The sequence below is a fragment of the Salvelinus alpinus genome, chromosome 3 (assembly GCF_045679555.1).
Source record: "Salvelinus alpinus chromosome 3, SLU_Salpinus.1, whole genome shotgun sequence".
Classification (NCBI taxonomy): Eukaryota; Metazoa; Chordata; class Actinopteri; order Salmoniformes; family Salmonidae; genus Salvelinus; species Salvelinus alpinus.
This window is the reverse complement of record NC_092088.1, coordinates 42,488,534-42,560,622: the sequence shown is the minus strand read 5'-3', so window position 1 is coordinate 42,560,622 and position 72,089 is coordinate 42,488,534. Positions and strand designations below refer to the sequence as shown.

The 72,089-nt window shown below is 43.4% G+C and overlaps 2 protein-coding genes and 1 non-coding gene across 3 annotated transcripts; 1 reads left to right on the top strand and 2 right to left on the bottom strand.

Moving 5' to 3' along the window:
* Positions 1 to 13,360: 13,360 nt before the first annotated feature.
* Positions 13,361 to 26,137, bottom strand: hcar1-3 (hydroxycarboxylic acid receptor 1-3). Its single transcript, XM_071392870.1, has 2 exons — positions 26,007 to 26,137; positions 13,361 to 14,908 (listed from the first exon to the last, which is right to left on the bottom strand). The coding sequence occupies exon 2, from the start codon at positions 14,803 to 14,805 to the stop codon at positions 13,798 to 13,800; it is 1,008 nt and encodes a 335-aa protein (XP_071248971.1). The 5' UTR covers positions 14,806 to 14,908; positions 26,007 to 26,137; the 3' UTR covers positions 13,361 to 13,797.
* Positions 26,138 to 46,238: 20,101 nt separating this feature from the next.
* On the bottom strand, positions 46,239 to 58,125 carry haao (3-hydroxyanthranilate 3,4-dioxygenase). Its single transcript, XM_071392871.1, has 10 exons — positions 57,828 to 58,125; positions 57,402 to 57,480; positions 56,225 to 56,308; positions 55,978 to 56,084; positions 54,126 to 54,215; positions 53,981 to 54,024; positions 48,004 to 48,149; positions 47,044 to 47,112; positions 46,794 to 46,876; positions 46,239 to 46,560 (listed from the first exon to the last, which is right to left on the bottom strand). The coding sequence occupies exons 1-10, from the start codon at positions 57,914 to 57,916 to the stop codon at positions 46,488 to 46,490; spliced, it is 864 nt and encodes a 287-aa protein (XP_071248972.1). The 5' UTR covers positions 57,917 to 58,125; the 3' UTR covers positions 46,239 to 46,487.
* Positions 58,126 to 66,885: 8,760 nt separating this feature from the next.
* On the top strand, positions 66,886 to 66,979 carry trnai-uau (transfer RNA isoleucine (anticodon UAU)). The gene is made up of 2 exons: positions 66,886 to 66,923; positions 66,944 to 66,979. It is a non-coding gene; the product is annotated as a tRNA-Ile (tRNA).
* The last annotated feature ends 5,110 nt before the right edge of the window (positions 66,980 to 72,089 follow it).

Below are 72,089 nucleotides of genomic sequence, written 5' to 3'. Positions count from 1 at the left end.
TCTTGCCGGCTTTGTATTCATGTCACCTGATGAAATTGCTGTACAATATGATTTTGTTGCCATCTGATGCACATTCAAATGCCATAAGAAATCAACACTGCAGAGCTTTCCCTGTCCTCTGCCGTGGCCTGATTGTATTACTGTTGATGTTATCTGGAAATGTGCATGTACACCCTGGCCCATCTACTGTTGCTAGCCTCAATACTGACTTGTGCTCTGATATCTGCTTCACTAATTTCTGCTCTCGTAAAAGCCTGGGGTTCTGCACTAGAAGCTTATTACCTACAATCGATCAATTGAAAGTGTGGGTTCACAGCTCTAATCCAAATGTGTTGGTCATTACCGAGATGTGGTTAAGAAAGAGTGTTTTGAACACCGATGTTAACCTTTCTGGTTATGACCTTTTTTGGCAAGACAGATCTTCCAAAGTTGGTGGAGTGGCAATCTTTACCAAGGAACACCTTCAGTGCTCGGTTGTCTCCACCAAGTCTGTCCCCCCAAAAATGTATTTGTTGGTTTTAAGCATTAAACTTTCAAATAACTCTTTGTTGACTGTTGCTGGGTGTTATCATCCACCATCAGCACCGACCTGTACCCTAAATGCCCTAAGCTCTCTCCTGGGCCATTACCCTAGGTCTGAATTTGTCCTACTAGATGACCTAAACTGGGACATGCTTAAACCACCTGACCAAGTCCTAAAGCAATGGGACTCACTAAATATTTCTTAGATTATTACCAATCCCACAAGGTATGACTCCAAACACCCAGAAAAAGCTACTCCTTGATGTTATCCTAACAAATAATCCTGATAGGTATCAGTCTGGTGTTTCCTGTAATGACCTTAGTGATCACTGTTTTACAGCCTGTATTAGTAATGACTGCTCCGTGAAATGACCTGTCCTGATTCATCATAGACACTTGCTAAAAACCTTTAATGAGCAAGCCTTCCTTCATGACCTGGCCTCTGTAAATTGGTATAGAATCAGCTTGATCCCCTCTGTTGAAGACGCTTTGACCTTCTTTTTGATATTTTCAGTGGTATTGCTAACAAACACGCCCCCATAAGGAAAATGAGAATGACTGGCTTTCTTAATGTCTATAGTATTTTCTCTGATATGCAATCTGGTTTACGCTCAGGTTATGGATCTGTCACTGCAACCTTAAAGGTCCTAAATGATGTCACCATTGCCCTTGATTCTAAGAAATGTTGTGCTGCTATTTTTATTGACTTGGCCAAAGCTTTTAATACAGTAGACCATTCCATTCATGTGGACTGGCTAAGGAGTATTGGTGTGTCTTAGGGGTCTTTGGCCTGGTTTGCTAACTACCTCTCTCAAAGAGTGCAGTGTATAAATTCAGAAGATCTGCTGTCTCAGCCACTGCCTGTCAACAAGGGAGTACCCCAAGGCTTGATATTAGGCCCCACACTCTTCCCAATTTACATCAACAACATTGCTCAGGTAGTAGGAAGCTCTGTCATCCATTTATAAGCAAATGATACAGTCTTATACTTAGCTGGCCCCTCCCTTGATGTTGTGTTAAATGCTCTACAACAAAGCTTTCTTAGTGTCCAACAAGCTTTCTCTACCCTTAACCTTGTTTTGAACACCTCCAAAACAAAAGTAATGTGGTTTGGTAAGAAGAATGCCCCTCTCGCACACCGGTGTGATTATTACCCCTGAGGGTTTAGATCTTAAGGTAGTCACCTAATACAATTACTTGTGAGTATGGCTAGATGGTACACTGTCTTTCTCTCAGCACATATCAAAGCTGCAGGCTAAGTTTTAATCTAGACTTGGTTCCCTCTATTGTTTCACCCCAGCTGCCAAACTAATCCTGATTCAGATGACAATCCTACCCATGCTAGATTATGGAGACATAATTTATAGGTAAGGCAGGTAAGGGTGCTCTCGAGTGGCTAGATGATCTTTACCATTTGGCCATCAGATTTGCCACCAATGCTCCTTATAGGACACATCACTGCATACTCCTCTGTAAACTGGTCATCTCTGTAAATCGATTGCAAGAACCACTGGTTGATGCTTATTTATAAAACCCTCTTAGGCCTCACTCCCCCATATCTGAGATACCTACTGCAGCCCTCATCCTTCACATACAGTATAACACCCGTTCTGCCAGTCACATTCTGTTAAAGGTCCCCCAAAGCACACACATCCCTGGGTCGCTCCACTTTTCAGTTTGCTGCAGCTAGCGACTGGAACGAGCTGCAAAAAACACTCAAACTGGACAGCTTTATCTCCATCTCTTCATTCAAAGACTCAATCATGGACACGCTTACTGACAGTTGTGGCTGCTTCGCGTGTTTTATTGTTATCGCTACGTTCTTGCCCGTTGTGGTGTTGTCTGTGCCCAATCATGTTTGTACCATGTTTTGTGCTGCTACCATGTTGTGTTGCTACCATGTTGTTGTCATGTTGGGTTGCTACCATGCTGTGTTGTCATGTTGGGTTGCTACCATGCCGTGTTGTCATGTGTTGCTGCCGTTGTCTTAGGTCTCTCTTTATGTAGTGTTGTGGTGTTTCTCTTGTCGTGATGTGTTTTTTGTCCTATATTGATTTATTTTTTAATCCGAGTCCCTGTCCCCGCAAGAGGTCTTTTGCATTTTGGTAGGCTGTCATTGTAAATAAGAATTTGTTCTCAACTGACTTGCCTAGTTAAAATAAAATAAAAACTAAGTTTTTAGACATTAATTTACTAGCACCCTCTTGAATTTATCCATATTTCACTACATTGTAGAGCAGTGAGTGAACGTCCTATAACATAACGTTACCAGTACCAACATAATTAGGTAACAGCCAAGTTAATGTTGTTAGCTGGCGTCTAATGGTATCCCCGTATGAAAAAAGATTGCAGTTAGAGTGCAGTATAACTGCAGTATGTGGCAAATACTGCATCCAAAATAACAGTTTTTTACTGCAGTAATTATGCAGTGTAACTGCATTTAGAGTGCAGTTATTCTGCAATTTCTGTGTCCAAAATACCACAGTTGACTACAGTTACTGCACTTTTACGGAAATCTTAATAATAAGCTAGCCAACTTAACAACACAAGCTGCTAGCTAGCAAGCTAACATACCGCCGCACTAATGTTAGCAAACCATCTAATGTTAGCAAACTAGCTAGCTAACTAATTCTGCTCGCAAGGACAAAAGAGCACCGACATAATTTAGCAAACTTAGTAAATTTAGTAGACATGCCAATGTTACCTAAGTTAGTAGTTCGAGTTTACCCTCCATTATCTGTGGTCACAGTTCAAAAGGCTGAAATCAGTCCAATTAAATGGCTATGGGTTCCTAAAGTTCAGCAGTGCAGGCTATTCATTGAAATTCACATTGCAAGTTGCAACGTTGGCTGTGGCTTCGATTTGAACATAGTATGAAGCAATAAACAGACCATGGAATTAAATGTACATTGGAATGTAGGCTGTGTATTAATGGCCTTACTACAATAGACTAGAGCTGGCTTCATTACCACAGATAATTTCACCCTTAATGACAGTGATCGACACTTTGTTTGAAGTGGTTCAGGGAGTGGCGTCTCTTTAACAAAGCAACTGGAACAGTTTCTACGAACAGTTATGTAGCCTAGTATCTAACACGAATGACAAAAATATTGGCTATTAATGCCCATAAACTGTAATTATTAGGTCTATCACTTTTGTTTCATCCTTGATAATTTTTTATGCATTGTGTCCTTGTGTGTGGTTATTTTGCTTTTAAAAAATAAATCACATTTTAATCATAAAAGTGTGTAGGCTAAGATTTATAGATCGCAACAAAAACAGCTTGCAGCCTCTGGCTGGCTGTGGTTAGCTGGAAGTTGGCCGGCCGAATTTGAGATTAGAGAAATTCCTGGCTATTGTCTTTCAAATGAACTCAAATCAAATAAAATTTAATTTGGCACATGCGCCGAATACAACAGGTGTAGACCTTACCGTGAAATGCTTACTTACAAGCCCTTAACCAACAATGCAATTTTAAGAAAAAAGAGTTAAGAACATGTTTACTAAATAAACTAAAGTAAAACAAATAAAAAAGGTACACAATAAAATAACAAAAATGAGGCTATATACAAGGGGGTATCGGTACTGAGTCAATGTGTTGGGGTACAGGTTTGTCGAGGTAATTTGTACATGTAGGAAGGGGTAAAGTGACTATACATAGATAACAACAGTGAGTAGCAGCAGTGTAAAAACAAAGGGTCAGGATGGCTTGCTTACGGCGTATAGCTGTCATCTGAGTGGAGGCTAAATGCCAGAGATACAAAAAAGGCCTGCAGAGGGTTTGCAGCGGTCCTCTGAATGGGGGCTACCCGCCAGAGATGCAAATCACATCTTGAGCGGCAAACTCCACTCTCCCGCTGGCAGTAGGAATTTATTGCCTTTGGTGTAGCGAGTGGTGGGACATTTTTTGCTGTCTGGGTTGTAGCTAATTATTTAGCAAACTCGGATAGACAGTGCACGGTAACATAGCTCCCGTGAACCTGTAAACCATTTTGAAAAGCCTGCCTTCGAGGGCGAGAATGTCTTGGCAGATAGGAACGTAGGTGAGACATATCTACTCACTCCTAGCGTGATCGTGCAATTGGAAAAACACAAAGGCCACAGTAACTGCTACAAAACATGACATTTTTAGACAGTAAGCTCAAACAACCAATGACGTCATTGGTTGAACTCTCCCGGGTTAAAATTCTAAAATACCGCTATAGTGTATAATTATGTCTGAAACACGCTCTCATCACTCATAATGATGTAGGAAGACTGGAAAAACACCACAAGTGGTGTCTAGTGGTTCCCTTCAAGTTCTTGAGTTCTCTATCAAAACATCAACCATGTGAGAGGTGATTTTATCATCTCAATACATGGATAGCTTTAAATCACAGGCACTAAGGGGGAATATTGTGTGACTGAAGAACTGCTGTTCAGGGGACTTGAAATATGCCTCAGTGCAGATAATAAAACCTAAATTTGGCTTTGAATCATTAAAACCAGGGCCTATGAGGTTTCCCTAGCCTCGGGCTCCAGCATTCAAAGAGAGGTTCTTCATAACCTGTGAAGTATAGATTCAGAAAATTCCAAGGATATGGATCCCAAGAATACCGTGTCTGGCTCGCGAGACTAAGTCTTCATAAACTGTGCTGCTCTACCACCAGTGGTTAATGGTCATGGATCATTCTGGGGAGAGAGCTGTTACCCTGCCCTAGGTAGACGGCTATTACTGGTCAGTCCTGTTTTCATATCTGTAGCAGTGGTGGCTTGGTGAACTGTGCTCAGGTGATGATGAGTAACCTTGGTAATCTGTAAGCTGCTGTTAACTCCCAGAGCAAAAATGTAGACTTTAGCTCAGTAGGCTAATATAGTCTTCTGGCTCATATTTGACTTGGGTTCAATACCAGGTTGGTTAAAAATCCACACTCAAACCAGCCAAAGAGTGAGACAGCCTCTGGTTGAAGTGTACAGGCACTGTTTACGAGAGCTTGGCTTATATCAGTGTTTCTTAATCCTGGTCCTGGGGATGCAAAGGGGCGCACATTTTGAGGTGTGTAGTGCTGGGGCAAAAACAAAAATGTGCAACCCTTTGTGTCTTCAGGACCAGGATTAAGAAACCCAGGCTTATACAATAAAACAACATGTGTAGTAAACATAAGTTATCACCTGCTGTCTGTCATTTCTCCACAGTAAGATAATCAGTTCACCAACCTATATCACAGCAAGTTGGTGGCTCCTTAATTGGTGAGAACGGGCTTGTGGTAATAGCTGAAGCGGAATAGGTGGAAATATGGTTTCCATGTGATTGATGCCATTCCATTTACTCCATTCCGGGCATTATTATGAGCCCTCCTCCCCTCATCAGCCTCCTGTGTTCTATACAGTTGAAGTCGGAGGTTTACATACACTTTAGCAATATACATTTAAACTCAGTTTGTCACAATTCCTGACATTAAATCCTGGTAAAAATTCCCTGTCTTAGGTCAGTTAGGATCACCACTTTTTTAAAGAATGTGAAATGTCAGAATAATAGTAGAGAGAATGATTTATTTCAGCTTTTATTTATTTAATCACATTCCCAGTGGGTCAGAAGTTTACGTACACTCAATTAGTATTTGGTAGCATTGTCTTTAAATTGTTTAACTTGGGGCAAACGTTTCGGTTAGCCTTCCACAAGCTTCCCACAATAAGTTGGGTGAATTTTGGCCCATTCCTCCTTACAGAGCTGGTGTAACTGAGTCAGGTTTGTAGGCCTCCTTGCTCGCACACTCTTTTTCAGTTCTGCCCACAAATATTCAACAGGATTGAGGTCAGGGCTTTGTGATAGACACTCCAATACCGACTTGTTGTCCTTAAGCCAATTTGCCACATCTTTGGAAGCATGCTTGGGGTCATTGTCCATTTGGAAGACCAGATTACGACCAAGCTTTAACTTCCAGACTGATGTCTTGAGATGTTCAATAAATCCACAATTTTCCTTCCTCATGAAGCCATCTATTTTGTGAAGTGCACCAGTCCCTCCTGCAGCAAAGCACCCCCTCAACATGATATTGCCACCTCCGTGCTTCACAGTTCCTCCAAAGATAACAATGGTCATTATGGCCAAACAGTTCTATATTTGTTTCATCAGACCAGAAGACATTTCTCCAAAAAGTACGATCTTTGTCCCCATGTGCAGTTGCAAACCGTAGTCTGGCTGTTTTATGGAGCAGTGGAGCAGTGGCTTCTTCCTTGCTTAACGGCCTTTCAGGTTAGGTCGATATAGGACTAATTTTACTGTGGATATAGATACTTTTGTACCTGCTTCCTCCAGCATCTTCACAAGGTCCTTTGCTGTTGTTCTGGGATTGATTTGCACTTCTCGCACCAAAGTACGTTCATCTCTAGGAGACAGAACGCGTCTCCTTCCTGAGCGGTATGATGGCTGCGCGGTCCCATGGTGTTTATACTTGCATACTATTGTTTGTACAGATGAACGTGGTACCTTCAGGCGTTTGGAAATTGCTCCCAAGGACGAACCAAATTTGTTGAGGTCTACAATTTTTTCTAAGGTCTTGGCTGATTGCTTTTGATTTTCCCATGATGTCACGTAAAGAGGCACTGAGTTTGAAGGTAGGCCTTGAAATACATCCACAGGTACACCTCCAATTGACTCAAAGGATGTCAATAAGCCTATCAGAAACTTCTAAAGCCATGACATCATTTTCTGGAATTTTCCAAGCTGTTTAAAGGCACAGTCAACTTAGTGTATGTGAACTTCTGACCCACTGGAATTGTGATACAGTGAGTTATAAGTGAAATAATCTGTCTGTAAACAATTGTTGGAAAAATTACTTGTGTCATGCACAAAGTAAATGTCCTAACCGACTTGCCAAAACTATAGTTTGTTAACAAGAAATTTGTGGAGTGGTTGAAAAACGAGTTTTAATGACTCCAACTGTATATATTTTGCACATATCTGGGGTTCAACACTGGTACTCCAATTTACAACAGTTTATTTCAGGCATACGTCTACTTTCAAATATATACTACTATGTCATACTACTGTACCACCAGAAAAAAAGTTTGGTGGGCAAAACCCTCTTTGAATGTCGTACAAATCACAGTGATCACATACATTTTCAAGTCCATGCGGGTACTTTGACATCCCCAGGCAGACAGGCAGTGAGTCAGGTTAAATTTACCGCTGTGCCCGGATGAACAAGAAGGGGAAGGCAAACAAGTACCTGGTCAATCATTACTTACTGATTAGACACAGTGTTAAACTGATCTCGACCTGGCTGCTGTAGCTCTGCCTGACAGAGCGAGAGAGGCCAAGGCAAATATTTGTGTGTGGGGGTGGGTGTACGTGTGTGTGGATCTGTCTGCCCAGCATGGGAGGCATCAGAAATTCCCTTACCTGCTGTGCGACAAGATGATAATTCTGTATGTCTCTGGTTCCAAGATCATCTTCAGTTATATCATTTATCCAAGTCTTTGAACTTGTTTTTATCTTGTGTAATGCCAGGCATACACTACACGATTTTGCCATGAGTTCACCACGATTAGTACGTCAGGACTTGCTTAGCTTGAGCTGGTCAAGGATTCACCGATGATGGCTGTTCCATTTCCAGACCCCTGTCGGATGGGAATGGAGAATGTTGGGGGGTCAGTGGGGGGTGGTTTTCGGGGGACATTCGGGGGACATTCGGGGGGTCTTGGATGGTTGGGGGCGGCGGATGGCCTGGTGGTTGGGAGCATTGAACCGGTAGCCGAGAGGTCCCTGGTTTGGGTCCCTGTGTCGACTGGGTGGGGGATCTGTTGATGTGCCCTGCTTGCGCCTGTGGGTCGATCTGGATGGGAGCGTTTGTTAAATGACTGGAATGTAGTGTAAATGTTGATGGCTTCACTACAGGTGGAATCTATGTTTTAAAAGAAAAGAAAAATATAATAATAAAAATCACAGTAAAAAAGTGAGCACCCACGTCCTGGGGTTGAGGATGGATGGAATGAAAGATTTGGGACAAGGAAATTCGAGAAATATCAGCACATCCAAGTAGTGTATGCCCAGTTGTTAATGTTGACCAGGAGCACATTGCACCCTGTCCCTGACCTCTGAAGTTTAAATAGGAAATACATGACAGAATAACCCTCTTTGTGAACTCACATGCAGAAAAAACACAGACACAACACGCTCAAACGCGCACATATGAATGTAGTAAACACATGCAGACATGCACCCGGTCTGGTAATCTTTCTGAATGTACAGTAAGCTGACCTCTGTGCACGGTATTCTTATTCTCATTTAGGCTAACAAGAACCGCGTCTGTGCTCAGCTCATGTATCTTACATGAACATTACGACAGCAGTTTTCAACCATTTTAATGAATGTACTTGTGTCAGTCAGAACAATACTGTTATTCCACAGAATCTTTTTCTCTTCTTTCCAACAATGGCTTTGTAACTTACTTTGATCGGTTTACGCTAGAACGGCTGACGCAAGAACATACATCGTCTTTAGGAAATGTACCTTTTTCTAGTTCGTTTTGGAGATGACAGTATCTCTAGTAGATGCTGTGGAAGACCGCACGTCTGCACGGTTTTACATTGTACATCACTCAGACGTTTAATGACGTGCCACTCATTCTGACAACCCATTCATACGTAAAGCAGCACACTGGCGTAAACCATATCAACATACAGTATGACGTACAGCACATCGTACCATACGAAACAGATACAGGCTACAGTCTAGCTATGTGAATCCAGGGAAGAGAGTCAAAATCCAAGTCAAATTGTATTGGTTACATACACATGGTTAGCAGATGTTATTGTGAATGTAGCAAAATGCTTGTGCTTATAGTTCCGACAGTGCAGCAATATTTAACAAGTAATATCTAACACACACAAATCTAAGTAAAGGAATGGAATAAGAATATATAAATATATGGATGAGCACTGCCAGAGTCCATAGGCTAAGATGCAATAGATAGTATAGATAGTATAGTGGTTGTTGTCCTTGATGATCTTTTTGGCCTTCCTGTGACATCGGGTGCTGTAGGTGTCCTGGAGAGCAGGTAGTTTGCTCCCAGTGATGCATTGTGCAGACCGCACCACCCTCTGGAGAGCCCTGCGGTTGTGGGCGGTGCAGTTGCCGTACCAGGCGGTGATACAGCCCAACAGGATGTTCTCAATTGTGCATCTGTAAAAGTTTGTGAGGGTTAAAGTTGACAAGCCAAATTTCTTCAGCTCTTTAATGTACAGTATGTGTTTTATTTATTACATTTACTTGTGGAATGTTACCGAATAGATAACGACAATAGCAATAAGCATCTGGTGGTAGAGTCAGGCTGAGAATGGAGTGAATGTGTACTGTACTGTGCAACAACGCTGTTGGCCAGGTGTAAATTGTTTGGAAATCAAAAGAATCCATCCACCCTTGATGAGCTATCAGCAGGACAATAGTTTATTGGCGAGTTTATGGACTTTACATGTATTAATGGATGTTTGCGAGGTTTGTCGCTTTGCATATCCCACCAAATGCACTGTTTTCTGGATCTGGATGGATCCATAATAAATTACTACTGAAATAAAGTAGGCTAATGCAATTGAAGGCATCAAATGGTTCCTTACTGAAACACCCAAAGTCATTCAATTGTTATAATAGGATTTGAAGCAATAGCCCACGTGTGGACAACTATTTCACCACCGTTTCGCGCTGAAAGAGAGACCACCTGTAAAACATTTTGTGTTGTTTGGCAAAACTAAGCTCGTTAACAACCTTGGAATATGCAATCAAAACGTCTGGCCTGCATGGACCTATGTAGGATTATTTGGAAAAGTAAGCAAGGACCAACAAGCTCCATAAAGACGCCCTCTGGTGGTCATACTGGCACCATTGCCATGGATTTCATTTGAGAGAAACAGTGGTTTAATTGACCCTGGTCAGTCAATAGGCCACTCTTCCCTTTGCCAGCCTCTAGCTGACTCGACGGTTAACCAGTCAACTTCTAGTGAATCTGTTTTCATTTGAACAATTTACTATCTGTCATGTGCTAGATGCCTTGCTTAAAATTGATGTAAAAAAAAATCCACTGGGGTTGATCTGCTTCATCCATTTTTTATGCAGCTCTCTGCCCCCCCTGATTGGCCCATGTACTCCCCCTTCACAAAGGTGTTGACCCTTGTGATCGAAATAATTATCGCCCTATTTTTAAACTTCTTGCCTTGCTTAAAAATGAGAATCCTAAGTAATTCACAGCTAAGATCTTTCTTATCTTTATAATGTATTCTTAATGTACGTTATTCAGGTTTTAGACCAGGTCATACACCGTACTACCTCTGCTGCATCCCTAGTTATAAATGATGTGGTTACATTGTGCTGTCCTCTTTATTGATCTGTCAAAGGCTTTCGATACTGTTGATCACTCATTGCAAATTCAGAGGCTTTCCTCAATTGGCCTCGACCAGCATGCTGGTTTAAAAATGACTTGACAGATAGAACTCAATGTGTGTCTACTGATGACGTTAAATCAAGTTTCCTGGATATTACAAAAGGTGTCCTGTAGGGGTTGATTTTGGGTCCTGTACTTTTTACTGTTTCCATTAACAATCTCGACTTGTCTGTAAAGAAATTGTAACCTGCACTTGTATGCTGATGATACTGTCGTGTATGCTATTTCCCCCACAGTCGACCAGGCTCTATCTGAACTACAGTCTGCATTCATTGTATAATATAACACTTTATTGACCTGAAATGAGTATTGAACGCAGGTAAAACTAAGTATATGTTGTTCTCTAAAGCGCATAAAAGTAACTGATGACTTAAGCATATGTACTTTGGATGTTTTCCTTATTGATCATGTCCCTGCTTACAACTATCTGGGCATCTGGATAGATGAAAAGCTGTTGATGAGTCAGTTAAGAAGCCGAGAATAAAAATGGGCTTCTTCTATAAAATAAAGGTCCTGCCTCTCGCTAAATAGTAGAAAGCAGATTATTCAGTCGACATTCCAATCGGTCCTAGACTATGGCGACATCCCCTGTTATGAACGCAGCTGCCACTTCAATAAAGCCGTTAGATGCAGTTTATTATGGCGCACTGCTTTTTATTGCGGGTGACAATTTTAGTGCTCATCACTACATTCTCTACCAGAAAGTTGGTTGGCCCTCTTTGATGTCACGTAGGCTGATACCTTGATTCGAAAATCGTATTACAGTGAAATGTAATAACTGTAAATGTTCTACAGTAGTTTTACAGGGCAGTAACATATTTTCTAATCATATAAAGTACTGTAATATTTTTTTTTTAACAAACATCCTTGTGTAATAATAAGCCATTAACTAATATGTTACATTCACTGATAAATTTAACTCCCACTAAGATATTTTACGTTTAAAACAATTCTGCGGTTCTGTGCATGGTGGTCCTCAAGAGCTTTTGATGGTGATCTGGTGGTCCCCGGAAAGGAAAAGGTTTATAACCACTGCGTTAAAATCCAAGCCTTTGGTTTTTGTGTCTATTAGACAGTGTGCATGATCACAGTGGATTGTATTTGTTCTCTTATTAAACAGTTAGATGACAGCCTCCCAAATCCCCTGTATATTAGCTTTGGAGATATTTGAGCAAAACAATTAATTTGTGAGTAATAACGGAAACTTGAGATAAAGACATGTAATACCTCTGTTTGCACTGCCGTGTATCGTCCCAGTAAGCCACATGTCAGAGTCACATGTTGGCACAGCAGTGGTAGCTCAGCGGTAATTACACCTACAGCCATTGATTGAGTTCCCTTGCTGCTACCAGGTGCTGTGCAACAAAGGATGACATGTAGCACTTCTGTGTGGATAATGTGAGTCTTTGTAGGGAAGAGTCTCCCCCTAGCAGCAATCAAGAGCTGCCCTTCATCTGTGGCTTCAGCCCTGTGGAAGTAGAGGATGAGAGAGACTGGTCCAGGACTGTCTGAGTATCTGGAGGACACTAGTAGAGACATCTTGCTTGTTGTGAAGACAAGTACTTTAGAGCTGTCTTCAATCTCTCTACGACAAAGGTTATTTGTCATGTGCACAGGCTACAACAGGTGTAAAAAAGGACAGTGACATTCATACCTTGAGAGCTCTTTCCAACAATGCTGTAATAATAAAAGTAATATAGATAATAGAAAATAGAATACAAAAATATTTATTTTACATAACATTTAGGATTATCTTTATTGCCATTTCATTCATCACAAATGAACAAAATATCCAGATAGAAAAATATACACTCAGTGTACAAAACATTAGGAACACCTTCCTAATATTGCGTTGCATCCCTTTTGCCCTCAGAACAGCCTCAATTTCGAGCATGGACTCTACGAGGTGTTGAAAGCGTTCCACAGGGATGCTGGCCCATGTTGACTCCAATATTTCCCTCAGCTGTGTCAAGTTGACTGGATGTCCTTTGAGTGGTGGACAATTCTTGATACACAGGGGAAACTGTTGAGCGTGAAAAACCCAGCAGCGTTGCAGTTCTTGACACACTCAAACCAGTGTGCCTGGCACCTAACACTATACCCCATTCAAAGGCACTTAAATCTTTTGTCTTGCCCATTTACCCTCTGAATGGCACACATACACAATCCATGTGTCAATTGTCTCAAGGCTTAAAAATCCTGTCTCATTTGTCTCAAGACGTAAAAATCCTGTCTCATTTGTCTCAAGACGTAAAAATCCTGTCTCCTCCCCTTCATTTACACTGATTGAAGTTCATTTAACAGGTGACATCAATAAGGGATCAAATATTTCACCTTGATTCACCTGGTCAGTCTGTATGTAATGGAAAGAACATGTTTTGTACACAGTGTACAGTATACCATCACTCTAAGCACACACATCACATAAAAATACCACTTTTATAAAGAACTGAGCAACACATACATTTGATTAAACATCTTGCTGTATGAACACTGTATTTGGTAAAAATTGTGTATTTGACAGACATATTAGTAAATCAAGACAACAACATAATGTCGTTCTACAACATCACATGGTTGTGAAAATAATGTCAAATTCAGATGGAATGATTGCATTCTTTTTCCTATCTTTTTTTCACACTAACTGGTATTCAGCCATTTCAAGTACGTATCCCACATAGCTACGAAATGTTTCTGAATATAACATATGGCTTGTTAATTATAGCTGTAAAATTCCTCTGTCTAGTCTCCATTCAATTCACTGGCATGAGTCTGTTCTCCTTATTAGGGCCTTCTAGAAGGTGGGGCCTGTCTCTGGAGGAAAGGGCCAGAGTTGCCTCCCTCACCCCATCTCCCCTCACCCATCGCTGGCCATGCTTCCCCGTCGGCTCAGCCTCAACTCCGCCAGGCCCATCTTATTGATGGAGCTCTTGAGGGAATTCTGGAACATGGAGCTGGATAAGCAGTAGATGACCGGGTCCAGGGCGCTGTTAAGGTAGGTGAAGCCAATGGACAGGCTGAAAAGCTGGCCTGCCATTTTGTAGGAGTCACAGTCCCAAGGTCTGAACGCCTTGATATAGAGCGAAACTAGGCCTGTGGCGATGCCAGGAAAGAAACACAACACAAACACAGCCACAATTAGCCCCACCACCCGGATGGCCCGCCGCACCTTCTTCTCTTTGTCCAGCTGCCTTTGGCGCAGGATGCAGGCGATCCTGGCTGAGCAGAACAGCAGGAGCAGCAGGGGCAGGAAGAACTCCCCGACGAACACCATGTAGTGCAGCAGGATCGCCGGGGGAATCACGGTGTAGGAGCTGAAGCTGCGGCACAGGGAGATGTTGCCATGCTCCACTAGGAGGTTGGTGGCCAGCAGGGGGAGCCGCAGGGAGATCACTACCGCCCAGATGCCCCCCGCCACCATTCCCGCCTGAGTAGACGTCATGTGGTTGATGCGGTGGTGTGGATGGACCACCTTGAAGTAGCGGTCGAAGGCCACGCTAGTCATGAAGGCAATGCTTGCTGAACGGTTGACAGCCAGCATGAAGAGGTTGATCCGGCACCAGGCGTCGCCAAACACCCATTGTTCCCCACGGAGCAGGTTGTCAATGCGGAAGGGCAGGCAGATGAGCAGCATGAAGTCAGCCAGGACCAGGTTGAAGAGGAACAGAGTGTTGACCCTCCAGATCTTCAGATGGCAAGTGAAGATCCACAGGGCCACTACGTTGCCTGGCAGGCCCAGTATGAGCTCTATAATCAGGACAGGAGGCAGTATGTCGGCCACCAGATTCTGAGCGGATGGGCAGTGCAAGGACTGGTTCTCTCTGCCAGTAGAGTTATCGTGTGCTACTGTAGCCATTTCAGCCATCGTTAGATTAAGTATGATTTCGCTTCCAGGAAACGTTGGATGTTGCCGTTGGATGTTGCCGAAGTCCACCTCTTCCTCTTTTCAGAGTATCTCAGGGGAATATCTGTACGAACAAGGAAAACGTGAGAAAATAAAGTACATTTTTAACTGGGTCATGCTTTCAAGACAGAAACAGACAAATGTATTTTCTAAGAAATGTCTGTTCATTTTAATTTCTTAATTTAACCTTTATTTAAAACTTCTTAGGGCTGAGATCCCGGTAACAGGATCGATATGACAACAGCCAGTGAAAGTGCAGGGCGCCAAATTCAAAAAACAGAAATCTCATAATTACAATTCCTCAGACATACATGTGTCTTATACCATTTTAAAGGTAATCTTGTTGTTAATCCCACCAAAGTGTCTGATTTCAATTATGCTTTTCAGTGAAAGCACCACAAACGATTATGTTAGGTCACACCAAACCACAATAAGCACAGCCATTTTTCCAGCCAACGATAGGAGTCACAAAAAGCACAAATAGAGATAAAATTAATCACTAACCTTTGATGATCTTCAGCAGATGACACTCATAGGACTTCATGTTACACAATACATGTATGTTTTGTTTCATAAAGTTCAAATTTATATTAAAAAATCTTAGTTTACATTGGCGCGTTACATTCACTAGTTCCAAAAACATCCAGTGATTTTGTATAGCCACATTGTTTCAACAGAAATACTCATCATAAATGTAGATGAAAATACAAGTTATACACATGGAATTATAGATATACCTCTCCGTAATGCCACCGCTGTGTCAGATTTCAAAAAAACTTTACGGAAAAAGCAAACCATGCAATAATCTGAGACGGCGCTCAGAACAATAGTCAAATTAGCCGCCATGTTGGAGTCAACAGAAATCAGAAATTACATGATAAATGTTTCCTTACCTTTGATGATCTTCATCAGAATGCACTCCCAGGTATGCCAGGTCCACAATAAATGCTTGATTTGTTCGATAATGTCCGTTATTTATGTCCAATTAGCTACTTTTGTTAGCGCATTTGGTAAACAATTCCAAAGTCACGATGCGCGTTCCCTAAAAGCTGACGAAATGTCCAAAAGTTCAGTAACAGTCAGTAGAAACATGTCAAACGATGTATTGAATCAATCTTTAGAATGTTGTTAACATAAATCTTGAATAACGTTCCAACCGGAGAATTACATTGACTTAAGAGCTCCCTCTTATGTGAACGCGCATGGTCAAGTCATGGCAGACTTGACTAATTCCTCTCTCATTCGGCCCCCCTTCACAGTAGAGGCATCAGACAAAGTTCTACAGACTGTTGACATCTAGTGGAAGCCATGGGAAGTGAAAAGTCATTCATATCTCGCTGTGATTTCAATGGGATCTTGGTTGAAAATCGACCAACCTAATAATTGCCACTTCCTGTTTGGATTTTTTCTCAGGTTTTTGCCTGCCATTTGAGTTCTGTTATATTCACAGACTCACAGAATTCAAACAGTTTTAGAAACTTCAGAGTGTTTTCTATCCAATACTAATAATAAATATGCATATATTAGCAACTATGACTGAGGAGCAGGCCGTTTACTCTGGGCACCTCTGTGCACCTTTCATCCAAGCTACTCAATACTGCCCTGCAGCCACAAGAAGTTAACTAGGCAAGTCAGTTAAGAACAAATTCTTATTTACAATGACAGCCAAACCCAATCCAATTGCGAGCAGCCCTATGGGACTCCCAATCACGGCCGATGTGATTCAGCCTGGATTCAAACCAGGGACTGTAGTATCACCTCTTGCACTGAGATGCAGTTCCTTCGACCGCCGCGCCATTCGGGAGCCCCTTATTTGGTAAATAAATAAATAATGCTTTCCATGGGAAAGAGCTCAGCAAAACTAGCCTGGTTGAGGCTACGACTCACGTGACTACACGAGCTGAAGTCGAGAAGCTGGTGTTAGCAAGACTACAACAAAACACTACTGCAGCGATATTCTAAATTACTTTTTTCCCTCATCAATCTACACACAATGCCCCATAATGACAAAGCAAAAATATGTTTTTGTACATTTTCTGCAAATCTATTTAAAATAAAAAACTGAAATATCACATTTACATAATTGTTCAGACCCTGAGTTGCTGCACAGATATTTTCAGGTCTCTGCAGAGATGTTCTTTCTGGTTCAAGTCCGGGCTCTGGCTGGGCCACTCAAGGAAATTCAGAGACTTGTCCCGAAGCCACTCTTACGTTGTCTTGGCTGTGTGCTTAGGGTCATTGTCCTGTTGGAAGGTGAATCTTCGTCCCAGTCAGAGGTCCTGAGTGCCCTGGATCATCTTTCCCTCGATCCTGTCTAGTTTCCCAGTCCCTGCTGCTTAAAAACATCCTCACAGCATGATGCTGCCACCCCCATGCTTCACCGTAGGGATGGTGCCAGGTTTCCTCCAGACGTGACTCTTGGCATTCAGGCCAAAGAGTTCAATCTTGGTTTCATCAGACTTGAGAATCTTGGTTCTCATGGTCTGAGAGTCCTTTAGGTGCCTTTTGGCAAACACCAAGCGGGCTGTCATGTGCCTTTTACTGAGGAGAAGCTGCCGTCTGGCCACTCCATTACCATAAAAGCCAGATTGGTGGAGTGCTGCAGAGATGGTTGTCTTTCTGGAATGTTCCATCACCAAAGAGAAACTCTGGAGCTCTGTCAGAGTGAACATAGGGTTCTTGGTGACCTCCCTGGCCCTGGTCTTGGTGTTTCCAAACTTATTCCACTTAAGAATGATGGAGGCAACTGTGTTCTTGGGGACCTTCAATGCTGCAGAAATGTTTTGGTACCCTTCAGCAGATCTGTGCGTCGACATAATCCTGTCTCGGAGCTCTACAGACAGTTCCTTCGACCTCATGACTTGGTTTTTGCTCTGACATGCACTGTCAATTGTAGGACTTTATATAGACAGGTTAGTTTATTTTAACCAGAAAGCTTGAGCGTGCATAACTATTAACCCCCCCTCCCCAAAGTCAATACTTTGTAGAGCCACATTTTGCAGTGATTACAGCTGCAAGTCTCTTGGGTTATGTCTCTATAAACTTGGCATATCTAGCCACTGGGATTTTTGCCCATTCTTCAAGGCAAAACTGCTCCAGCACCTTCAAGTTGGATGGGTTCCGCTGGTGTATAGCGATCTTTAAGTCATACCACAGATTCTCAAATGGATTGAGGTCTGGGATTTGACTAGGCCATTCCAAGACATTTAAATGTTTCCCCTTAAACCATTCAAGTGTTGCTTTAGCAGTATGCTTAGGGTCATTGTCCTGCTGGAAGGTGAATCTCTGTCCCAGTCTCAAATCTCTGGAAGACTGAAACAGGTTTCCCCTCAAGAATTTCCCTGTATTTAGCGCTATCCATCATTCCTTCAATTCTGACCAGTTTCCCAGTCCCTGCCGATGAAAAACATCCCCACAGCATGATGCTGCCACCACAATGCTTCACTGTGGGGATGGTATTCTCGGGGTGATGCGAGGTGTTGGGTTTGTGCCAGAAATTGTGTTTTTCTTGATGGCCAAAAACTAAATTTTTGTCTCATCTGACCAGAGTACCTTCTTCCATATGTTTGGGGAGTCTCCCACATGCGTCTTGGCAAACACCAAACGTGTTTGCTTATTTTCTTTCTTTAAGCAATGGCTTTTTTTCTTGCCACTCTTCCGTAAAACCCAGCTCTGTGGAATGTACGGCTTAAAGTGGTCCTATGGACAGATACTCCAATCTCCGTTGTGGAGCTTTGCAGCTCCTTCAGGGTTATCTTTGGTCTCTTTGTTGCCTCTCGGATTAATGCCCTCCGTGCCTGGTCCGTGCGTTTTGGTGGGCGGCACTCTCTTGGCAGGTTTGTTTGGTGCTATATTCTTCCCATTTTTTAAATAATGGATTTAATGGTGATCTGTGGGATGTTCAAAGTTTCTGATATTTTTTATAACCCAACCCTGATCTTTACTTCTCCACAACTTTGTCCCTGAACTGTTTGGAGAGCTCCTTGGTCTTCATGGTACAGCTTACTTGGTGGTGCCCCTTGCTTAGTGATTTTGAAGCCTCTGGAGCCTTTCAGAACAGGTGTATATATACTGAGATCATGTGACAGATCATGTGACACTTACATTGCACACAGGTGGACTTTATTTAACTAATTATGTGACTTCTGAAGGTAATTGGTTGCACCAGATCTGATTTAGAGGCTTCATAGCAAAGGGGGTGAACACATACGCACGCACCACTTTTTCGTCTTTTATTTTTTTGAATTTTTTTAAACAATTTAATTTCACCAATTTAAACTATTTTGTGTATGTCCATTACATGAAATCCAGATAAAAATCAATTTAAATTATAGGTTGTAATGCAGCAAAATAGGAAAAACGTCAAGGGGGATGAATACTTTTGCAAGGCACTGTGACTATTAAAACCTACCGCATTGAACCAGGGCAAGGTGACTGGGAATATGGTTGAATACAAACAGTGTAGTTATTCCCTCCGTAATGCAATCAAACATTCAAAACGTCAGTACAGAGACAAACTGGAGTCGCAATTCAACGGCTCAGACACGAGACGTATGTGGCAAGGTCTACAGACATAGGGGAAAACAGCCACGTCACGGACATCAACGTCTTGCTCCCGGACAAGTAAACAACTTCTTCGCCCGCTTTGACGATAACACAGTGCCACCAACGCAACCCACTACCAAGGACTTTGGATTTTCGTTCTTCGTTGCCAACGTGAGTAAGTCATTTAAGTGTTTTAACCCTCGCAAGGCTGGCATCCCTAGCCGCGTCCTCAGAGCATGCGCAGACCAGCTGGCTTGAGTGTTTACGGACATATTCAATCTCTCCCTATCCCAGTCTGCTGTCCCCACTTGATTCAAGACGTCCACCACTGTTCCTGTACCCAAGAAAGCAACGGCAACTGAACTAAATGACTATCGCCCTGTAGCAATCACTTCTGGCTAGTTAAGGATCTTACCTGACACTCTAGACCCACTTCAATTTGATTACCGCCCCAATATATCCACAGACGATGGAATCTAACTACGTAAGAATACTGTTCCTTGACTATAGCTCAGATTTCAACACCATAGTACCCTCCAAGTTCATCATTAAGCTCAGGGCCCTGGATCTGAACCCCGCTCTGTGAAGTTTCTAAAACTGTTTGAATGATGTCTGTGAGTATAACAGAACTCATATGGCAGTCAAAAACCTGAGAAAAAATCCTGGAAGGAGAGTTTACAGTCTAGCCAGACACCTAGGTATTTGTAGTTGTCCACATATTCTAAGTCAGAACCGTCAAGAGTAGTGACGCTTGTCGGGCGGGCTGGTGGGGGCAGCGATCGGTTGAAGAGCATGAATTTGGTTTTACTAGCGTTTAAGAGCAGTTGGAGGCCACGGAAGGAGTGTTGTATGGCATTGAAGCTCATTTGGAGGTTTGTTAACAAAGTGTCGAAAGAAGGGCCAGATGTATACAGAATGGTGTCATTTGCGTAGAGGTGGATCAGAGAATCACCCGCAGCAATAGCAACATCATTGATATACAGAGAAAAGAGAAGGACCAAGAATTTAACCCTGTGGTACCCCCATAGAGACTGTCAGATGTCCGAACAACAGGCCCTCCGATTTGACACACTGAACTCTATCTAAGAAGTAGTTGGTGAACCAGGCGAGACAGTCATTTGAGAAACCAAGGCTGTTGAGTCTGCCGATAAAAATACAGTGATTGACAGATTCGAAAGCCTTGGCCAGGTTGATGGAGACGGCTGCACAGTACTGTCTATTATCGATGGCGGTTATGATATTGTTTAGTACCTTGAGCGTGGCTGAGGTGCACCCGTGACCAGCTCGGAAACCGGATTGCACAGCGGAGATGGTACGGTGGGATTCGAAATGGTCAGTGATCTGTTTGTTAACTTGGCTTTCGAAGACTTTGGAAAGGCATGGCAGGATGGATATAGGTCTGTAACAGTTTTGGTCTAGAGTGTCACCCCCTTTGAAGAGGGGGATGACCGTGGCTGCTTTCCAATCTTTAGGAATCTCGGGCGATACGAAAGAGACGTTGAACAGACTAGTAATAGAGGTTGCAGATTGTCTAGCCCAGCTGATTTGTACGGGTCCAGGTTTTGCAGCTCTTTCATAACATCTGCTATCTGGATTTGGGTGAAGGAAAAGCTGAGGAGGCTTGGGCAAGTAGCTGCGGGGGGTGCAGAGCTGTTGGCCGGGGTTGGGGTAGCCAGGAGGAAGGCATGGCCAGCCGTAGAGAAATGCTTATTGAAATTCTCGATTATCGTGGATTTATCGGTGGTGACAGTGTTTCCTAGCCTCAGTGCAGTGGGCAGCTGGGAAGAGGTGCTCTTATTCTTTGTGGACTTTACAGTGTCCCACAACTTTTTGGAGTTAGAACTGCAGGATGCAAATTTCTGTTTGAAAAAGCTAGCCTTTGCTTTCCTAACTGACTGTGTGTATTGGTTCCTGTCTTGTCTGAAAAGTTGCATATCACGGGGACTATTCGATGCTAGTGCAGTACGCCACAGGCTGTTTTTGTGCTGGTCGAGGGCAGTCATTTTTTTGAAAGGGGCATGCTTATTTAAGATGGTGAGGAAATTACTTTTAAAGAACAACCAGGCATCCTCTACTGACGGGATGAGGTCAATATCCTTCCAGGATACCCGGGCCAGGTCGATTAGAAAGGCCTGTTCGCAGAAATGTTTTAGGGAGTGTTTGACAGTGATGAGAGGTGGTCGTTTGACCGCGGACCCATAACAGATGCAGGCAATGAGGTAGTGATCGCTGAGATCCTGATTGAAAACAGCAGAGGTGTATTTGGAGGGCAAGTTGGTCAGGATAATATCTATCAGGGTGCCCATGTTTACAGATTTAGGATTGTACCTGGTGGGTTCCTTGATAATTTGTGTGAGATTGAGGGGATCTAGCTTAGATTGTAGGACGGCCGGGGTGTTAAGCATATCCCAGTTTAGGTCACTTAGGAGAACGAACTCTGAAGATAGATGTGGGGCAATCAATTCACATATGGTGTCCAGGGCACAGCTGGGAGCTGAGGGGGGTCTATAACAGGTGGCAACAGTGAGAGACTTATTTCTGGAGAGATTCATTTTTAAAATTAGAATCTCGAACTCTTTGGGCATAGACCTGGAAAGTATGACAGAACTTTGCAAGCTATCTCTGCAGTAGATTACAACTTCTCCCCCTTTGGCAGTTCTATCTTGCCGGAAAATGTTGTAGTTGGTGATGGAAATCTCAGAATTTTTGGTGGCCTTCCTCAGCCAGGATTCAGACACGGCAAGGACATCAGGGTTGGCGTAGTGTGCTAAAGCAGTGAGTAAAACAAACTTAGGGAGGAGGCTTCTGATGTTAACATACATGAAACCAAGGCTTTTACGGTTACAGAAGTCAACAAATGAGAGCGCCTGGGGACACACAGGGCCTGGGTTAACCTCTACATCACCTGAGGAGGAGTAGGATGAGGGTACGGCTAAAGGCTATCATAACTGGTCGTCTAGTGCGTTGGGGACAGAGAATAAAAGGAACAGGTTTATGGGCGTGGTAGAATAGATTCAGGGCATAATGTACAGACAGGGGTATGGTAGGGTGTGGGTACAGTGCAGGTAAACCTAGGCATTGAGTGACGATGAGAGAGGTTGCATCTCTGGTGGCACTAGTTATGCTAGGTGAGGTCACCGAATGTGTGGGAGGTGGGACAAAAGAGGTATCTGAGGCATGTTTAGTGGGGCTAAGGGCTCCGCAGTAAAATAAAACAATAATAACTACCCTAAACAACAGTATACAAGGCATATTGACATTAGAGAGAGACATAAAGCGAGGCATAAATGAATCACAGGTGTTGATTGGGAGAGCTAGCTAAGACAACAACCGTAAGACAACAACAACTAATCAGCTAAGACAACAACAACAGGTAAAATGGCAATGAATGGGCAGAGAGGGTCAGTTAACTACACACAGGGACTGAGTTCGTGGCTGGGGACAACAGATAAACAAAATGGAGTAGCGTGATTAATGAACAGTCCAGCAGGCTACTACGCTAACAAGCGGGAGACACGGAGTTCTTTAAAATAGCAGGCCGGGGCTAGCAGACGTGTCCTCACCGACGTCCGGCAAAGGCCGGTTGAGGGCACAATGGACGGAATTACGTTGGCAGACCAGTCGTGATGGATCGGTGTGGCTCCGTGTCGACAAAGAGTCCAGGTCAATTGGCAAAAGAGGTATTGTAGCTGGAGTAATTTCATCTGCTAGCCGGGAGATGCGCATGGCTCGAAGCTAACTGGTGCTAGCTTCGGGACAAGGGCATTAGCCACTAGGTAGCAGCTAGCCAGCTGCGATGATCCGATGCAAAGGTCCAGAGCTTACGACAGGAATCCGGTGATGTAGTGGCTTCTAGTCGTGTTAGGGAAGAGTACGGCAGGCATCAGCTGTGTAGCTGCTGATAATAATGTTTACATACTGCTTTACTCATCTCATATGTATATACTGTATTCTATTTTACTGTATTTTAGTCAATGCACTCCAACATTGCTTGTCCTAATATTTAAATATTTCTTAATTCCATTCTTTTACTTTTAGATGTGTTTGTATTGTTGTGAATTGTTAGATACTGCACTGTTGGAGCTAGGAACACAAGCATTTCGCTACACCCGCAATAACATCTGCTAAATATGTGTATGTGACCAATAACATTTTATTTGATTTAAATAGTGACTTTCCATTTTTCCAATTAAACAATGTTCTGTTTTAAATTGAAATATTACACACCCTTTCACTTCTTTGTATATTCCAGCCTCACTTGCCATGCATTCAGAAAAAACACAGCATAGAATTAAATGATGTATGTTCTAAGCTCAAAATGGACTCCTCCCTTCAGTGCATGTTCACTGGAAATGCTTGCTTGTAAACACTGTATTTTTCATGAACAGCTGATGAAATTACCTTTTGATGTAGAATAAGCCTTTGATGAGAAACATGAAACAGACATGAGAAACCACATTTCGAAAAAACATACAGTTATATACAGTGGGGAGAACAAGTATTTGATACACTGCCGATTTTGCAGATTTTCCTACTTAAAAAGCATGTAGAGGTCTGTAATTTTTATCATAGGTACACTTCAACTGTGAGAGACGGAATCTAAAACAAAAATCCAGAAAATCACATTGTATGATTTTTAAGTAATTAATTAGCATTTTATTGCATGACATAAGTATTTGATACATCAGAAAAGCAGAACTTAATATTTGGTACAGAATCCTTTGTTTGCAATTACAGAGATCATACGTTTCCTGTAGTTCTTGACCAGGTTTGCACACACTGCAGCAGGGATTTTGGCCCACTCCTCCATACAGACCTTCTCCAGATCCTTCAGGTTTCGGGGCTGTCGCTGGGCAATACGGACTTTCAGCTCCCTCCAAAGATTTTCTATTGGGTTTAGGTCTGGAGACTGGCTAGGCCACTCCAGGACCTTGAGATACTTCTTACGGAGCCACTCCTTAGTTGCCCTGGCTGTGTGTTTCGGGTCGTTGTCATGCTGGAAGACCCAGCCACGACCCATCATCAATGCTCTTACTGAGGGAAGGAGGTTGTTGGCTAAGATCTCGCAATACATGGCCCCATCCATCCTCCCCTCAATACGGTGCAGTCGTCCTGTCCCCTTTGCAGAAAAGCATCCGTAAAGAATGATGTTTCCACCTCCATGCTTCACGGTTGGGATGGTGTTCTTGGGGTTGTACTCATCCTTCTTCTTCCTCCAAACACGGCGAGTGGAGTTTAGACCAAAAAGCTCTATTTTTGAATCATCAGAGCACATGACCTTCTCCCATTCCTCCTCTGGATCATCCAGATGGTCATTGGCAAACTTCAGACGGGCCTGGACATGCGCCTGCTTGAGCAGGGGGACCTTGTGTGCGCTGCAGGATTTTAATCCATGACGGCGTAGTGTGTTACTAATGGTTTTCTTTGAGACTGTGGTCCCAGCTCTCTTCAGGTCATTGACCAGGTCCTGCCGTGTAGTTCTGGGCTGATCCCTCACCTTCCTCATGATCATTGATGCCCCACGAGGTGAGATCTTGCATGGAGCCCCAGACCGAGGGTGATTGACCATCATCTTGAACTTCTTCTATTTTCTTCTATCTTCTAATAATTGCGCCAACAGTTGTTGCCTTCTCACCAAGCTGCTTGCCTATTGTCCTGTAGCCCATCCCAGCCTTGTGCAGGTCTACAATTTTATCCCTGATGTCCTTACACAGCTCTCTGGTCTTGGCCATTGTGGAGAGGTTGGAGTCTGTTTGATTGAGTGTGTGGACAGGTGTCTTTTATACAGGTAACGAGTTCAAACAGGTGCAGTTAATACAGGTAATGAGTGGAGAACAGGAGGGCTTCTTAAAGAAAAACTAACAGGTCTGTGAGAGCTGGAATTCTTACTGGTTGGTAGGTGATCAAATACTTATGTCATGCAATAAAATGCAAATTAATTACTTAAAAATCATACAATGTGATTTTCTGGATTTTTGTTTTAGATTCCGTCTCTCACAGTTGAAGTGTACCTATGATAAAAATTACAGACCTCTACATGCTTTGTAAGTAGGAAAACCTGCAAAATCGGCAGTGTATCAAATACTTGTTCTCCCCACTGTATATATTGTTACGTTCCACACCGAGAAAACCTAAAATGACGCTCAAACAGAAGGGGAAACTAACAGAGTCACTGACCAACAACCAAAATGAAACAGGCGGGGTTTTAGGCAGGGTTCTGAAAGACCCTGGATCCTAAAAGACACACACCATGAGCGGCCACTAAATTTGCCCAAGAAGAGGCAAACAAAAGAAAAACCCACAACAAACTTAAAGACAGGAATCAAACCAAAAAGGTGGAGATAAACAAAATCTGGGAAATCAGAAAAAGGATTGTTTGTCTAGAAATCAAAATAGGGAGAGAGCCAACTAAAGGTCAACTAAAGACAACTGCTAGCTAATATTGCAAGTTATAGCATTGTAATAGTGTATGTGTCAGTTGTCTAAGGAGGACATTAAACTTAACCATCTAGTTATCGGTCGTGTCGTGGCATCCCTTTCAACCACACACCTCACAAGTGTAATCATGACAATGTTATAACGTTTTAACATATTTAGAATATGTATCCACTACTCACCAGTTGAGTCATGCGTTTGGGGTCAGTGTGACATCAATTGGGTTTGAAAGGCAGTCTATGCTCCCCTCAACATATCTCCTCTCCTGTGTGTCTCCACTGTTCAGGCTTTTCTGTTGGTTTAAAGAGGAACGTCTTGAGATTAACTTTAAGAATGACTTCCTCTGAGGACTGGCCAGAGCCAGTGTGACATCACAAACAGCAATATCTATTTAGCTAATTCAGGAAGTTTGCAGTCACAACCCAACCTTCATTTCTATGTCATCTGTCTCACCCACACCGCTTTATCTTTGTCATCGTTTTGACATGCAACTGCTTGTTCACAGCAATAGGGGATTCTGTTCCAAATACCAGTGAATCATGATCTAGAGATACGAGAAGGTGAAATGTGCTGGCCTTATAGGAAGAAAACTAGGCATACATCTGGGGGACGACTTTTTGCTGAGGCACAAAGTTCCACTATTACCCAAGAGTTGTCAAATCAAATCAAATCAAACTTAATTTGTCACATGCGCCGAATACAACAAGTGTAGACCTTACCGTGAAATGCTTACTTACAAGCCCTTAACCAACAGTGCAGTTCAAGAAGAGTTAAGAAAATATTTACCAAATGAAGTAAAAATTATTAAAAAAGTAACGTAATAACATAACAATAACGAGGCTATATACAAGGGGGCACCGGTACCAAGTCAGTGTGCGGGGCTACAGGTTAGTTGAGGTAATTTGTACATGTAGGTAAGGATGAAGTGACTATAAATAGATAATAAACAGGGAGTAGCAGCAGTGTACAGAACAATGTAAATAGTCCGGTGGTGATTTGATTAATTGTTCAGCAGTCTTATGGCCCAGGGGTAGAAGCTGTTGAGGAGCCTTTTGGTCATTGACTTGGCTCTCCGGTACCGCTTGCAGTGCGGTAGCAGGGAAAACAGTCTATGACTTGGGTGACTGGAGTCTCTGACAATTTTATAGGCTTTCCTCTGACACCGCCTATTATATAGTTTGTGGATGGCAAGAAGCTTGGCCCCAGTGATGTATTGGGCCGTATGCACTACCCTCTGTAGCGACATACGGTCAGATGCCGAGCAGTTGCCATACCAGGTGGTCACGCAACTGGTCAGGATGCTCTCGATGGTGCAGCTGTATAACTTTTTGAGGAACTGGGGATCCATGCCAAATCTTTTCAGTCTCCCGAGGGGAAAAAGGTTTTGTCGTGCCCTCTTCACGACTGTCTTGGTATGTTTGGACCATGATATTTCGTTGGTGATGTGGACACCAAGGAACTTGAAACTCTCAACCCGCTCCACTACAGTCCCGTCGATGTTAATGGGGGCCTGTTCGGCCTGAATTTTCCTGTAGTCCACGATCAGCTCCTTTGTCTTGCTCACATTGAGGGAGAGGTTGTTGTCCTGAGACCACACTGCCAGTTCTCTGATCTCCTCCCTATAGGCTGTCTCATCATTGTCTGTGATCAGGCTTACCACTGTTTTGTTCTCAGCAAACTTAATGATGGTGTTGGAGTCGTGTTTGGCAACGCAGTTGTGTGTGAACAGGGAGTTATTGAGGTGGCTAAGTACACACCCCTGAGGAGCCTCAGTGTTGAGGGTCAGCGTGGCAGACGTGTTGTTGCCTACCCTTATCACCTGGGGGGCGGCCCATTAGGAAGTCCAGGATCCAGTTGCAGAGGGAGGTGTTTAATCCCAGGATCCTTAGTTTAATGATGAGCTTCGTGGGCTCTATGGTGTTGAATGCTGAGCTGTAGTCAATGAACAGCATTCTCACATAGGTGTTCCTTTTGTACAAGTGGGAAAGGGCAGTGTAGACTACGATTGAGATTGCGTCATCTGTGGATCTGTTGAGGTGGTATGCGAATTGGAGTGGGTCTAAGGTATCCGGGAGTATGCTGTTGATGTGAGCCATGACCAGCCTTTCAAAGCTCTTCATGGCTACCGACCGGTAATCATTTAGTCAGGTTACCTTTGCTTCTTTGGGCACAGGGACTATGGTGGTCTGCTTGAAACATGTAGGTATTACAGACTCGGTCAGGGAGAGGTTGAAAATGTCAGTGAAGACACTTGCCAGTTGGTCCGCGCATGCTTGGAGTACACGTCCTGGTAATCCGTCTGGCCCCGCAGCTTTGGGAATGTTGACCTGTTTAAAGGTCTTGCTCACATTGGCTACCGAGAGCGTTATCATACAGTCATCCAGAACAGCTGGTGCTCTCGTGCATGCTTCAGTGTTGCTTGCCTCGACGCAAGCATAAAAGGCATTTAGCTCATCTGGTATGCTCGCGTCACTGGGCAGCTTGCGTCTGGGTTTCCCTTTGTAGTCCGTAATAGTTTTCAAGCCCTAACCACATCCGACGAGCGTCATAGTCGGTGTAGTAGGATTCAATCTTAATCCTGTATTGACACTTTGCTTGTTTGATGGTTCGTCTGAGGGCATAGCCAGATTTCTTATAAGCCTCCGGATTAGTGTCCTCTTCCTTGAAAGCGGCAGCTCTAGCCTTTAGTTCGATGCGGATGTTGCCTGTAATCCATGGCTTCTGGTTGGGATATGTATGTACGGTCTGAGTAAAGGTGGTCTACAGTTTGTTTTCCTCTGGTTGCACATGTGACATGCTTGTAAAAAAAATTGGTTAAACTGATTTAAGTTTGCCTACATTAAAGTCCACGGCCACTAGGAGCGCCGCTTCTGGATGAGCATTTTTTGTTGGCTTATGGCCTTATAGAGTTGGTTGAGTGCGGTGTTAGTACCAGCATTGGTCTGTGGTGGTAAATAGACGGCTATGAATAATATAGATGAGAACTCTCTTGGTAGATAGTGTGGTCTACAACTTATCACAAGGTACTCTACCTCAGGCAAGCAATACCTCGAGACTTCTTTAATATTAAACATTGCGCAGCTGTTATTGACAAAAAGGACAACACAGTCAAGGTATTGGAGTGGCCATCACGACGCCCTGACCTCTATCCTATAGAAAATTTGTGTGAAGAACTGAAAAAGTATGTGCGAGCAAGGAGGCCGACAAACCTGACTCAGTTACACCAGTTATGTCAGGAAGAATGGGCCAAAATTCACCTAACTTATTGTGGGAAGCTTGTGGAAGGCTACCCGAAATGTTTGACCCAATTTAAACAATTTAAAGGCAATGCTACCAAATACGAATTGAGTGTATGTAAACTTCTGACCCTCTGGGAATGTGATGAAATAAAGAAATCATTCTCTCTACTATTTTTCTGACATTTCACATTCTTAAAATAAAGTGGTGATCTTAACTGACCTAAAACAGATTCTTTTTACTAGGTTTGAATGTCAGGAATTGTGAAAAACTGAGTTTAAATTTATTTGGCTAAGGTGTATGTAAACTTCCGACTTCAACTGTATATATACAGTTGAAATCGGAAGTTTACATACACTTAGGTTGGAGTCATTAAAACTCGTTTTTCAACCACTCCACAAATTTCTTGTTAACAAAATATAGTTTTGGCAAGTCGGTTAGGACATCTTCTTTGTGCATGACACAATTTATTTTTCCATCAATTGTTTATAGACAGATTATTTCACTTATAATTCACTGTATAGCAATTCCAGTGGGTCAGAGGTTTACATACACTAAGTTGACTGTGCCTTTAATTAGCTTGGAAAATTCCAGAAAATGATGTAATGGCTTTAGAAGCTTCTGATAGGCTTATTGACATAATTTGAGTCAATTGGAGTTGTACCTGTGGATGAATTTCAAGGCCTACCTTCAAACTCAGTGCCTCTTTGCTTGACATCACGGGGAAGTCAAAAGCAATCAGCCAAGACCTCAGAAAAAAAATTGTTTGTAGACCTCCACAAGTCTGGTTTATCCTTGGGAGCATTTTACCGAACACTTGAAGGTATCACGTTCATCTGTACAAACAATAGTATGCAAGTATAAACACCATGGGACCACGCAGCAGTCATACCACTCAGGAAGGAGACGCGTTCTGTCTCCTAGAGATGAACTTACTTTGGTGCGAAAAGTGCAAATCAATCCCAGAACATGTATTTTGCTAAGGTGTATGTAAACTTCCGACTTCAACTGTATATATATACTGTATATACACTGCTCAAAAAAATAAAGGGAACACTAAATAACACATCCTAGATCTGAATGAATGAAATATTCTTATTAAATACTTTTTTCTTTACATAGTTGAATGTGCTGACAACAAAATCACACAAAAATTATCAATGGAAATCAAATATATCAACCCATGGAGGTCTGGATTTGGAGTCACACTCAAAATTAAAGTGGAAAACCACACTACAGGCTGATCCAACTTTGATGTAATGTCCTTAAAACAAGTCAAAATGAGGCTCAGTAGTGTGTGTGGCCTCCACGTGCCTGTATGACCTCCCTACAACGCCTGGGCATGCTCCTGATGAGGTGGCGGATGGTCTCCTGAGGCATCTCCTCCCAGACCTGGACTAAAGCATCCGCCAACTCCTCGACAGTCTGTGGTGCAACGTGGCGTTGGTGGATGGAGCGAAACATGATGTCCCAGATGTGCTCAATTGGATTCAGGTCTGGGGAACGGGCGGGCCAGTCCATAGCATCAATGCCTTCCTCTTGCAGGAACTGCTGACACCCTCCAGCCACATGAGGTCTAGCATTGTCTTGCATTAGGAGGAACCCAGGGCCAACCGCACCAGCATATGGTCTCACAAGGGGTCTGAGGATCTCATCTCGGTACCTAATGGCAGTCAGGCTTCCTCTGGCGAGCACATGGAGGGCTGTGCGGCCCCCCAAAGAAATGCCACCCCACACCATGACTGACCCACCGCCAAACCGGTCATGCTGGAGGATGTTGCAGGCAGCAGAAGGTTCTCCACGGCGTCTCCAGACTCTGTCACGTCTGTCACGTGCTCAGTGTGAACCTGCTTTCATCTGTGAAGAGCACAGGGCGCCAGTGGCGAATTTGCCAATCTTGGTGTTCTCTGGCAAATGCCAAACGTCCTGCACGGTGTTGGGCTGTAAGCACAACCCCCACCTGTGGACGTCGGGCCCTCATACCACCCTCATGGAGTCTGTTTCTGACCGTTTGAGCAGACACATGCACATTTGTGGCCTGCTGGAGGTCATTTTGCAGGGCTCTGGCAGTGCTCCTCCTGCTCAAAGGCGGAGGTAGCGGTCCTGCTGCTGGGTTGTTGCCCTCCTACGGCCTCCTCCACGTCTCCTGATGTACTAGCCTGTCTCCTGGTAGCGCATCCATGCTCTGGACACTACGCTGACAGACACAGCAAACCTTCTTGCCACAGCTCGCATTGATGTGCCATCCTGGATGAGCTGCACTACCTGAGCCACTTGTGTGGGTTGTAGACTCCGTCTCATGCTACCACTAGAGTGAAAGCACCGCCAGCATTCAAAAGTGAGCAAAACATCAGCCAGGAAGCATAGGAACTGAGAAGTGGTCTGTGGTCACCACCTGCAGAACCACTCCTTTATTGGGGGTGTCTTGCTAATTGCCTATAATTTCCACCTGTTGTCTATTCCATTTGCACAACAGCATGTGCAATTTATTGACAATCAGTGTTGCTTCCTAAGTGGACAGTTTGATTTCACAGAAGTGTGATTGACTTGGAGTTACATTGTGTTGTTTAAGTGTTCCCTTTATTTTTTTGAGCAGTGTATATACAGTGGGGAGAACAAGTATTTGATACACTGCCGATTTTGCAGGTTTTCCTACTTACAAAGCATGTAGAGGTCTGTAATTTTTATCATAGATACACTTCAACTGTGAGAGACAGAATCTAAAACAAAAATCCAGAAAATCACATTGTATGATTTTTAAGTAATTCATTTGCATTTTATTGCATGACATAAGTATTTGATACATCAGAAAAGCAGAACTTAATATTGGGTACAGAAACCTTTGTTTGCAATTACAGAGATCATACGTTTCCTGTAGTTCTTGACCAGGTTTGTACACACTGCAGCAGGGATTTTGGCCCACTCCTCCATACAGACGTTCTCCAGATCCTTCAGGTTTCGGGGCTGTCGCTGGGCAATACGGACTTTCAGCTCCCTCCAAAGATTTTCTATTGGGTTCAGGTCTGGAGACTGGCTAGGCCACTCCAGGACCTTGAGATGCTTCTTACGGAGCAACTCCTTAGTTGCCCTGGCTGTGTGTTTTGGGTCGTTGTCATGCTGGAAGACCCAGCCACGACCCATCTCAATGCTCTTACTGAGGGAAGGAGGTTGTTGGCCAAGATCTCGCGATACATGGCCCCATCCATCCTCCCCTCAATACAGTGCAGCCGCCCTGTGCCCTTTGCAGAAAAGCATCCCCAAAGAATGATGTTTCCACCTCCATGCCTCACGGTTGGGATGGTGTTCTTGGGGTTGTACTCATCCTTCTTCTTCCTCCAAACACGGCGAGTGGAGTTTAGACCAAAAAGCTCTATTTTTGTCACATCAAACCACATGACCTTCTCCCATTCCTCCTCTGGATCATCCAGATGGTCATTGGCAAACTTCAGACGAACCTGGACATGCGCTGGCTTGAGCAGGGGGACCTTGCGTGCGCTGCAGGATTTTAATCCATGGCGGCGTAGTGTGTTACTAATGGTTTTCTTTGAGACTGTGGTCCCAGCTCTCTTCAGGTCATTGACCAGGTCCTGCCGTGTAGTTCTGGGCTGATCCCTCACCTTCCTCATGATCATTGATTCCCCACGAGGTGAGATCTTGCATGGAGCCCCAGACCGAGGGTGATTGACCATCATCTTGAACTTCTTCCATTTTTTTATAATTGCACCAACAGCTGTTGCCTTCTCACCAAGCTGCTTGCCTATTGTCCTGTAGCCCATCCCAGCCTTGTGCAGGTCTACAATTTCATCCCTGATGTCCTTACACAGCTCTCTGGTCTTGGCCATTGTGGAGAGGTTGGAGTCTGTTTGATTGAGTGTGTGGACAGGTGTCTTTTATACAGGTAACGAGTTCAAACATGTGCAGTTAATACAGGTAATGAGTGGAGAACAGGAGGGCTTCTTAAAGAAAAACTAACAGGTCTGTGAGAGCTGGAATTCTTACTGGTTGGTAGGTGATCAAATACTTATGTCATGCAATAAAATGCAAATTAATTACTTAAAAATCATACAATGTGATTTTCTGGATTTTTGTTTTAGATTCCGTCTCTCACAGTTGAAGTGTACCTATGATAAAAATGACAGACCTCTACATGCTTTGTAAGTAGGAAAACCTGCAAAATCGGCAGTGTATCAAATACTTGTTCTCCCCACTGTATGTACAGTACCAGTCAAAAGTTAAGACACACCTACTCATTCCAGGGTTTGAGTAGGTGTGTCCAAACTTTTGACTAGTACTGTATATTTACGCTACTGATCAAAAGTTTTAGAACACCTATTAATTTAAAGGTTTTTCTTTATTTTTACTATTTTCTATATTGTAGAATAATAGTGAAGACATCAAAATTATGGAATAACACATATGGAATCATGTAGTATCCAAAGAAGTGCTAAACAAATCAAAATATATTTTATATTTGAGATTCTTCAAATAGCCACCCTTTGCCTTGATGACAGCTTTGTACAATCTTGGCATTCTCTCAAACTTTGCATTGAATATCAAAGAGGCATTCAATGGGAAAGCATGTATTGAAATCGTGTGTTTCCCCTTTGAGTCACAGCTTTAACATTCATTGCACTTGGTAAGGAGCGTCAAAAGATTGGCAAATATTTTTACCAATATAAGACATACCGACATACATACAATCAAACATGGGTGGTGCTACAAATACAGTAGTAAGCATATAACTACATGTTTAACTATATACTGTATAACTGCAGTGGTATAATGTTTTTAGAGTGTATTCTTACAACCATTTAGCAAACTGTACTCGGTGTAAGAGTCACACTGGATGTAAGGGTTAAACACAAGTCGAGAAGGAAGTTGATGTTGCAACTAGTGTAAAAATACAAAGCTATAAATACAAGTGGAAATTATTTGAAAATAATAAGGGTGGCATACATTTCCTTCTCGATCTGTCTTTGAATGTTTTGGGTTCTTTTTGTTTCCTTGCCTGGTGAACCTGTCAAAATGACATTTCTAATATTGTATAACTAAATGTTAGTAGGTTTCAGAAATAATTGGTCCAGTAGCTGAGCTGTAACTGAAAATTTAAACATGTGGAGTGAACCATGTCAAACCATCCCACTTGGACATGGTAATAAATCATAACGGCAACAGATTATTAAGAAAGAAGCCTAAATGTGACAGAGATGAATAGAGTTGTCTCCTGATATGCACTGGCACGGGTCTACCATGACTATGTGCACTAAGCCAGACCATACAGATATATGGAGAAGTCAAGAAAATTTATTTTGTGAAAATGATTAACTGCTCTGTGCTGCATAATACTATAACTGTCCACATCACTAAGGAATTAACATGTTCCACACAGTTGTAAAGAGAGCACGACAGCGCTTCTTCCCCCTCAGGTGGCTGAAAAGATTTTGGGATGGGCCCTCAGATCCTCAAAAGGTTCTACAGCTGCATCATTGAGAGCATCTTGACTGGCTTCATCACCGCTTGGTACGGCAACTGCAAGGCATTTAACCGCAAGGCGCTACAGAGAGTGGTGAGTATGCCCCAGTACATCATTGGGGCCAAGCTCCCTGCTATCCAGGACCTCTATCAGATCAAATCAAATGTAATGTGTCACGTGCGCCGAATACAACAGGTATAGATCTTACAGTGAAATGCTTACTTACAAGCCCTGACCAACAATAAAAAAGTATATATTTAAATAAAAAACAAATAACAATAACAATTAAAAGTAACAATTAATTAAAGAGCAGCAGTAAAATAACAATAGCGAGGCTATGTACAGGGGGTACCAGTACAGAATCAATGTGCAGGGGCACAAGTTAGTCGAGGTAATTGATGCAATATGTACATGTATTTAGAGTTATTATAGTGACTATACATAGATAATAACAGAGAGTAGCAGCAGTGTAAAGAGGGGGGGAGGGGAATGCAAATAGTCTGGGTAGTCATTTGATTAGATGTTCAGGAGTCTTATGGCTTGGGGGTAGAAGCTGTTTAGATGCCTCTTGGACCTAGACTTGGACCTCTGGTATCGCTTGCCATGTGGTAGCAGAGAGAACCGTCTATGTCTAGGGTGGCTGGAGTCTTTGACAATTTTTAGGGCCTTCCTCTGACACCGCCTGGTATAGAGGTCCTGGATGGAAGGAAGCTTGGCCCCAGTGATGTACTGGGCCGTATGCACTACCCTCTATAGTGCCTTGCGGTCGGAGGCCGAGCAGTTTGCATACCAGGCAGTGTCAGAGGAATGCCCAAAATATTGTCAATTTACTCCAGCCATCCAAGCCATAGACTGTTCTCTCTGCTACCACACAGCAAGCGGTGCTAGTAAGTCTGGAACCAACAAGACACTGAACAGCTTCTACCATCAATCAATAATACTTGCTTAATAGCTAATCAAATGGCTTCTCAGTCTACCTGCATTGACCCTTTTTTGAACTAACTCTCTTGCACTGACTCTATGCACACAATGGACTCTACCCACACACTCAAACATGCAATACTTACACTGACACCCTAACACACACACACACACTACATATGCCCACACACACACAAAACATGCACACACATGCATAGCTGCGGGAAGATGTTTGGGGGGGTGTGTTTTGCGTATATCTGTCTGCTAATACAGGACTAGTAAAGGACCAATGCACTACTTTTGTGAAGAAAAAACGAATATATTATTAATAAATACAACAACAACAAAATTCTGGGGATGCAGCAGCTCTCTCAGCACCCCTACTTCCTGCGGCTCTGCATGCATGCATACTGACGCCACACACACTCACACACACACACTATCACCACATACGCTGCTGCTACACCTCATTCTATTATCTATCTTTTCTGTTGCCCTGTCAATTTACCCCTACCTATATGTACATAGCTACCACTATTACATCGTACCCCTGCACATTGACCCGGTACTGGTACTCCCTGTATATAGCCATGTTATTTTTTACTTGTTATTGTTGCTGAACAGTCTGGACTGTTCTCACGTTGAATAGTCTGGACTGTTCTCACATTGAACAGTCCAGACTGTTCAAAGGACAGTACCATCAAACCAGACAGGCAAATTCAGGGCAGCTAAGACAACCCAAGTCAAGGACAAATCACCTTAAATCTACAGTTTTACATAGAGCAATAGCTGAATGGAACTCTTTACCAATCCATATTTCTCTCAGGATAAAAAGTTAATCTAATCAATGTGCAGGGGCACAAGTTAGTCGAGGTAATTGATGTAATATGTACATGTATTTAGAGTTATTATAGTGACTATACATAGATAATAACAGAGAGTAGCAGCAGTGTAAAGAGGGGGGGAGGGGAATGCAAATAGTCTGGGTAGTCATTTGATTAGATGTTCAGGAGTCTTATGGCTTGGGGGTAGAAGCTGTTTAGAAGCCTCTTGGACCTAGACTTGGACCTCTGGTATCGCTTGCCATGTGGTAGCAGAGAGAACCGTCTATGTCTAGGGTGGCTGGAGTCTTTGACAATTTTTAGGGCCTTCCTCTGACACCGCCTGGTATAGAGGTCCTGGATGGAAGGAAGCTTGGCCCCAGTGATGTACTGGGCCGTATGCACTACCCTCTATAGTGCCTTGCGGTCGGAGGCCGAGCAGTTTGCATACCAGGCAGTGTCAGAGGAATGCCCAAAATATTGTCAATTTACTCCAGCCATCCAAGCCATAGACTTTTCTCTCTGCTACCACACAGCAAGCGGTGCTAGTAAGTCTGGAACCAACAAGACACTGAACAGCTTCTACCATCAATCAATAATACTTGCTTAATAGCTAATCAAATGGCTTCTCAGTCTACCTGCATTGACCCTTTTTTGAACTAACTCTCTTGCACTGACTCTATGCACACAATGGACTCTACCCACACACTCAAACATGCAATACTTACACTGACACCCTAACACACACACACACACTACATATGCCCACACACACACAAAACATGCACACACATGCATAGCTGCGGGAAGATGTTTGGGGGGGTGTGTTTTGCGTATATCTGTCTGCTAATACAGGACTAGTAAAGGACCAATGCACTACTTTTGTGAAGAAAAAACGAATATATTATTAATAAATACAACAACAACAAAATTCTGGGGATGCAGCAGCTCTCTCAGCACCCCTACTTCCTGCGGCTCTGCATGCATGCATACTGACGCCACACACACTCACACACACACACTATCACCACATACGCTGCTGCTACACCTCATTCTATTATCTATCTTTTCTGTTGCCCTGTCAATTTACCCCTACCTATATGTACATAGCTACCACTATTACATCGTACCCCTGCACATTGACCCGGTACTGGTACTCCCTGTATATAGCCATGTTATTTTTTACTTGTTATTGTTGCTGAACAGTCTGGACTGTTCTCACGTTGAATAGTCTGGACTGTTCTCACATTGAACAGTCCAGACTGTTCAAAGGACAGTACCATCAAACCAGACAGGCAAATTCAGGGCAGCTAAGACAACCCAAGTCAAGGACAAATCACCTTAAATCTACAGTTTTACATAGAGCAATAGCTGAATGGAACTCTTTACCAATCCATATTTCTCTCAGGATAAAAAGTTAATCTACCTTCAAGATAGACCTTATGACTGGACAGGAAATAGAAAGCATCAACTGAATGATAAATGTGTTTCCTGTCAGGTATTTTAATTGTCTGTATTGTCTACTTGTTGAATGTTTGTGAAGTCTTGATTTGTGGTTGTTTGTAATGCCTTGTTAATTGGTGTTGGACCCCGGGAAGATTAGCTAGCGTTACGGCGTTAGCTAATGGGGATCCTAATAGAAATTACAAAAATGACAAATCAGTACCATAGACAGCCACATGATATTTAGCAACATTGATTGGAGTAAATAGTTTTTGGTATCTTTAGGTTTGTTTTCAGTTTATTAAATTCAGCATATATAGCCTTGTTGATTTGATGATGTTTAAATGTTTAAGTTGAAATGGTGCTGGAATGGCGGAAGCAGTTCTCCCATTGTCTGTGTGCTGACTTACGGTAACTCTGTGGTTCTAAATCAGTAGTTCTTTAGTAAACTGTCGAAAACATTAACTTGCTTGACCATGCTGCAGGTTATATAACTATTTGTTACATACAATATTTGCTCTGTGGACTTGCTTTCTGGTTTTGTGATGTCTTTTTTACTGGCCTGGCTTCCCCAGAGATTTTACCCACGCAAAGCTACTGCCTCTATCCCATAATATGCACAGCAGACGTAGAAACACAATACACCATGTCATTGACAGCATGCTCACAGATCCCCTTAATTCCATCGCTTTAAGTAAGCATGGTAATAAACTGTTACTTTAACTCTACCTACATGTATATATTACCTCAACTACCTCGACTAACCTGTGCCCCCGCACATTGACTCTGTACCGGTACCCCCTGTATATAGCCTCGCTATTGTTATTTTACTGCTGCTCTTAAATTATTCTTTATTTTTACTTAAAACTTATTTTTTGTTAAAACTGCATTGTTGGTTAAGGGCTTGTAAGTAAGCATTTCACAGTAAGGTCTATTACACCTGTTGTATATGGTGCATGTGACAAATACAATTTGATTTGATTTGAAACTGTCAACATGGTAAGGTTTAAAAATAATCCTAAAAATGTAAAATTTCCACTTTCAAATGTCAGACTTGATTTGCCGTAATCAAAATGTATCAACCCCTGATTTTTAAGAATCCAGATAATAATTCACATTTCCTGTTGCTGCATGATTATTTTCCTGCTGTGAAAAACACGTCAAATGAAGATAACAGATCTGTATCTTACATACATCCGGTTGGGGCTTTACACTCTGGGGTTAACTTGGTCTTAATTAAATTAAATATAGTGCAGCATTGCGTCAATGTTATATGGAAGATAACAGAAGTCATGCCTCAGTGTGGGGTTCACAGTAAGGAAGTAAAATGAGTGTACAAAACATTAAGAACACCTTCAATATTGCGTTGCACCCCGCCCCCATTTGCACTCAGTACAGCCAAAATTCATTGGGGCATGGACTCTACAAGGTGTCGAAAGCGTTACACAGGGATGCTGGCTCATGTTACTCCAATGCTTCCCACAGTTGTGTAAAGTTGGGTGGATGTTCTTTGTGGAGTGGATCATTATTAATACACACGGGAAACTGATGAGCAGGGTTCCCCAAATTTCGGCTCACGTGTGGTTTTATTTGGCCCCCCAAGTTTTCTGAGCAAAAAAATGATTTATTTCAGCTTTTATTTCTTTCATCACATTTCCAGTGGGTCAGAAGTTTATATACACTCAATTAGTATTTGGTAGCATTGCCTTTAAATTGTCTAACTTGGGTCAAACATTTCTGGTAGCCTTCTACAAGCTTCCCACAATTTGTTGGGTGAATTTTGGCCCATTCCTCCTGACATAACTGGTGTAACTGAGTCAGGTTTGTAGGCCTCCTTGCTCACACATGCTTTTTCAGTTCTGGATTGAGGTCATGGCCTTGTGATGGCCGCTCCAATACCTTGACTTTGTTGTCCTTAAGCTATTTTGCCACAACTTTGGAAGTATGCTTGGGGTCATTGTCCATTTGGAAGACCCATTTGCGACCAAGCTTTACCTTCCGACTGATGTCTTGAGATGTTGCTTCAATATATCCACATAATTTTCCTGCCTCATGATGCCATCTATTTTGTGAAGTGCACCAGTCCCTCCTGCAGCAAAGCACCCCCACAACATGATGCTGCCACCCCCGTGCTTCACGGTTGGGATGGTGTTCTTCGGCTTGCAATCTTCCCCCTTTTTCCTCCAAACATAATGATGGTTATTATGGCCAAACAGTTCTATTTTTGTTTCATCAGACCAGAGGACATTTTTCCAAAAAGTACGATCTTTGTCCCCATGTGCAGTTGAAAACCATAGTCTGGCTGTTTTATGGCGGTTTTGGAGCAGTGGCTTCTTCCTTGGTGAGCGGCCTTTCAAGTTATGTCGATAGGGCTCGTTTTACTGTGGATATCGATACTTTTGTACCTGTTTCCTCCAGCATCTTCACAAGGTCCTTTGTTCTTGTTCTCGGATAGATGGCATCATGGAAGGTGTTCCTGATTTGATTTGACTCTGTGCACTTATCACACATCATTGACTGTACTGTCCTTTGAACGGTCTGGACAGGTCCTAACATTTCTTTATGGTGTGCGACAAGTGTTCATCTTGTCCTCTTGTGACAGAGGCTGATGAGAGTAACCAGAGTGGGTGACCCATCATCCCCTGTCGCCTCAATACCGCCTCTATGTTTACGCCCTGCACGGCTGCCTGTCTGAGATGGGCTTTGCCGCTTTATGTGACTGGTGGGAGACTCAGGACAGGAGGCTGGCAGGACACACCAGCCTTTGGGCCCTCCCCGTCTATGCCTTAGCCATCTTCTTCATGGAGGGCCTGCATGCCAGGCTGTTGGCCCAGCGCCAACTGTAGCACCAGCTGTAGTTTACAAATATATATAGACCGCCACCCCTTGTCTTACCAGAGGCTGCTGTTCAATCTTGCCGATACAGTGTGTAACCCGCCAGTTGTATGTTATTCATGTCGTCGTTCAGCCACGACTCGGTGAAACATAAGATATCACAGTTTTTAATGTCCCGTTGGTAGGATATAATTGCTTGTGGTTCGTCCACTTTATTGTCCAGTGATTGTACATTGGCCAATAGTACCTATGGCACCCCGATCACCTTCCGCGATACCTCCTCATGCGAATGACGGGGATTAGGGCTTGTTCTGGCGTGTCTGGAGTAAATCCCTCTCATCCGACTCGTTAAAGAAAAATTATTCATCCAGTTCAAGGTGAGTAATCGCTGTTCTAATGTCCAGAAGCTCTTTTCGGTCAGAAGAGACGGTAGCAGCAACATTATTTACAAAATAAGCTACAAACAATGTAAAAAAACAAATAAAATGTCAGCCATCCCCTCCGGCGCCATCTTCAGCGGGTGTACATTTTTCAGTTATTGTGCACTCTGGCACACTCAGATGAGAGTGCTCTGAAATCGGAGTAGATAGCCAGAGAGAATTTACCAGCTACGTCTATCAACAGTTGTCACAGTGACATCATGAACAAACATTATTTTGAAATGGTTACTTGCATAGTGGAGTCCTTTGTTAAGATATGTAGCTATCTAGCTAAACAATGAACCATAATCCCAACTCATGACGTTTCTACTGTGCATGAATCAGGTTCAATGTTAGCTAGCTACCATTAGCCTATAACTAGCAAAGCAAATGTCTCTGACATATGACAACATAGTTGTCTTTGCTGTCTTTGTATCCAAGATAATTGTGTAGTTTTTGAGTAATTGTCGAGGTTACCTAGCCAGCTACACGTTCAAACAAAGTCAACAACGCAGCCACTGCTAGCCAGCCTACTTCACCGCCAGCAGTACTATATCATTTTAGTCAATAAGATTTCAGTCAATAAGATTTTATTTTATTTTTGCAACGTAAGCTTAACTTCCTGAACATTCGAGACGTGTAGTCCACTTGTCATTCTAATCTCCTTTGCATTAGCGTAGCCTCTTCTGTAGCCTGTCAACTATGTGTCTGTCTATCCCTCTTCTCTCCTCTCTGCACAGACCATACAAACGCTTCACAACGCGTGGCCGCCGCCATTCTAACCTGGTGGTTCCAGCGTGCACGACCCACGTGGAGTTCCAGGTCTCCGGCAGCCTCTGGAACTGCCGATCTGCGGCCAACAAGGCAGAGTTCATCTCAGCCTATGCGTCCCTCCAGTCCCTCGACTTCTTGGCACTGACGGAAACATGGATTACCACTGACAACACTGCTACTCCTACTGCTCTCGCCTCGTCTGCCCACGTGTTCTCGCACACCCCGAGAGCTTCTGGTCAGCGGGGCGGTGGCACTGGGATTCTCATCTCTCCCAAGTGGACATTCTCTCTTTCTCCCCTGACCCATCTGTCTATCGCCTCCTTTGAATTCCATGCTGTCACAGTTACCAGCCCTTTCAAGCTTAACATCCTTATCATTTATCGCCCTCCAGGTTCCCTTGGAGAGTTCATCAATGAGCTTGACGCCCTGATAAGTTCCTTTCCTGAGGATGGCTCACCTCTCACAGTTCTGGGTGACTTTAACCTCCCCACGTCTACCTTTGACTCATTCCTCTCTGCCTCCTTCTTTCCACTCCTCTCCTCTTTTGACCTCACCCTCTCACCTTCCCCCCCTACTCACAAGGCAGGCAATACGCTTGACCTCATCTTTACAAGATGCTGTTCTTCCACTAATCTCACTGCAACTCCCCTCCAAGTCTCCGACCACTACCTTGTATCCTTTTCCCTCTCGCTCTCATCTAACACTTCCCACACTGCCCCTACTCGGATGGTATCGCGCCGTCCCAACCTTCGCTCTCTCTCCCCCGCTACTCTCTCCTCTTCCATCCTATCATCTCTTCCCTCTGCTCAAACCTTCTCCAACCTATCTCCTGATTCTGCCTCCTCAACCCTCCTCTCCTCCCTTTCTGCATCCTTTGACTCTCTATGTCCCCTATCCTCCAGGCCGGCTCGGTCCTCCCCTCCTGCTCCGTGGCTCGACGACTCACTGCGAGCTCACAGAACAGGGCTCCGGGCAGCCGAGCGGAAATGGAGGAAAACTCGCCTCCCTGCGGACCTGGCATCCTTTCACTCCCTCCTCTCTACTTTCTCCTCTTCTGTCTCTGCTGCTAAAGCCACTTTCTACCACTCTAAATTCCAAGCATCTGCCTCTAACCCTAGGAAGCTCTTTGCCACCTTCTCCTCCCTCCTGAATCCTCCTCCCCCTCCTCCCCCCTCCTCCCTCTCTGCGGATGACTTCGTCAACCATTTTGAAAAGAAGGTCGACGACATCCGATCCTCGTTTGCTAAGTCAAACGACACCGCTGGTTCTGCTCACACTGCCCTACCCTGTGCTTTGACCTCTTTCTCCCCTCTCTCTCCAGATGAAATCTCGCGTCTTGTGACGGCCGGCCGCCCAACAACCTGCCCGCTTGACCCTATCCCCTCCTCTCTTCTCCAGACCATTTCCGGAGACCTTCTCCCTTACCTCACCTCGCTCATCAACTCATCCTTGACCGCTGGCTACGTCCCTTCCGTCTTCAAGAGAGCGAGAGTTGCACCCCTTCTGAAAAAACCTACACTCGATCCCTCCGATGTCAACAACTACAGACCAGTATCCCTTCTTTCTTTTCTCTCCAAAACTCTTGAACGTGCCGTCCTTGGCCAGCTCTCCTGCTATCTCTCTCAGAATGACCTTCTTGATCCAAATCAGTCAGGTTTCAAGACTAGTCATTCAACTGAGACTGCTCTTCTCTGTGTCACGGAGGCGCTCCGCACTGCTAAAGCTAACTCTCTCTCCTCTGCTCTCATCCTTCTAGACCTATCGGCTGCCTTTGATACTGTGAACCATCAGATCCTCCTCTCCACCCTCTCCGAGTTGGGCATCTCCGGCGCGGCCCACGCTTGGATTGCGTCCTACCTGACAGGTCGCTCCTACCAGGTGGCGTGGCGAGAATCTGTCTCCGCACCACGTGCTCTCACCACTGGTGTCCCCCAGGGCTCTGTTCTAGGCCCTCTCCTATTCTCGCTATACACCAAGTCACTTGGCTCTGTCATATCCTCACATGGCCTCTCCTATCATTGCTATGCAGACGACACACAATTAATCTTCTCCTTTCCCCCCTCTGATAACCAGGTGGCGAATCGCATCTCTGCATGTCTGGCAGACATATCAGTGTGGATGACGGATCACCACCTCAAGCTGAACCTCGGCAAGACGGAGCTGCTCTTCCTCCCGGGGGAAGGACTGCCCGTTCCATGATCTCGCCATCACGGTTGACAACTCCATTGTGTCCTCCTCCCAGAGCGCTAAGAACCTTGGCGTGATCCTGGACAACACCCTGTCGTTCTCAACTCACATCAAGGCGGTGACCCGTTCCTGTAGGTTCATGCTCTACAACATTCGCAGAGTACGACCCTGCCTCACACAGGAAGCGGCGCAGGTCCTAATCCAGGCACTTGTCATCTCCCGTCTGGATTACTGCAACTCGCTGTTGGCTGGGCTCCCTGCCTGTGCCATTAAACCCCTACAACTCATCCAGAACGCCGCAGCCCGTCTGGTGTTCAACCTTCCCAAGTTCTCTCACGTCACCCCGCTCCTCCGCTCTCTCCACTGGCTTCCAGTTGAAGCTCGCATCCGCTACAAGACCATGGTGCTTGCCTACGGAGCTGTGAGGGGAACGGCACCTCCGTACCTTCAGGCTCTGATCAGGCCCTACACCCAAACAAGGGCACTGCGTTCATCCACCTCTGGCCTGCTCGCCTCCCTACCTCTGAGGAAGTACAGTTCCCGCTCAGCCCAGTCAAAACTGTTCGCTGCTCTGGCACCCCAATGGTGGAACAAACTCCCTCACGACGCCAGGTCAGCGGAGTCAATCACCACCTTCCGGAGACACCTGAAACCCCACCTCTTTAAGGAATACCTAGGATAGGATAAAGTAATCCTCCTAACCCCCCCCTCCCCCTTAAATGAGTTAGATGCACTATTGTAAAGTGGTTGTTCCACTGGATATCATAAGGTGAATGCACCAATTTGTAAGTCGCTCTGGATAAGAGCGTCTGCTAAATGACTTAAATGTAAATGTAAATGTAAATATGAATAATATTATTACACATATCATACACGTAACGTTAGCGAGCCAGCCAGCTAACGTTAGCGGGCTAGATAACACTACACTTTAACTTGAAATGAAAATGACTTTCTGACAAAATTTGAAATGTGTAATATCTGAAAATGTAGCTAGCTAGACTATCTTACCCATATACATGGATGGACGCTTCTCCCTCTCTGTCACGGATGCCATGGTTGCCCTTAGTTTGAAGATATAATCCGGAGACAGGTGTTTTCTCCATACCCTTAGCTATCGAACTCTAATTCCACTGATTTCAAAACCCGGTCCTCCAGAAAGTGGAGAGCAACACTTATGCAGTTCTACTACAGGATATCTTTCAAAAGAAGATGTGTTAGAATTTACAGATGGCATACAAGTATGTTATTAAAACTTCTTGACGCTACGGATCCCGTTACCGGGATCATTTATCAACAACAACCACTAAACTGCAGAGCGCCAAATTAAAAAAAAATACTAATTTATAATCATGAAATCACAAGTGAAATATACCAAAACACAGCTTAGCTTGTTGTTAATCCACCTATCGTGTCAGATTTTGAAAATATACAGCGAAAGCAATCCAAGCGTTTGTGAGTTTATCAATCACTAGACAAAACACTAAGAACAGCTAGCCTTAAATTAGCTTGGTCACAAAAGTCAGAAAAGCAATACAATTAATCGCTTACCTTTGATAATCTTCGGATGTTTGTACTCACGAGACTCCCAGTTACACAATAAATGTTCTTTTTGTTCGATAAAGATTAGTTCTATAACCAAAAACCGCCATTTGGTTTGCGCGTTATGTTCAGAAAACCACATGCTCGTTCCGGTCCTGAAGGGCAGACGAAAATTCCAAAAAGTATCCGTAATGTTCGTAGAAACATGTCAAAGGTTTTTTATAATCAATCCTCAGGTTGTTTTTAACAAAAATAATCGATAATATTTCAACCGGACGGGTAACCTATTCAATACTACAGAGAAAGAAAATGTCGAGCTACATCTGTCGAGCTACATCTGCGCAGGAACTAATCAAAGGACACCTGACACGTTTTGAAAAATCTCGCTCATTTTTCAAAATAAAAGCTTGAAACTATGTCTAAAGCCTGGTCACAGCCTGAGGAAGCCATTGGAAAATGAATCTGGTTGATACCCCTTTAAATGGAGGAGGGGCAGGCAACGGAACAGGGATCTTTCCAAATATAAGGCACTTCCGGGTTGGATTTCCTCAGGTTTTCGCCTGCAAAATCAGTTCTGTTATACTCACAGACAATATTTTGACCGTTTTGGAAACTTTAGAGTGTTTTTTATACTAATCTGTCAATTATATGCATATTCTAGCATCTGCACCTGAGAAATAGTCCGTTTACCTTGGGAATGTTATTTTTCCAAACATAAAAATTCTGCCCCCTAGCTGAAAGAGGTTAATTCCGAAAGCATGAAAATATTCTGCAACTCAATCAAGTTTATTATTTAAATTTCGTTTGTGAAGATGTTCTATAACAAATAGTTTTACTCCCTGTTTTACTCTACCTCTCCATATCTGATCTTTGAGTTCATTACAGAGAGTTATTCTTCAACGTAATTAATGACAGGGATATTATCATGCTCTCTGTAGCAAAAGAGCATACAATCTCTTTTGCTGACCCTCCTTTTTCCTTGTGTGTCACAGAAGAGAGTGTGGTCATCAGAGGTCATGCACGCTTCCTCTCTGGGTTCTGAGCGACAAACAGGGAAACGTTCCCCTCAGACCGACTCCATTGGTACCTGCAGCATAGAAATCAGACAAATACAAAGTCAAACAGATTCCTCTATCGAACCACAAAATAACAGCAACTACTGTATCTGACAGACAGGTGCCTAACTTCTCTTTTCTTGTGATGCTTGAATTCAACCTTTTTTTCCTCAAAAGCCATTGCTTGGGGTCATTCACAAACATGCACACATCCCCTCAGTCGTCTTTTTCCTTCTCTTATTATCATACTCATCATCCCACTCACCGGCTGTGTCCAGGAATGAGTAGACTGTCTCCTGTGGATAGAGGGAACTCTTGGCCATCCAGAGTCACCTGGGAGCATCCCTCCTGATAGAGGAAGAGAGGGTGAGAGTGAGACAAAGTGCAAATAGACAGAGGGAAGCAGATAGATGTAAAGGAAGAGAGAGAAATGGCACAAATTGAAATAAATAATGAAGGCGTGATAACATGAAAGAAATGCAAATACTCTAATAGAGTAGTAATAGGAGACATACCTGCTGCCATATCCAGACATCAGTTTCTCGTTCACAAGCCTCTGTCTGCCCGGGCCCATACAGGAGGGTCTTTCACAGTAGAAGTAGTAGAGTAGTAGAAGAAACATCATCATCATCATCTATACACTCACTAAACTGATAAACCAGTCCTAATTGAATTATAGCTCACTTCCCTCCTACTACAACAATGAGCAGCATAATCAACACACAAACGAGCAACATGTATTCAACTTTCAATATTACCGAGTCATGAGTTTGAATCAGTGGGGCGCTCAGTCTAGACTGAGTCTAGAGTCTTCTCTCTTTCTTTCTCTCTCGGAGGACCTGAGCCCTAGGACCATGCCTCAGGACTACCTGGCATGATGACTCCTTGCTGTCCCCAGTCCACCTGGCCTTGCTGCTGCTCCAGTTTCAACTGTTCTGCCTGCGGCTATGGAACGCTGACCTGTTCACCGGACATGCTACATGTCCCAGACCTGCTGTTTTCAACTCTCTAGAGACCGCAGGAGCGGTAGAGATACTCTTAATGATCGGCTATGAAAAGCCAACTGACATTTACTCTTGAGGTGCTGACTTGCTGCACCCTCGACAACTACTGTGATTATTACTATTTGACCATGCTGGTCATTTATGAACATTTGAACATCTTGGCTATGTTCTGTTATAATCTCCACCCGGCACAGCCAGAAGAGGACTGGCCACCCCTCACAGCCTGGTTCCTCTCTAGGTTTCTTCCTAGGTTTTGGCCTTTCTAGGGAGTTTTTCCTAGCCACCGTGCTTCTACACCTGCATTGCTTGCTGTTTGGGGTTTTAGGCTGGGTTTCTGTACAGCACTTTGAGATATCAGCTGATGTAAGAAGGGCTATATAAATACATTTGATTTGATCGCTTTGAAAGGTCTCAATCGATGTGAAAGGTCAGAGAAATAACTAAGTCATAATTGGGATATGCCAGGGTCACCTCTGTCTCAAACTGGGCGCCAAACATGTCAATGGTGCGTCCACTGGCCAGGGAGGGTTGCTGTTTTTCCACCCAGTCTCTGAAGTTGAAGGGGGTCATCACATGCATGGTGTTCATGGGGAAGGGAGGCTGTCTGAAGACCTCATCTAGACAAACAGAGGCAGGAATGCATCTCAGTGCGATACAGTATGCACTACGATAACACATAAAATGATAACACATAGGACAGGGATGGGTGTGGCAGAAGTCATAATTAGTTAGTTAACATAGATAATTAAGATGTCTTATCTACATAATATGCTTATATGATATGCTTGTTATTAGAATATATCCCTTTGGACTCTGGTGTTGGCAGTTGCACTTCCTCCCTCAGCTGGGGATCAGTCACCTGGGTCCCAGAGAGGGGTGAAGTCAGGCTTGTCTATCACATGTCTCTGGTGCTGTGCAGAATATCAGAAGGAGAAGAGGACAGGAGGGAACATTGTCTTCATATGTGAACGTGTCTTACCTATTCTAAACCATGTGAAGTGATGGTGTGATTAATGGGGAACTAATTACTTGTCTCCACAACGTCTGTGCACCAGTCACTCCCTCCTTTGGCCTTGGGGGAGATAATGTCTGAGACAAGATGTGTGGGGTAGTGTCTGGAACCATTGTATGTCATCTCTGATGTTGCACTTATCCTGGGGTAGGTGACCTAGAGGCCCTTGCCGGACGTCGGAGCAGACGCTTCTCCTTACCCCGGCATGCTAACTTTAAACGCTGTGTCTCCCGCGTGCTAGCGTAGCAACATATACCCCAAGGCTTCCCTGTTCCATCTATTGCTGCACACTGGACCCTATGATCACTTGGCTACATAGCTGATGCCTGCTGGACTGTTCATTTATCACGCTCCTCCATTTTATTAACCTTTGTTTATCTGTCGTCCCTAGCCCCGAATTCAGGCCCTGTGTGTAGTTAACTGACCCTCTCTGCCAATTCATCGCCATTTTACCTGTTGTTGTTGTCTTAGCTGATTAGCTGTTGTTGTATTGCCCGTTGTTGTCTTAGCTAGCTCTCCCAATCAACACCTGTGATTGCTTTATGCCTCGCTTTATGTCTCTCTCAAATGGCAATATGCCTTGTATACTGTTGTTTAGGATAGTTATCATTGTTTTAGGTTACTGCGGAGCCCCTAGTCCCACTGTACATGCCTCAGATACCTCCTTTGTCCCACCTCCCACACATGCGGTGATCTCCCCCAGTATACCCAGCGTGTCCAGAGATGCAACCTCTCTTATCATCACTCAGTGCCTGGGCTTACCTCCACTGTACCCACACCCTACCATACCCCTGTCTGCACATTATGCTCTGAATCTATTCTACCACGCCCAGAAATCTGCTCCTTTTATTCTCTGTCCCCAATGCACTGGACGACCAGTTTTGCTAGCCTTTAGCCGTACCCTCATCCTACTACTCCTCCTACTACTACTCCTCTGCCCTGCGTGTCCCCAGGCACTCTCATTTGTTGACTTCTGTAATTGAAAAAGCCTTGGTTTCATGCATGTTAACATCAGAAGCCTCCTCCCTAAGTTTGTTTTACTCACTGCTTTAGCACACTCCGCCAACCCTGATGTCCTTGCCTTGTCTGAATCCTGGCTTAGGAAGGCCACCAAAAATTCTGAGATTTCCATACCCAACTACAACCTTCTCTGTCAAGATAGAACTGCCAAAGGGGGAGGAGTTGCAATCTATTGCAGAGATAGCTTGCAAAGCTCTATGCACAAACAGTTCAAGCTTCAATTATTTATTTTTTATCTCTCCAGAAATAAGTCTCTCACTGTTGCCGCCTGTTATAGACCCCCCTCAGCTCCCAGCTGTGCCCTATACACCATATGTGAATTGATTGCCCCCCATCTATCTTCAGATTTTGTTCTGTTAGGTGACCTAAACTGGGATATGCTTAACACCCCAGCAGTCCTTCAATCAAAGCTAGATGCCCTCAATCTCACACAAATTACAAAGGAAACCACCAGGTACAACCCTAAATCCGTAAACATGGGCATCCTCACAGATATTATCCTGACCAACTTGCCCTCCAAATACACCTCTGCTGTTTTCAATCAGGATCTCAGCGATCACTGCCTCATTGCCTGCATCCGCTAAGGGGTTCGCGGTCAAACGACCACCCCTCATCACTGTCAAACGCTCCCTAAAACACTTTTGTGAGCAGGCCTTTCTAAATGACCTGGCCCGGGTATCCTGGAAGGATATTGACCTCATCCCATCAGTCGAGGATGCCTGGTCGTTCTTTAAAAGTAATTTCCTCACCATCTTAAATAAGCATGCCCCTTTCAAAAAATATAGAACTAAGAACAGATATAGCCTTTGGTTCACTCCAGACCTGACTGCCCTTGACCAGCACAAAAACATCCTGTGGCGGACTGCACTAGCATCGAATATTGCCTGCGATATGCAACTGTTCAGACAAGACAGGAACCAATACACACAGTCAGTCAGGAAAGCAAAGGCTAGCTTTTTCAAACATAAATTTGCATCCTGTAGCTCTAACTTCAAAACGTTTTGGCACACTGTAAAGTCCATGGAGAACAAGAGCACCTCCTCCCAGCTGCCCACTGCACTGAGGCTAGGTAACACGGTCACCACCGATAAATCCATAATAATCGAATATTTCAATAAGCATTTCTCTACGGCTGGCCATGCTTTCCTCCTGGCTACCCCAACCCCGGCCAACAGCGCCGCACCCCCCACAGCTACTTGCCCGAGCCTCCCCAGCTTCTCCTTCACCCAAATCCAGATAGCAGATGTTCTGAAAGAGCTGCAAAACCTGGACCCGTACAAATCAGCTGGGCTAGACAATCTGGACCCTCTCTTTCTAAAATTATCCACCGCCATTGCTGCAACCCCTATTACCAGTCTGTTCAACCTCTCTTTCGTGTCGTCCAAGATCCCTAAAGATTGGAAAGCTGCCGCGGTCATCCCCCTCTTCAAAGGGGGTGACACTCTAGACCCAAACTGTTATAGACCAAATCCATCCTGCCCTGCCTTTCTAAAGTCTTCGAAAGCCAAGTTAATAAACAGATCACTGACCATTTCGAATCCCACCGTACCTTCTCCGCTGTGCAATCTTGTTTCCGAGCTGGTAATGGGTGCACCTCAGCCACTTTCAAGGTACTAAACGATATCATAACCGCCATCGATAAAAGACAGTACTGTGCAGCCGTCTCCATCGACCTGGCCAAGGCTTTTCTCAAATGACTGACTCGTCTGGTTCACCAACTACTTCGCAGACAGAGTTCAGTGTGGCAAATCGGAGGGCCTGTTGCCCGGACCTCTGGCAGTCTCTATGGGGGTACCACAGGGTTAAATTCTCGGGACGACTCTTTTCTTGTATATATCAACGATGTCGCTCTTGCTGCTGGTGATTCCCTGATCCACCTCTACGCAGACGACACCATTCTGTATACATCTGGCCCTTCTTTGGACACTGTGTTAACTAACCTACAAACTAGCTTCAATGCCATAGAAGACTCCTTCCGTGGCCTCCAACTGCTCTTAAACGCTAGTAAAACCAAATGCAAGCTTTTCAACCGATCGCTGCCCGCACCCGCCCGCCCGACAAGCATCACTACTCTGGACGGTTCTGACCTAGAATACGTGGACAACTACAAATAGCTATGTGTCTGGCTAGACTGTAAACTCTCCTTCCAGACTCATATCAAACATCTCCAATCCAAAATTAAATCTAGAATCGGCTTTCTATTTCGCAACAAAGCCTCCTTCACTCACGCCGCCAAACTTACCCTAGTAAAACTGACTATCATACCGATCCTCGACTTCGGTGATGTCATCTACAAAATAGCTTCCAATACTCTACTCAGCAAATTAGATGTAGTCTATCACAGTGCCATTCGTTTTGTTACCAAAGCTCCTTATACCACCCACCACTGCGACCTGAATGCTCTAGTCGGCTGGCCCTCGCTACATATTCGTCGCCAGATCCACTGGCTCCAGGTCATCTATAAGTCTATGCTAGGTAAAGCTCCGCCTTATCTCAGCTCACTGGTCACGATAACAACACCAACCCGTAGCACGCTCTCCAGCAGGTATATCTCACTGGTCATCCCCAAAGCCAACACCTACTTTGGCCGCCTTTCCTTCCAGCTCTGCTGCCAGTGACTGGAACGAATTGCAAAAATTGCTGAAGCTGGAGACTTACATTTCCCTCACTAACTTTAAACATCAGCTATCTGAGCAGCTAACCGATCGCTGCAGCTGTACATAGTCCATCTGTAAATAGCCCACCAAATCTACCTACCTCATCCCCATATTGCTTTTATTTATTTTGCTGCTCTTTTGCACACCAGTATCACTACTTACACAGCATCATCTGCTCATCTATCACTCCAGTGTTAATCTGCTCAATTGTAATTACTTTGCTACTATGGCCTATTCATTTCCTTACCTCCTCATGCCATTTGCACACATATAATAAATAAAAACATCACCGGCAACAAGGTCGCCTATGGGCACAAACCCTCCGTCGCTGGACTAGACAGGAATGGCAAAAAGTGCTCTTCACTGACAAGTCGCGGGTTTGTCTCACCAGGGCTAATGGTTGGATTTGCGTTTATCGTCGAAGGAATGAGCGTTACACCGAGGCCTGTACTCTGGAGCGGAATCGATTTGGAGGTGGTTGTCATTGCAGGCTTGTTGTCATTGCAGGCAATCTCAACGCTGTGCGTTACAGGGAAGACATCCTCCTCCCTCATGTGGTACCCTTCCTGCAGGCTCATCCTGACATGACCCTCCAGCATGACAATGCCACCAGTCATATTGCTCGTTCTGTGCGTGATTTCCTGCAAGACAGGGATGTCACTGTTCTGCCATGGCCAGCGAAGAGCCCGGATCTCAATCCCATTGAGCACATCTGGGACCTGTTGGATTGGAGGGTGAGTACTACGGCCATTCCCCTCAGAAATGTCCGGGAACTTGCAGGTGCCTTGATGGAAGAGTGGAGTAACATCTCACAGCAAGAACTGGCAAATCTGGTGCTGTCCATGAGGAGGAGATGCACAGCAGTACTTAATGCAGCTGCTGGCCACACCAGATACTTTTGATTTTGACCCCCCCCCTTTGTTCAGGGACACATTATTCAATTTCTGTTAGTCACATGTCTGTGGAACTTGTTCAGTTTATGTCTCAGTTGTTGAATCTTGTTATGTTCATACAAATATTTACACGTTAAGTTTGCTGAAAATAAACGCAGTTGACAGTGAGAGAACGTTTCTTTTAGTTTATTTATTATTATACAAAATTTGGGGGGGGGGGGGGCTCAGTGTGGGTCTTAACTTACTCTTTAGAGTTAGAATAGTAGAATACACAAGGTGAAATTTCGAAATTTGGTTGTGCATCAGCAGTCACTCAATTAGCCCATATCAGCTAACATTTTTTGGGATTGGTAAATTAGTCTAGCGGCCAGCTATGTAAACCTGTAGTAAGCATGGTCGAATGACTGACCAGGGTGGGCCCATTGATCATCAGTTATCATATTAAAAACTGCAAACATTTGCCTCTACCCTATGGCAAAATGTGTAGACTTGCAGAAAAGTAGCTGTAAAACTGCAAAAAATACATCTGCCCCATGGCAAAATGAGTAGAATTGCATAAAATTAGTTATAAAAATGCAAAATCTTCTCTCCCCCCATGGCGTACTCAGATCCATGAGCCACTATGGCCATTTATGATGAGTTAAGTTTTTTTGTGGTCCCTATCCCCATGAAAGTTGCCCAGGGCTCTCGGGTAGTAGGATACACCAGCACAGCAAAATATCTACAGACCCGACGTAAAACCACACACAAATAAAAGTTGGGAAAATCAGGACATAATGCATTTTCAGTCAGTAGAGTGCCAAACTGATGTCAACCTATTGAAGCTCACCATTCCCATTGTGTCATTTTGTGAGATGGGGACTCACCTGGGTTTGGCTTGCCTGTTCTGTGCTGCTCCGACGCAAAAAACCTGAGAAACACAGCATCAGCTGAGTATAACACTGCTGAGCACTAATGTCCATTGCAAAGTGTTGTTTCATGCCAGACTAAAATCAATGATATAAGTCTCACTCTTGAATCACAGGCACCAGCTGGGTCCCCAGGTTTTCACAGTAAAACCATCTCTCAAAAAGGGTGTCTGAAGTGTTGTCCACATAGTACCTGAAACCACAAACAGCCAGGCTTTCATTCAATCTTTCTCTCTCACCCCTCTCGCCCTCTTTCGTGCTCTCTCTTGTAAGGGGGTCAAGGAGAAGAGGACGTGAGGCATGAACAGTTGAAGTTGGACGTTTACATACACTTAGGTTAGAGTCATTAAAACTTGTTTTTCAACCACACCACAAATTTCTTGTTAACAAACTATAGTTTTTGCAAGTCGGTTAGGACATCTACTTGCATGACACAAGTAATTTTCCAACAATTGTTTACAGACAGATTATTTCACTTATAATTCACTGTATCACAATTCCAGTGGGTCAGGAGTTTGCATACACTAAGTTGACTGTGCCTTTAAACAGCTTGGAAAATTCCAGAAAATTATATAATGGCTTTAGAAGCTTCTGAGAGGCTAATTGACATCATTTGAGTCAATTGGAGGTGTACCTGTTGATGAATTTCAAGGCCTACCTTCAAAACTCAGTGCCTCTTTGCTTGACATCATGGGAAAATCAGAAGAAGGCCTCAGAAAGAAAATTGTAGACCTCCGCGAGTTTGGTTCATCCTTGGGAGCAAATTCCAAACGCCTGAAGGTACCACGTTCATCTGTACAAACAATAGTATGCAAGTATAAACACCATGGGACCACGCAGCCGTCATACCACTCAGGAAGGAGAAGCGTTCTGTCTCCTAGAGATGAACGTACTTTTCTGAGAAAAGTCCCAATCAATCCCAGAACAACAGCAAACAACCTTGTGAAGATGCTGAAGGAAACCGGTACAAAAGTATCTGTATCCACAGTAAAATGAGTCCTATATTGACATAACTGCTCCAAAACCGCCATAAAAAAGCCAGACAACGGTTTGCGACTGCACATGGGGACAAAAATTTTACTTTTTGGAGAAATGTCCTCTGGTCTGATGAAACAAAAATAAAACTGTTTGACCATAATGTAGGAAAAAGGGGGGCGCTTGCAAGCCGAAGAACACTATCCCAACAGTGAGGCATGGGGGTGGCAGCATCATGTTGTGGGGGTGCTTTGCTGCAGGAGGGACTGTTGCACTTCACAAAATAAATGGCATCATGAGGGAGGAAAATTATGTGGATATATTGAAGCACCATCTCAAGACATCAGTCAGGAAGTTAAAGCTTGGTCGCAAATGGGTCTTCCAAATGGACAATGACCCCAAGCACACTTCCAAAGTTGTGGCAAAATGGCTTAAGGACAACAAAGTCAAGGCATTGGAGTGGCCATCACAAGGCCCTGACCTCAATCCCATAGAACATTTGTGGGCAGAACTGAAAAAGCGTGTGCGAGCAAGGAGGCCTATAAACCTGACTCAGTTACACCAGCTCCTTCATGAGGATTGGGCCAATATTTACCCAACTTATTGTGGGAAGCTTGTGGAAGGCTACCCGAAACATTTGACCCAAGTTAAACAATTTAAAGGCAATGCTACCAAATACTAATTGAGTGTATGTAAACTTCTGACCCACTGGGAATATGATAAAAGAAATAAAAGCTGAAATAAATCATTATTTCTACTATTATTCTGACATTTCACATTCTTAAAATAAAGTGGTGATCCTAACTGACCTAAGACAGGGAATTTTTACTAGGATTAAATGTCAGGAATTGTGAAACTGAATTTAAATGTATTTGGCTAAGGTGTATGTAAACTTCCGACTTCAACTGTAGATGGATAAAGAATGTGTCAGAAGAGTGAGATATAGGTAAAGGATAAGATGACATGGTGGATGGTGATACCTTAAACAGTCTGTCTCTGACTGAAGCCTCCTCCTCTCCACCACCAGCCCTACAGTGTTAGCCAGTCTCTGGGGGGAGTGGGGGATCCGAGCTGGGAGCAGAAACATCTGAGGACCACAGAAGGACATGGGGTGTGTATGATACAAACACGAATGTAACAAATCTGCATAGCTTGATATGGCACTGTCACTTATGTTAAACAGTGGGCTTAGTGAGAGAATCTTGGAATGAATGCCATTTCTCTCACCTCTCCCTCGCGGATACACACATCCTTATGTTTGCCATTCTCAACCAACTTCAGACACATGTCCCCTTTCATCTGGTAAAAGAGCTGCATAAAAAAAGACAGGGAGAGGATATGACAGTGAAAAGCAATGACTACGGACTAGAAAAGGTACAGATACAAGATACGGAGGATGTCTTCAGCTTCAAATCACAGCCAATGGTCCTCACTATGATATGAATGTGCTTATGCTGACCTCCAGTGGCTAGATTATGTTATTGAAAATGCAATTACAGTCCTTTGCTTTGTGCTGTAATGTCACCCGTTACACAGTACGAGATAAGGTTGTAGATGATTTGTGAAGCTTATATGTCGTACTTATGAAGACTTTATTTATGCTATATAAAGCCTTTATAAATTGTAGTTTGTTTAAAGTGGGACATTCTCATGCTTCCAAAGATAAAAAAGAGAAACACTTGAACAGGAATTTACTTTGGGCTTCTACTAGACAAATAGCCAGAGCAAATAGTGGTGACCAAAAGGTGACAGTGCAACATTCTTGTGGAATTTGTCCCTATGGTGGTAGGAAGAACTGACTGAGTTTATGTGACAGTATGGAAATGGAACATTTAGAAACAGAACAAAAAGACTAAACGACTGGGTCGCGTCTCTGGCAACCGAACCAATAGAACGTACGACCAGCCTGCTTGGGTAGTAACCTTAGATTTGTGTCGGGACTATATCTCGTGGAAAGATGAAATAGTATGAATAAATTCATCAAAATAAAGTTTTTAATGAAAATATGTCAATCATAATTTGAATATGTTGGTAACCCATTATATAAAAGTGATAATGCCCTTGAAGCCGGTGTTTGGAGGATATACTCAACTTTGTCTCGGGCCTAACAACACCAGTGCCAATATATCCTCCGAACACCGGCTTCTTGGGCATTATCACAGAGGGCCAGGCACATGTGTGAGGAAAGATAATACTGTGGCTGAGTGACTGCTAACTAAATAGCATGGTAGTGTCCTTGCATTTGTTGCTTACTTTCAGGTAGGGACATTGCATAGGGACATTGCATAGGAATTCTATCTCGTAGGTTTTGAATACCATTTTCTGCACTATGAGCGGTCACACAAACTCCACAGCATTTAGCCAATGTGATAGGTGAATAGTGGCATTTGTAATTTCCTCTCACCTCCTCCCCTTCCTCTATGTGGTAGTCCTTTCTGCTGTTGGGACCTCCAACAAACATGATGTTCAGCTGAGAAGAATGCCTTGCGGAGAAAAATAATATAAGCATTCACTTTGCTCGAAATTCATTACCTTTGTCAATCTTTGCCAACATAGTGTAAATGATTACTATTGGACTATTGGACTAGTGTAGATAGTCAGGGGGTAAACAGTACTTGTTACAGCTCAACATGATAATAATATGGTCCCATTTTAAAATAACTACAAATGCTTTATATTAGCTTAAAGAGGATTTGTGAAGCATCTATGATGCATGATATATAAAGGCTTTATAGTTCACTTCGTGGGTCATTACAAGTCTAGCGACACCAGAGTGTTCAACTTAAACTTAAACTATATGTAAATGAAACTAGCCCAGGCTGCTACTCACATGAGTTTGTTGCACACCGGTGGTAAAAAAGCCTTTTCATTCTCTGTAATCCATTTGTCCACGTTCACAACAAGGGGTTTGCCACTCATTATTGCAAACTGATGTCAAAAGTGTGTGTTGAATCACTTAGTTCTGCTTTTTCTGTTTCAGAGCTTGATTGAGTTAAAGTCCATTGGATAGCTAGGGGAGGAGTCCAACATGACGGTGAAAGGTTGCTTACATTTCCACAATAATTAAACTAGTGGGTTTGGTGTGGGTGGTCATATAATAAAAAAGAGGAAACACGGTAAAGTGAAGTGATGAGGGGACGAGGAGGGGTGCACACGTATGAGGAAGCAGGAATCACGTGAGAATGAGCACCGCAGTCTCTGTAGTGTCATAGAATGAACATGAACAAACAATGCATATTATGAAAAGATACAATGAAATAAGTTGTATTTTTGTTTTTATAATGTTTCATAAACATACAGTACCAGTCAAAAGTTTGGACACATCTACTCATTCCAAGATTTTTCATTATTTTTACTATTTTCTACATTGTAGAATAATCAAAACGAATCAAAACTACTAACACATATGGAATCATGTAGTAACCAAAAAAATATGAAACAAATCAAAATATTTTATATCTGAGATTCTTTAAAGTAGCCACCCTTTGCCTTGATGACAGCTTTGTACACTCTTGGCATTCTCTCAACCAGGTTCATGAGGAATGCATTTCAATTAACAGGTGTGCCTTCTTAAAAGATCATTTGTGGAATTTCTTTCCTTCTTAATGGCAATCAGTTGTGTTGTGACAAGGTAGGGGTGGTATACAGAAGATAGCCCTATTTGGTAAAAGACCAAGTCCGTATTATGGCAAGAACAGATCAAATAAGCAAAGAGAAACTACAGTCCATCATTACGTTAAGACATGAAGGTCAGTTAATTGGAACGTTTCAAGAACTTTGAAAGTTTCTTCAAGTGCAGTCGCAAAAAACATCAAGCCCTATGATGAAGCTGAAACTCATGAGGATAGCCACAGGAAAGGAAGACCCAGAGTTACCTTGTCTGCAGAGGATATGTTCATTAGAGTTACCAGCCTCAGAAATTGCAGCCCAAATAAATGTTTCACAGAGTTCAAGAAACAGACACATCTCAACATCAACTGTTCAGAGGACTGTGTGAATCAGGCCTTCATGGTCGAATTGCTGCAAAGAAACCACTACTAAAGGACACCAATAAGAAGAGACTTGTTTGGGCCAAGAAACACGAGCAATGGACATTAGATCGGTGGAAATATGTCCTTTGGTCTGATGAGTAAAATTTGAGTTTTTTGGTTCCAACCGCCATGTTTTTGTGAGACGCGGAGTATGTGAATGGATTATCTCCGCATGTGTGGTTCCCACCGTGAAGCATGGAGGAGGAGGTGTGATGGTTTGGGGGTGCTTTGCTGGGTACACTGTCAGTGATTTATTTAGAATTCAAGGCACACTTAGCCAGCATGGCTACCACAGCATTCTGCAGTGATACGCCATTCCATCTGGTTTGCACTTAGTGGGAATCTCATTTGTTTTTCAACAGGACAATGACCCAAAACACACCTCCAGGCTGTGTCAGGGCTATTTGACCTAGGAGAGTGATGGAATGCTGCATCAGATCACCTGGCCTCCACAATCACCTGACCTCAACCCACTTGAGATGGTTAGAGATGAGTTGGACCACAGAGAGAAGGAAAAGCAGCCAACAAATGCTCAGCATATGTGGAAACTCCTTCAAGACTGTTGGAAAAGCATTGCAGTTGACTACCTCATGAAGCTGGTTGAGAGAATGCCAAGAGGGTACAATACTATCAACAAGGCCAAGGGTGGCTACTTTGAAGAATATGAAATATATTTAGATTTGTATAACACTTGTTTGGTTATTACATGATTTAATGTCTTCACTATTATTCTACAATGTAGAAAATAGTAAAAATAAAGAAAAACCTTTGAATGAGTAGGTGAGTCCAAACTTTTGACTGGTACTGTGTATGAATTGACTGTGTGTGTGTGTATGTTCAAACCGATACCCTACTGTTTCATTGGCTGAAGTCACCACCTTAAAATCCCCTTACTTTACCACATTATCTCAAGGTTCATAAGGACATACTATCCCGCTATCTGTTCTCACTGCCTGGGTCCAGAGTTACGACACACAACTAGGTTGATGACATCAGAGGTCAGAGGTTAGGTTTCCTCATTGCACTCTTTAAGATGAATAGGGCAACCTCCTCAGCCCACCTCCACTGGTAACTAAGAAATACACAATATACTGTACTGTACTCTTCTTAATGTTCTCTTGTACTTTCTCAAACACTAGCATCTACTGTAAAATATTTTACTGTATTCTTACATATACATTGCAAACTCACTGGCTCTGTCAAGGAATGAGCAGACTTTCTCCTGAAGACTGAGGAGACTCTTGGCTAGAGTCATAGGAGGAGGACAAGGTGAGAGGTATAAAGAGAAAATGTGAGCAAAGTTGGCATAACAGCTAAGTTGCTGAGGAATGGTTCTAAGATACATGCGTGGGGAAGACACATACCACCTGCATATTCAGACATCCGTTTCTCTTCTGATCCCTTCAGTCTCTCCTGGCCCAGAGAGAAGGGTCTGTCATGGGTAGAGCAGGGCAATATGACATCATCATCTTCACACACTCTCCAATAATAAACTTCCTGTTTCTCACAGATTGAATGGTACAGTACTGCATCTAATCAAGCCCCAGGTAACCTAAAGAGCAGTTTATCACAGTTTCCTTCCCCATTAATGTGTTAATGAGCTCCATCTCTCCACACTACATCCCCTCTCTGTCGATATCCTGGAGCTTGGCAGGAGTCACAGTCTGTTGGGAGCTCAGTCTAGACATGTAATTGTTGCTGAAATCAGGTTTGTTCTTGGTAGCCTGCCTCCTTGGAGAGGAAGGTCATCTGACAGATTTATATCGGAAACCTATGGTAAAAATGGCCAATAGCTACAGTACCAGTCAAAAGTTTGGACACACCTACTCATTCAAGGGTTTTACTTATTTTTCCTATTTTATACATTGTAGAATAAAACTGAAGACATAAAAACTATGAAATAACACATATGGAATCATGTAGTTACCAAAAAAGTGTTAAACAAATCAAAATATTTTTTTGATTCTTTAAAGTAGCCACCCTTTGCCTTGATGACAGCTTTGCACACTCCTGGCATTCTCTCAACCAGCTTCCAACAGTCTTGAAGGAGTTCCCACATATGTGACCGACCAGCTCAATTCGGTCTTACAATAAGGCCAATAGCCTACAATAAGGAACATTTCCAGTTAAACAGAAAGTGTCCAGATAAATATTAGATGACGCTTACCCAGACACACTTGTATAAATTGATGGGTCATGTGAAAGACATGCTATAAACCCATCCACATCTTGCCAAGTGGCTGGGTCTCTACAGAAGGTGTAAACGGTACAGCCAAATGGTTACTTGCATAGTAGCATAATCAGAAATAGAAAGTGTCAATATAAATATAATAATATACAGTAAGAACAATATCAATATCATTGATAGATTAGTTATATGCATACAATCAGGGGTAAAGTGGCTGAGCAGCAGGATACAAAAATAATAGTAGCAGCAACGTATGGCATGTGTGTTAGGAGAGTCATTTGAATAGAGGCACTGCAGATAGTGCTGATGACTGGTCTGTCCGAACCACGCATGAACAATCTATATTCGGAGAGCCTGTTTCTGTCCTGCCCTTGACTTTGGTGCAGGGCATGTGATGTCCATAGTCTCTTCGTCACAAAACTCCCTGATCTTCTCAAAAAGTTTTTCTTGCTGTGTCCAGTCCAGGCGGTGCTTGTAGACCATCTATGGGAGGAAGGATGTCAGCGTTGCCCAGCAGCTGAAACCTGGTCCTGACTGAGTCCGAACGCTCCTTGACGACAACAATACCAGGCTCCAGAGCATCGAAGCTGTAAAACAGGAAATAACATCAAAATTGAGACGACATTACAACCTTGGACAACATCAATTCACCTCCCATGTTTAGATAAGAAGAATAACCTCATACAATGCAATGAAAATGATTTTCACCTGAAGTGCTAGTACTGCTTGAACTGTGGCAGCGGCCTGAAGTACAGAGTCAGGTGTTGTTGCCAGCCTTAGCTTTCTACCAGCACCGTACCATCCTCCAGTCCAACCAGCTGTGGGATGTTGACCCCGTCACAGTGCTGTCCTTCACAACACCAGAAATCGCAGACAAAGTATTCACTCTGGTCTTTCTGAAGCGCTGCTTGACGAGGCCAAATCACCAATCGGGGGCAAACGTGTGGCCTGTGATCAGGAAGTGAAGGTCCAGACTGTGGTGGAGCTTGTGCATGTTCCGCCAGGCACAATACCAGAGCACTAACTTGTTCTTGTTTTGGCCACTGCAGTTGCAAGGAGTTAGAAAGTAGATGGGACCTGGCTGCATAGTGTCAGAAGGATAGTGCATCTGCAAACAACAAAAGAACATTAAGATGAGTTAATAAAAATAAAATGTAATGTAAAACGTAACATCATTTTTTAATGCATCATTATCAGGTAAGTTTCACTTACCTACAAATGTGCAGAGCAGCAACACTGCATACAGAAACATCCTCTTGGTAACTGGAAGTTAAAATGATAACACACAGCCCGACTACATGTACCTCTGGGAAATACAGAAAGAAACGTGATATCAATAAAAGTAGGTAAATTAAATAATAAAAATGTGTTGTTAATGCTTTACATACAAAGTGGTGTCATCGATTTCTTGTAGACACCACACTGCTGCTTTTGTCACATGGGATGGCAGCAGCTTTCCACCAAAGTGTTTGTGTCCTGGGTGGCATCCTGGTAATACTACTGCATTATCCTCTGCGTAGTTGTTGATGAAGTTCACCACTCGCTGCAAGTCCTCATGCTTTAGGTGTAACCTGTGCTTGATTGGGCCAGATCTCTATTTGATGGGGGGCATAAAATCATTCTACTTGTATGACTGGTGGAGGAGAGTCAGGCGTGTTCTCCTGATGCTTAAAGACAAATTCCAGATACAAATATTTTGGCATTATTATACAATAGATAGCCAGGTTTGTTTGATGGTGATTATGGCTATCTTGATGGGTCATGTAATCATCTTGCGAAGTGGAGTCTTTTGTTTAGACATGCTACCTAAACAATGAATCCTAATCCATGAAGTACTAGTGTTACAAACCGATTGTCATAGCTAGCTAAAGTTAACCAAATAGGTTCGATGTTAGCTAGCTAACATTCGACTATAACTAGCAATGCAAAATGGCATTCTGAGATAACATTACTACACACAGATCATAAACGTAATGTTAGCTAGCAAGCCAGCCATTTAATGTCAGCTAGCTAGCTAACAGTAAGCTATAATTTGCAATGAAAACTACCTTCTGACAAAATTAGAAACGTATAATATCTGAAAATGAAGCTAGACTCTTACCCATATACATGGATGAATGCTTCACGGCAGACACTGACCGTGTGCAATGCCATAATAATCATCTTAAACTAAAGCCCCCACCCAAACTCTGACCATTTTACTCGCCCTAGCAGAGCTGGTTAGGCTGTTTTCATGTTATCCAAAGCGTTGGTGGCTGTGTCTGTGCTCCTGGCAACAATTTAACTACGCTTTTTGCCGACATTTACTGACAACCGGCCATATTCAACAGGCGTTGAGCGTTCGTATATTCATCAGTTATTCTGCGCTCTGGCACACGCTCTGAAACAGTTGTTGCAGTGACGTGTTCATGAAATGGACACTTTTGTAACATTTTTATAGGCGATAAAAAAAATTTAAGCCAAGTTAGACAGGATTACATACTGACCAGCTCAAATAGACAGAAGCGAGGTATATGGCAGACCAATGGTGGTTCTATACTACTGCTGCTCATTTCATGGCAAAGTTTGCAAATAACAAATAATAGATACAAATTATATACTGTACTTCCTCAATATTTACAGTAACAGTCAAAAATTTAGACACACCTACTCATTCAAGGGTTTTTCTTAATTTTTGCTATTTTCTACATTGTAGAACAATGATGAAGATGTCAAAACTATGAAATAACACATATGGAATCATGTAGTAACCAAAAAAGTGTTGAAGGAGTTCCCACATGCTGAGCACTTGTTGGCTCCTTTTCCTTCACTTTGCGGTCCAACTCATCCCAAACCATCTCAATTGGGTTGAGGTCGGGTGATTGTCGAGGACAGATGATCTGATGCATCACTCTATCACTCGCCTTGATCAAATAGCCCTTACACAGCCTGGAGGTGTGTTTTGGGTCATTTTCCTGTTGAAAAATAAATGATAGTCCCACTAAGCACAAACCAGATGGGATGGCATATCACTGCAGAATGCTGTGGTAATCATGCTAGTTAAGTGTACCTTGAATTCTAAATAAATCACTGACAGTGTCACCAGCAACGCACCCCCAAACCATCACACCTCCTCCTTCATGCTTCACGGTGGAAACCACACGTGCGGATATCATCTGTTCACCTACTCTGCGTCTCACAAAGACACGGAGGTTGGAACCTAAAATCTCACATTTGGACTCATCAGACCAAAGGACAGTTTTCCACCGGTCTAATGTCCATTGCTCGTGTTTCGTGGTCCAAGCAAGTGTCTTCTTATTATTGGTGTCCTTTAGTAGAGGTTTCTTTGCAGCAATTCGACCATGAAGGCCTGATTCACGCAGTCTCCTCTGAACAGTTGATGTTGAGAATCTCAACTTGAGATGTGTCTGTTACTTGAACTCTGTGAAGCATTTATTTGGGCTGCAATTTCCAATGCTGGTAACTCTAATGAACTTGTCCTCTGCAGCAGAGGCAACTCTGGGTCTTCCTTTCCTGTGGATGTCCTCATGAAAGCCAGTTTCATCATAATCATAGCGCTTTATGGTTTTGAAACACATTAAGAAGGAAAGAAATTCCACAAATTAACTTTTAACAAGGCACACCTGTTAATTGAAATGCATTCCAGGTGACTACTTCATGAAGCTGGTTGAGAGAATGCCAATAGTGTGCAAAGCTGTCATCAAGGCAAAGGGTGGCTACTTTGAAGAATATCAAATATCAAATATATTTTGTTTACTACATGATTCCATACAGTATGTGTTATTTCATAGTTTTGATGTCTTCACTATTATTCTACAAAATAAAAGAAAAACGCTTGAATGAGTAGGTGTGTCCAAACTTTTGACTCGTACTATATGTTAAAGATCCATCCATCAATCCATCCGATCCATCCAGATACAGACAAATGATTGATAAAGTTTGTGGATAAATTATGATGATCTGAATTCATGATGGCAATGTTGTATGGTTGTTGACATTTTGTATTGTGATCCTCCAATGAACTAGACCTATCATACATGTCTAGACTAGCAGTGTTTTCATTCTGTAATTAAAAACATGAACATACTATTGCATGCAGCTAGCAAACACATATGGAAATGTCTGCTCTACTTAAAATTACAACCAACTAATTGCAGCATTACCGCAAAAAATGGAAGAGGCAAGTGGAAGGGGAAGAAAGTAAGAAACTTAATATCTAAAATATTTGCAACCAATAGAATGTTATAAACTGTATGTATGGGGGATGCAACCAACCCAGCTCTGCAGATTTTGCTGTGAAGAGACAAAAACATTAGATAATTTGCTTTGGTACTGTCCATATGTAGCTTGTTTTTGGTCGCAGGTTCAGGAACGGCTGAAGAACTGCAACATTCACCTGGATGGAGCTAAATCTGCAAATAGCACTGCTGGGTTCAATAATATAATAATACTCTTAGCAAAAACGGTTATATTTCATTTACAATATGCAAAATCTATGAGCATAAAAGTTTCAGAACTTTTGTGAAACAGCACAGTTGAAAGATATATGGCAAATATAAATCAAAACTGCATGGTGTTCAGAGATGGATGGGAGTGGTTGAGTGGAGCTGAAGGATGGGACTAAAAACAAACAAAAGATACTGTAAAATAATACTGTGCCTGTAAAATGTATTTAGTGTGTATGAACTGGAAGTAGAAGCCTAAGTGTTGTTGTTCATTAGTTTACTCAAATTAGGGGAGGGATGGTATGGTTTGGGGAAAAGAATAAAGGAAAATATCTAGATTAAAAAATATATATATATTTTATACAGTATATATTTACAAAAAAATATATGGGGGATTGGAAATTATGCAGACAATTACATTGAAGCTGATAAACCCACTAAAAATAAAAAAAATAAAAAATATATATACTGTATATAATATTTATTTGAAATTACTAGTACATACTACTACAACAAAGCAGACTTCCAAACACAGGTTATTTTTATACAGGCAAAAGTGATGTCATGTTATAGAGTAGGGTAGCCTTAAGAAAAAGTTAACGGTTAGTCAATAGAGAATTATATGGTTTATACAAGGAGATCTTGGTTCATGCAGAGACTTCAAAACATCTGTAAAAATTCAATTGAATATGAACCCTTATTGATAATCTCGATTGGTACCAATTCAGACAAACTGAGCATGCGTGAGAAATAAATTATGCGGAAGTCTCAATCTGGTACCCTGTAGCAGCCAGGATTTCACAAATAGCATTAGCAACCTGCTATGAAATTAACACTCATACTACAAGCACACAGTTGATCACTTTCCAGATTAGGTGTCAAATACATACAGGCCAATATGGGACAATACAACTAAGACACAATACACTCAACAACGGACAGCTATATCAATCCAGTAAGCAGTCCAGACGAGCTAACGTTAGCTAGCTAGATTAGCTATGTTCAAACAACGCATACGAGTGATTTGGCAAATCAGTCATTTATCAGAGTTTAGTCAGATCTAGATCCGTTTCTATGCATGTTACTCTACGTTGCTGACTGTGTTGCAAAACATAACACACAATATAATGATCTCTAAGTAAATCCGAATGTAAACTGGAGGAAGAGGAGCTAACATCCAGATGAGAGTGTTCATACACTGTATTGCTGAGCCAAAGTACCGGAGCTCCAGTGGCGCAATCGGTTAGCGCGCGGTACTTATATGACAGTACATTGTAGAGCTATGCCGAGGTTGTGAGTTCGAGCCTCACCTGGAGCAGTGTTTTTACTAAGAGAGCGATATGTATTAGCCATTGAAGTTGTATGAACATAGAATACGTTGACCAGCCACGCAGTACCAAAACGGTCGGTGTCTGATAATTCGACAATTCAGCAGCATAGATAAAGAAGATACCCGGTATGAATTGTATTTTCTTGTCTGTAGCCTCAACCTAGTACAACATTTAAGCAGAGTTCGTTAGTTTAAATCAAGATTCGTATTCTCATACAACAATTGGATGAATACGCTACAATTTCTTAGCAACATTTTATCATTAAAATATATTCCTGCTGATTTATGTTGTGCTCGTGCACAGGGGTCAAGGGGAGCCTGATGATCACATTCACATCCCTGCCTGCTTCAAAATGAAATCATACAACAAAATACAGTAGCTATTATCCACACTCCCGTTGCAAGTTATCTTGCAGAGCACCTCAATGTGTAGGCATTTTTCTTGCCCTTTCCATCATAAGAGTATTGATATTCTGACTTCTATGTGAAATATTTTCATGATAGGCTATCAATGTTCTAGTTATTCTGTTTTTGTGTTATGATTTGGTGGGAGGACTTTGCTTATATAAACGTGCAAGTATAGTATTAGTTTTTAGCTATACATGTCAGAAGTGTATGTTTGTAGTGAACTCATACAGTATTTCGTCAACTGAGCTGAAGTAGTTCCCTCTTATTATCTATAGGAGGCAGCATGAGTGACTTGCAGTTTAACTTCACTAGAGGGGTTGGTCTTTGATAATGAACTGCATTTGTTCTTGGACACGGTGAGAGTGACTGTAGTTGAGATTCTCTGGGATTCTCTGCCTCTAAACCCATTATGGGGGCTGAGTCACTGGCTTACTGGTGCACTTCCATGCTGTCCCTAGGACTTTTGGCTATTTTTTATTTATTATTTTTTTATTTCACCTTTATTTAACCAGGTAGGCTAGTTGAGAACAAGTTCTCATTTGCAACTGCGACCTGGCCAAGATAAAGCATAGCAGTGTGAACAGACAACACAGAGTTACACATGGAGTAAACAATAAACAAGTCAATAACATGGTAGAAAAAAAAGAGAATCTATATACAATGTGTGCAAAAGGCATGAGGTAGGCAATAAATCGAATAATTACAATTTAGCAGATTAACACTGGAGTGATAAATCATCAGATGATCATGTGCAAGAAGAGATACTGGTGTGCAAAAGAGCAGAAAAGTAAATAAATAAAAGCAGTATGGGGGGTGAGGTAGGTAAATTGGGTGGGTAGTTTACAGATGGACTATGTACAGCTGCAGCGATCGGTTAGCTGCTCGGATAGCAGATTTTTAAAGTTGTTGAGGGAGATAAAAGTCTCCAACTTCAGAGATTTTTGCAATTCGTTCCAGTCGCAGGCAGCAGAGAACTGGAAGGAAAGGCGTCCAAATGAGGTTTTGGCTTTAGGGATGATCAGTGAGATACACCTGCTGGAGCGCGTGCTGCGGGTGGGTGTAGCCATCGTGACCAGTGAACTGAGATAAGGCGGCACTTTACCTAGCATAGCCTTGTAGATGACCTGGAGCCAGTGGGTCTGACGACGAACATGTAGCGAGGGCCAGCCGACTAGGGCATACAGGTCGCAGTGGTGGGTCGTATAAGGTGCTTTAGTAACAAAACGAATGGCACTGTGATAAACTGCATCCAGTTTGCTGAGTAGAGTATTGGAAGCTATTTTGTAGATGACATCGCCGAAGTCGAGGATCGGTAGGATAGTCAGTTTTACTAGGGTAAGTTTGGCGGCGTGAGTGAAGGAGGCTTTGTTGCGGAATAGAAAGCCGATTCTTGATTTGATTTTGGATTGGAGATGTTTGATATGAGTCTGGAAGGAGAGTTTGCAGTCTAGCCAGACACCTAGGTACTTATAGATGTCCGCATATTCTAGGTCGGAACCGTCCAGGGTGGTGATGCTAGTCGGGCGTGCGGGTGCAGGCAGCGACCGGTTGAAAAGCATGCATTTGGTTTTACTAGCGTTTAAGAGCAGTTGGAGGCCACGGAAGGAGTGTTGTATGGCATTGAAGCTCGTTTGGAGGTTAGATAGCACAGTGTCCAAGGAAGGGCCGGAAGTATATAGAATGGTGTCGTCTACGTAGAGGTGGATCAGGGAATCGCCCGCAGCAAGAGCAACATCATTGATGTATACAGAGAAAAGAGTCGGCCCGAGAATTGAACCCTGTGGTACCCCCATAGAGACTGCCAGAGGACCGGACAACATGCCCTCCGATTTGACACACTGAACTCTGTCTGCAAAGTAGTTGGTGAACCAGGCAAGGCAGTCATTAGAAAAACCGAGGCTACTGAGTCTGCCGATAAGAATATGGTGATTGACAGAGTCGAAAGCCTTGGCCAGGTCGATGAAGACGGCTGCACAGTAATGTCTTTTATCGATGGCGGTTATGATATCGTTTAGTACCTTGAGCGTGGCTGAGGTGCACCCGTGACCGGCTCGGAAACCGGATTGCACAGCGGAGAAGGTACGGTGGGATTCGAGATGGTCAGTGATCTGTTTGTTGACTTGGCTTTCGAAGACCTTAGATAGGCAGGGCAGGATGGATATAGGTCTGTAACAGTTTGGGTCCAGGGTGTCTCCCCCTTTGAAGAGGGGGATGACCGCGGCAGCTTTCCAATCCTTGGGGATCTCAGATGATACGAAGGAGAGGTTGAACAGGCTGGTAATAGGGGGTGCGACAATGGCGGCGGACAGTTTCAGAAATAGGGGGTCCAGATTGTCAAGCCCAGCTGATTTGTATGGGTCCAGGTTTTCCAGCTCTTTCAGAACATCTGCTATCTGGATATGGGTAAAGGAGAAGCTGGGGAGGCTTGGGCGAGTAGCAGCGGGGGGGGTGGGGCTGTTGGCCAAGGTTGGAGTCGCCAGGAGGAAGGCATGGCCAGCCATTGAGAAATGTTTGTTGAAGTTTTCGATTATCACGGACTTATCAGTGGTGACCGTGTTACCTAGCCTCAGTGCAGTGGGCAGCTGGGAGGAGGTGCTCTTGTTTTCCATGGACTTTACAGTATCCCAGAACTTTTTGGAGTTAGAGCTACAGGATGCAAATTTCTGCTTGAAAAAGCTGGCCTTTGCTTTCCTGACTGACTGCGTGTATTGGTTCCTGACTTCCCTGAACAGTTGCATATCGCGGGGGCTCTTCGATGCTATTGCAGTTCGCCACAGGATGTTTTTGTGCTGGTCGAGGGCAGTCAGGTCTGGAGTGAACCAAGGGCTATATCTGTTCTTGGTTCTGCATTTTTTGAACGGAGCATGCTTGTCTAATATGGTGAGGAAGTAACTTCTAAAGAATGACCAGGCATCCTCAACTGACGGGATGAGGTCAATATCCTTCCAGGGTACCCGGGCCAGGTCGATTAGAAAGGCCTGCTCGCAGAAGTGTTTTAGGGAGCGTTTGACAGTGATGAGGGGTGGTCGTTTGACCGCGGACCCGTGGCGGATACAGGCAATGAGGCAGTGATCGCTGAGATCTTGATTGAAGACAGCAGAGGTGTATTTGGAGGGCAGGTTGGTCAGGATAATGTCTATTAGGGTGCCCATGTGTACGGATTTAGGGTTGTACCTGGTGGGTTCCTTGATGATTTGTGTGAGATTGAGGGCATCAAGCTTGGATTGTAGGACTGCCGGGGTGTTAAGCATATCCCAGTTTAGGTCACCTAACAGAACAAACTCTGAAGCTAGATGGGGAGCGATCAATTCACAGATGGTGTCCAGGGCACAGCTGGGAGCTGAGGGGGGTCGGTAGCAGGCGGCAAGAGTGAGAGACTTATTTCTGGAGAGATTAATTTTTAAAATTAGAAGTTCGAACTGTTTGGGCATAGACCTGGAAAGTATGACAGAACTTTGCAGGCTATCTCTGCAGTAGATTGCAACTCCTCCCCCTTTGGCAGTTCTATCTTGACGGAAAGTGTTATAGTTGGGTATGGAAATCCCAGAATTTTTGGTGGCCTTCCTAAGCCAGGATTCGGACACGGCAAGGACATCAGGGTTGGCAGAGTGTGCTAAAGCGGTGAGTAAGGCAAACTTAGGGAGGAGGCTTCTGATGTTGACATGCATGAGGCCAAGGCTTTTTCGATCACAGAAGTCAACAAATGAGGGTGACTGGGGACATGCAGGGCCTGGGTTTACCTCCACATCACCCGAGGAACAGAGGAGTAGTAGGATGAGGGTGCGGCTAAAGGCTATCAAAACTGGTCGCCTAGAGCGTTGGGGACAAAGAATAAAAGGAGCAGATTTATGGGCGTGGTAGAATAGATTCTGGGCATAATGTGCAGACAGGGGTATGGTGGGGCACGGGTACAGCGGAGGCAAGCCCAGGCACTGGGTGATGATAAGAGAGGTTGTATCTCTGGACATGCTGGTCTCAATGGGTGAGGTCACCGCATGTGTGGGGGGTGGGACAAAGGAGGTATCAGAGGTACGGAGAGTGGAACTACGGGGTCCATTGCAAACCAAAACAATGATAATGATAACTAGCCTGAACAACAGTATGCAAGGCATATTGATATTTGAGAGAGACATACAATAAGGCATAAAGTGATTGCAGGTCTTGATTGGGAGAGCTAGCTAAAACAACAGGTAAGATAACAGCAGCTAGTCCACTAACACAGCAACAACAGGTAAAAATGGCGACGACTAGGCAGAGAGGGTCGGATTAACTACACACAGATCCTGAGTTAAAGCACAGAGCCGACAGATAAAACACAAATAAACAGAATGGAGTACCGTGAATTAATGGACAGTCAAGCAGGCATCAGCTATGTAGCCAAGTGATCATAGTGTCCAGGGGGCAGCCGTAGATGGAGCAGGGAGGCCTCCACTAAGCTAGCACGCGGCGTTTAAAGTTAGTAGCCCGGGGGGTGGTCTGCTCAGACGGAGGGGGTCTGCTCAGACGGAGGCCGGTTGAGGGCACAGCGGATGGGGTATTCGTCTGCAGACCAGACGTGGTCGTGTCGACAGAGAATCCAAGCCGGATGGCGATGGCGAAAGAGAGGTTGTGAATTGTAGAATTGTGTTTGCTAACTGGTGCTAGCTTCGTGGCAGTGGCGCTAGCTGCGCTAGCTGCAAGCTAGCTGTGA

What these genes read in the sequence shown, in the direction of transcription:
- haao (XM_071392871.1), bottom strand. Translation starts at nt 57,916, where the DNA reads ATGAGTGGCAAACCCCTTGTTGTGAACGTGGACAAATGGATTACAGAG. An exon ending in CTGGTGCCTGTGATTCAAGA is followed by an intron (nt 54,025 to 54,125) that starts GTGAGACTTATA and finishes TGTGTTTCTCAG; the next exon opens with GTTTTTTGCGTCGGAGCAGC. An exon ending in ATGTCTGGATATGGCAGCAG is followed by an intron (nt 46,877 to 47,043) that starts GTATGTCTCCTA and finishes TTCCTCTATCAG; the next exon opens with GAGGGATGCTCCCAGGTGAC.
- hcar1-3 (XM_071392870.1), bottom strand. Translation starts at nt 14,805, where the DNA reads ATGGCTGAAATGGCTACAGTAGCACACGATAACTCTACTGGCAGAGAG.